The sequence below is a fragment of the Rhea pennata genome, chromosome 1 (genome assembly GCF_028389875.1).
Source record: "Rhea pennata isolate bPtePen1 chromosome 1, bPtePen1.pri, whole genome shotgun sequence".
Taxonomy (NCBI): domain Eukaryota; kingdom Metazoa; phylum Chordata; class Aves; order Rheiformes; family Rheidae; genus Rhea; species Rhea pennata.
Window position 1 is genome coordinate 44169440 of NC_084663.1, and position 60948 is coordinate 44230387.

Here is a 60948-nt window from a genome sequence, read left to right on the forward strand (position 1 = left end):
AGGAATCCTATCATGCCTTTTCCTTGGATAATTGGATAAGAAAGAAAAAAGAGGATGTAAAAGCAAAAGGCTAGTTTTTGTAGTCGAGTCACCAGTGTGGGTCCTTCAGAGATCTGCACCGCATTGCATATTCGTAAGTAATCTTGAAAAGGGAGTATATAGCAAGGAAACAAAATTTACCGATCATAACAAATCAGAGTAGTAAGAATAAGGACTGACTGTAAGAATTGCAGAAGGATTTCGTGAAACTCAGCGATGACTCAGGGAAGACACGGTTCTGTGTTAGAAAGACCTAGATAAAAGATAAAGATATGATAAAGGTCTATGAGCGGTATGGGAAGGCATATCCCACTCCTGAGGGAATGACTGCTGAATATCTGTCCCAATACAACAACCAGAGGGCACAAAATGAATCAAAAAATGTGTGTGTTCAAAACAAAAGGAAATGGTTCTTCACACAATGTGCAAGCAATCTGTGAGGCTCCACTGCAACATGTATGGATGCTGAAAAACCGCGGGCTTCAAAAAGCTGTTAGAAATATTAATACGAGAGAAATTCACTAAGGGCTACTAAATACAATTACAGTGACTTTTGGTTCAAGAAGTTCCTGAGGAAGCTCCAGGCTGCGGGAAGGGAGCTCTGAGAAGGCTCATTGCTGCACTCATCCCATCGTCCGTTCTTTGGTGATGGATTACCAGGCTCGCTAACCTGTTGTTTTCACCCAGTAGGATCCCTCTTATTTTCTTCTGCTCTCTGGAAACCAACAAATGACAAGTCACCAGGTGGTTTTATAGCCACGTAGCACGCGGTTTTCCAGAATTATATTCACAGCAGTTGCTTCAGTAATGCCTGTATGTCACAGGCAATGTACAGATGTGGTCCTTCGTCTTGATTATTGCCCCTTCATGTCAGACGGTCACTCAGTTTGCTTGGCTTCTGGGCACTAATCCCTGGCTCTAACTGCCTTGGTCATAAACATCTTAGTGCTACTGTCAGTTAAGTTGTCACATTATGTAGCATCTAAAATTTAGGCTTCCTGTCTGACCTATTCGTCTAAGTTCCCTCTACAGTTTACAAAGAAAAATAGGTATTTCCCATAAACAACTTTATTCTGAGATAAGTATCTGAGATGTAATTACCCAATATATTTTCTTTGGTAACAAGCTGAGAATAGGATTTTCCTACAGACAAAACAAGAAACACCAGTGCTTCCTGTGGGGCAGGTGAGAGAAAGGTTTTATGCTGCTTCCAAGGATGAAGCATAGAACTGTAATTCTGAGGTGGGAATTAAGATTAACAGTATAGAGGGGAAAAGGAGGGGGAAGGATGATTAGAAGCTTCTTCCATTGTCTTCACTGAAAAAAGAATGTATCATGTATCACTAAACCTTCACATAGGTGGGATGAATCAGCCCTTGGAGATGACCATTCTCTCCGTTTAACTGCAGAGACTTATACTTGGCTTACACCAGATACCTAGACTTTAGCCAGCTGAAGTTAGCTGTGATGAATCTCATTGATAGACATTGGTCCCTCTAACTGACTTCTGAATCCCTTCAGTTACTTAAACAGTTATTTTTACAGAGAAGTCATCTAATTTGTCTGTTGCAGGTACCCTTTTTTCTCTTGTTTTCTCTCCAGCTTTTAGGATTGACATCCCTTGACTGTTGACTTACAAACAAATTGGCTTTAGGATTGCACTCATCTTCTTCCTAAGACACATCAGTTTTATTCCTGAGAAGTTGAGTTGAATGATTTACTAACAGTATGATGACTGCTTCTAAATAATGTTTCTGAGATGTACTAACTGTTATGCAAAGAGCTCTTCAAGGTTCATCAGTTCAACAGAGAATCTTGTAGGAAACTCCAGTATCTGCTGGAAATTACTTGCATAGCTCAGCACTGGAGCCTGTGATGTGTTTCTTGCATCCTTGCTCCATTTAGATTTAAGTTAATCATGCTATACTTAGCTCATGACAAGGGAAAAATCCTTGCCAGCCTCAGTGGAAGGCTTGTTTACAGAAGTCAGAAGATTATTATTTGAAGCTTCCAGCCAGTCAAAATATGTTTTTGGCTTTGCCTGTGACTTTCCGCTTGTTAGGTTAAAAAGTCATGTTATAAAGCTTGTTAGGCTAAAAACAAAAGCTTTCTTTTAATTTTTCCCCCTTTTTTGGAAGCCTGAGTATCAAAGCCATGGTAAGACCTTGAGTGGGAAAGAGGAAAAGTGCAGACTGTCCAGAAGGGGAGAAGTAAGATGCCTCTACAGCTGGTCTGTGGATATAGCTGCATCTAATGATACTGGGACTATGTTTGGGTGCTGCTCAGAGGAAGATAGTGCCAGGCAATGGTACACACCGTTAGCATCTCTGAGAAAACCACAGCTACAGGCAAACCCAATTGGATGACTATTTTTGGCAAGTTCCTCCATGAAAGCAGAGCAGCTGCTGCTGTGTGCGATTCATGACTTACACCAAGTTGTTTCTGCACCTGACTCTCATGGCTCTGTTCAGCAAGGCACAGAGATGTGTGCTTAATGTTTCATTCACTTCAATGCTTGTTATATGCCTGCCTAACAGTACTTTGTAAAATTTTTCATTGGTGAATTTTTCATATGTGATATTCAGCAGCAGCAGACGCTACATGGTCAGACTCAGGACAGCGTGCACTGCACAGATCATATTAAGCAATACTTATATTGATAGTAGAATTCTTATTCAGTTAAGGCTATTGCAATTACTGTTACCGTGATACTGGTATTCTCCTCTCTAAGAACATGAAGTGTTTCCTCATGTTGTATTATTATAATGTTAAACGGAACCTTGTTCGAACTTCCCTTTCACTGTGAACTGTATGGACATATTTTGAAGTGCTACTTACATCTGTGTGTATCTGCGTTTTTAAAGTCGATAGAAAATGAACTCCTTTAGCAATGATACTGGATTGGATAGTTAAAGATGCTATGAACATCTTTAAGCACTAGGTGTCTCCCTTAATGTATTTATTCAACTGAGAGCGTGCCACTGTCCGACTGAAATGAAGTAGATGTGAAAGACGATTCGTGCATACTCAAATAGACCCAAATACACGTGAGGACAGGCAGATATTTTAATACAGTCGAGTAGTAGAGTTGCTGGGCATTAGAGGGAAACAAATCTAACGTTTTGGAACAAATTAGTGATCTTACAGTACGCAGTGCAATACAAAACAGTGAGATAGATAATGCTACGAAAGAAGTGAAGAATAAAACTAGCCAGCACCCATTTTTTAGTCTGAGTTAATTCATGCTTAAACCCCCTTTCTGTAAGCACTCAGGTTCCTGTTTTATTTTAGGGGGTGCTATAGCCCTTGTGAGTTAACGACAGTACAGAGTGTGATTGCTTTCTGTCAATATGGCTACAGCTACGCACGAGTTAAGCACAGGCACGCACAAACCTGAGGCTTGAAAGGTGGTGCTGGCACATCAGGTCTGCAACTGAAGCATAAAGTTATTAAGGAAATGAATAGACCTCTGTGCATTTGGTAATTTAAGGAAGGTTCTTTCCTTGAATTCTCATTGCTTATTGCTCGTAAGTTATTTTAATTAGATTTTTGAAGCCACTGAAATATTATTAGATGTCCTTTTAGCAATATTAACATTTTCCAGATCGAATGGCTGAAGGCTCTAGTTCCATGTTAGGATATTGCCATGGGGTCCACATCCTGGGAAATCCCAGAGAGGCATGTGTGTACCTGCCAGACATGCTGGATCTTCTTCACTTATGCAACCCATGCAGTCAGTGCGTGCACAGTCTGAATATGCCAGATGTACTGTACATGTGAATTCCCTGTGCAATGTATTCAAGCAGGTCTAGATGTCCATCACTTTCACATAAGAACTCTTTCAACTGAAGAAAGGAAAGTCTGTGGCTCTTCCACACTCCATGCACATAGTGCTTTGTTGCTAGTGAATTAAAAGAAAGTGAAATACATCACCTGTTGAAGAGGAGTCAATTCAGGAAAGAGGAGCATTCTGACAATCATTTTCTCCAGCATTTGTCTACCTTATTTTATTCCTCAAAATACTTTTTCCTGTTCTTCTGAAGGGTAGTTAAATTCTTTTGTGTGGAGGAAGGAACACGGGTGACTATGGTGGGTATGGGAGAGCAGCTAATGGATATGCAGTGGGAGGAAGAAGAGCACTTCAGCAGGTGGATCTGGCAAAGCCTCAAGGCTGTGTCTGGCTGAGGCCTGTGCAGGAGACTCTGGACAAGAAATGTTGGCACTTGACTAAGAGAAAACTTAGATAAGCGAAGGAGCAGGGGGTACCTAAAGTTGGAGTAGCTTTGTAGTAGTATTAGGGCTCCAGTCAGATTGAATTTAAGGGATAGAATAAAGGTGGGAGGGTTGGCACAGGAGTAGACTTAACACAGGACAGAGGGAATTGGTGGGGGAGTAAGGAGGGCTTTGTGTCAGTTGGTAAGAAGAGCTTGGCTTGGTATTGGCCTCTGTGAGGTTGGGAAGAAGACCAGGGAGTGGGAGCCCTGAGGAGAGTGTCAGGGTGGTGTAGTAAGTACTGACAGCACTGCTCAAGGCAGCCTGACCCGAGGCTTTGAGTATGGAAGAGCTGCAGTTACCATGTGGCTCTCCCAGCGGGTGTCTCTAAAAAATGCTCTCATTTGAGGTGAACTCACCTGTATCCACCAGATTGTTCCTATCTAATAAATGCTGGATTGCCGGGTGTGGCCCTTTCTTTCCATGCTGGTTTTGATTTTAGGTAAGCATTCTGCCTTATCCTTTAGAAACCACTAGAGAAGTGGCTTGTCCTCCCACTACAGGAAAGTGACTAGCTTAAAGAAAAATAATACCCTGTATTAGTGGAGAAGTTTGCATGCAGATGAGTTTTCATGTATGTTTGAAAAAGCATAAATATGTTACCTTTCCTGTAGCAATTCATTGGCTAATCTCTGTACTGTAAAAGTTGTATTTTCTGTTTCTATTTGCCTTTTACACTTCTTTTATTTCAGTAAGAATGTTAGAAAAGTGATTCTTCTGATACAGTGTTCAATTGGACCAGTTTAAAAGCTAACCCTATGCTCTCAGCCGGATATATTACAAGTGCAATACTCAGTCAGGTTTGGGATGTCAACATAAAAAGTAATCTGTAAACTGTAATCTGACCAACGAAGAAATTCTCTGTAGCATTGGCATGTATTTGGGTGTTACCTTTTCTCAGTCAGAGCAAGCTTCATCCAAGCCTTGGAGGCAGGAAGGGATACTGATCTACCCTATCAGCTCTTCACGGTTCTGATAAAAGTGCAACTGCTGTATCATATGCTTCCTCTTTTGGTCAGATAAGTTGATGATAATGAAACAGTAACTATAGGAAAATAAACTAAAAGCAGATCAAAGATTAAATTCTTATGTGATTTTTTTCTCTTGGGTTTTGGCTGCTCCTTACAGATAGCTGCTTTTATAATCTTTTTACCTAATCTCTGAATAGCGGCAGGCATCTAAATTTTAGGATTGACCATGTTTCACTATGACTCTTGGTATCAAAAATCCCTATGTTGGTGGCTTGACAGCTTTAATTTTTGTGCATCTCAGTCTTAATTCTTACTGTAACCAGCAATCAAAAGCATCTGTCCATCTTTTGTCTGTAACTATTACAAACTGCACACATATTAGCCCAGTGTTATGGGTGGCAGTATAGTCTTCTGTTACTGACTTTCACAGACTGAAGCTATAGGGATTACCTTATTGTGATATGCTCCTATATATAAGAAAGACCATAGAATTTTGCTAGTGATACCTCCACTAAGCTCTTAAATTTCTCTCAGATTTATTGCATATTTTTATGTTGTGAATTCAGGGAAACATTTCTGAACCTGCTGTTTTCACTCAGGAAAACTGTCGAAAACTCCCTCACCTGAAAGAGATAGCTATAACAACAAGAACTGCCTCACAAAACTGATGTGTAAGGCCTATTAGTCATCAGAACTACGTGGGTAGAGATTTTAGATGAGGGAATTCAAACACAGAGCACTGGATTTTTTTTTTTTTTTTTTTTTTAAGCTATGTGTGAGTGAAGCAGCAAAAACAACGTAAGACATTGCCTACTCCAACCTAATAATTTAGGCTCTTTTTTTAGTTGCTCTGCTTATAAGCCTTTTTAGAGTATGGCTTATCTTGTTTTAAGATATGTGTCAAAGAGAGGTGGAATGAATCATGTTCTTGGGATGCCTCTGACTCTCCATTGACCATGGGAACAATCAGCTTAAGCTCTGCAGCTTGCTTTTAGATAGCTGAAGGTAGAGGCAATGATTCCTCTATCAAGTACATATCTAAACCATCTTGCTGGTTCAGAGCACAAGACTGCATCTGCTTGGTGGACAAACAGGGTGAGCTTGGGTCTGGCTAGCAAGACAGTCTGAACACCTCTCTAATTCAAGTCTTGACCTCGTAGATAAGTGTAATGAATTACATTTCTCTTAAGGCATATTTTGCAGCATGCATCAAGTACATTCTTGCAAATCGTCCTAGAACATGCCATATGATTTTGAAACTTTTAGTTTTGTTTTCCTAAACAGTGGATGTGGAAATAGTCTCATTATTGTTTCTGCAGGCATAGTATTAGTTCTAGCTGATAATCCTTTGCTTATACATGCAAGAATCCCATAGCTCTTCTAGACACAGTTCTGCGTTGGTTTAGATGGTTTAGCTGGTTACCTTTTATTATACAGTACTTTTTTCCAGAATTGCCGCTTTCTGAAACACAGCCTCTCATCCCATAATAAAACACATCTTGAATGTGCATAATGTAATCCATCATTCAATCTGTCAATTTCCTGTAAAGTGCCAGGCAGATAAGATTCCACAAACAGGGAAACTGTAGCTAGCACATCAGATCCACCAGCTTCAGAAAGTAAATGTCATCACCTCTGAATACATCTATCTTTATTAGATCCTACATTTGGATCTTTGGCATAGGTGAACTGGATGCAACAGCTTGTAAAAATCATGTAGCTCCCCTTTGGTTATCGTAACAAAGGGACAGAAAAGGCTTCTTGAATCTTCTACTTCAATTTGCTGCCAATGCAGAGAAATGTATGAGGGTGCCAAGCATAAATGTGAGCAATGATATTTGACTGAAGAGATATCAACTTTGTGTAGCGAAACAGCAAATGCCAAGAGACCAATTAATTCAAATATAATGCACAAGTACCTGCATACCTGTATATATAACACATATACAGTGTTCTCTCTACCATTCTTTTAGATCTAATTCAGCAATGCATGTGTGCCTTACTGCATCAGGATATTAGACATTTAAATTACAGATGAAGAGACCGTCTATAACTAAATGCATATGACTGGTTTGGAGACACAGAGGTTACTTTGTCATTAAGCAGCTATACTTTTTAATGATCTCTAGTTCAGTAATGGGCATGAAAATGACTCTTAGAAGAGTTCTTTCTCCCTGCTTCCACTTCACATTTATTACCAGTTGTATGTAACTTGTATTATTCTTTCATCTTACTTTTAAGTGTTGGCAGAGACTGGAATGTTACATTAGTATGTATAAATAATTTATTGCATAATAACATTTGAAAATGAATCTGATCGGCTTCTCTATATGAATAACATTCTATTATTGAAATCTATTAATCAGCACATTCCACTCTATCAAAACTAAATTTTGTGAGGAAGAGGAGAGGAGGATGTGAAAAAGCAGTTAAGAAAAATGCAGTACAGTGGACTGACTAAATCAGAATAATACTTGGCCTTTGAGAAGGCAGAGAATATCAGTCAGTGAAACTCAAACCATATTGATGAGATATAGTACACTTATATGCAGTCATGGTAACAGTTCATATACTGTCAATATTAATAGTGATGGTTGTTGAGAATACAGTTTTAAAATAGATACATACAATTTTATTAAGTATAAAAAGACACCGTGCAGAGCACAATACAATATATTTCATCTTTAATACTGGCAGTGTTGAAGCCCCACTGTCTTAACTGATATTGTTACCAAAAAAAACTGGATAGAATTACTTCTCTGTATAAAATGAGTCTTCTCTGGGAGTACTTACGCCATTTGATTTTAAAAATAAAATATTTTCCTTTCAGTGGCTACTTATACAATATAAACACTGTCAAGACTGGTGGCTAAGCTGTACGCTGCTTTTTAAATCTAAGCCATGATACTAACATTTTCCCCAGCTGTGTTTTCCCTCTATTTGAGAATAATTCCTTCAAAAACTTGAAAATATTTGAAGAAGGAACTATTTGTTGGGGTTTCTGATTTTGTTCACAATCAGAATACTGGTTAAGAGCATTTCTACATTCCTCATTTTGCTAAGCTTTCACTGATGCCACCTAAAGTTTTCAATATACTAGGATTGTAAGGTTCTCCCCTAAGCTGTTTTCCCCTCCATTTTTTCTCTAATGTAGTACAGAATACATGCTGTAAAAGATTACTTATCAGAATTTGGGGCTTCAGTGTTTCTCATCACTTAAAAGTAGATGATATTTAGAGCCTTCCAGCTTTGACTGTTTTCTTTGGAAAAGAGCAGTTATGTAAACTTAAGAACTTAACTATATATTTTGTTTTTACATTCCAATTTGGTTTGATTAAAAGCAAATTCAGAACTGTAACTTCAAACTGATTTATATGGTAATGTGTCAGTCTCAAAAGAAACAACTTACACTTCCTCTTCTCTAAAATATCTAAACATTAGACTGGAAAATAAATTAAGTAATACAGAAAAGCTGAGATTATGCTATCACAGGAATATCCGTCAAACAAAGCTTGGTCTTTCGCTAACATTAGCTTACTACATTTGCAATACATGCTAAGCAAAGACCCTACTTCTCTAACAGGTACATTCTGACAATATATATTTTGTGGAATAAATATATAATATATCCAGTTATAGATTTCTGAATAGTAGCTATAATAGATACAAGCAATACCTACATTTAAAAATACAGTTCTAGGATTCCCTAAATTTACTCCTAATAAAATTAAAATTGACCTAAAACTTTCTCACTCTGTTGTTACATAATAAAATATATGGAAACACCAAGAGTAAAAAGCCAATTGCTTCTACAAATGGAATACTTTATAAATATAGTAAATTGCTATTTTCAGAGCGAAAAATTGAAAATTATAAATAGTAAGTTAGGTTAAAACAAATCTACAATATATAGTACAAAGTGGCTATGAAGTGTGATGTATGAGTTTGATGTCTGTGGCAAAATTTTGAACTGATATAGCTGTTCCTCTCTGGAGATAACTGTAGAGAAAGGTTCCATCCCCAAATGCAGCCAATCTTGATCTCCTTAAACAAAACTTCCACTGACTACAGAAAGCCAGCTGGCTAATTTGTCAGAGTAAGGAGTGCAAGATTAGACTAAGCAGAATTATTGGAAGCCCTGGACTTCTGTTTTTAGTGTTTACTTACCATGCTGTTCTCACTAGGAATAGAGTCACAGCTGTGTAACTGTGACTCTAGCATTCTGAAAAGCCTTATAATGAGGATACCCTCTACATGGCTGTTTTACTAAGTTATTCTTATACTGCACATTCTCCAGATGAATTCTATTTTGTGTTCCTGTGGTTGTTTCCTTTTGCTGGAATACTGAAGCACAGCTCCAATTGCTTGATTACTGAACTCTTGATCTATGCTTTCTTTTTCCTTGAGAATAACCTAGAATTGAAAAAAAAACACACAATTTTCAGAGTAAATACAAGGAATTGAGGAATTAAGTTGCTGTCTGTCTCTGCCTGCCTTTTCTTCCTTTCAGTTTAAAGAATAATTTAAAACCAGAAAAAAATGCCTTACTTGCTAAGGAAAGTTTTAGTGTAAGTGAAAATTCAAAAAGCTGTACGTGAGATTGTACCATTTCTGTTTGTCTCCTGTAATGGCTCTATTTGAGGCAGATGGTCAAAACTTCATGAAACATCACCTTTTCACCTTTTACCTGAGCTGAAGCCCTAAAGGAAGATTCAGATGCCACCAGCAGACTCTTCATACACTTTTTGTTGGCAGCAACAAAACTGGATTTTTGTCACCTGTCACAGGACAGGTGGTTTACAAGCTTTTTTTCCTATATGTATCAACAGAGATCAGTACCAACATTAATAACAATGAAATTTTCACTGGGAGCTCCCGTTTCTGATCTTGTGCCATCTGCGGATCTTCTGAGTCACCTGTAGCCTATTAACAGTATGAACATCCTCTTTTGGGAACTGCTGGTAAGATATGGAAGATCAGGATTTTATCCCTTGCTTTACCACATATTGTATTTAATTTGCTTTGGGCAAATTAAGCATATCCATAAATGTGGAGAACTTGTAAGCCTCTTGGAAGCTATTTTAATATTGATATCAGGCAAGAGTGAACGAAATATTCCCTACCAAACTGCAGATAAGAAGTAGGTACTTGTGGATTCCTTGAAGAGGAACCACAGAGTGAAGTTTGGGTCTCCTGGTGCAGCGAATGGATTAGAAAGTCTTCTCTTCATGCATCAGCAGTAAATCTAGATGCTCAGTTGTAAAGCATTAAAAGAATAGTGAACAGACATCAAAATATGTCTAAATCTGGTAGCACCTTCTTTTTACTTGTTACAAATGCTCCATTTTTTTAGGATTCAAGAGTGATCCAGGGGAATACAAATTCTTATGCGGTCTTGCTTGCACATATGCTAGATCTGCATAGTGAGATTTCTGGGTTCTCAGTTGGAAATTAGCTTCAGAATTTGATAAGGCCTTTCATCTATTTTCAAAATGCAATTTTCTTGGGATAGAGCATGCCAAAATGTACTAAAGAACAAGCACTCTTTATCACACTGCAGTAAGTGCTCAGTAGCCCTTCTTGCATTTGGGCCTTAGGGAAGACCAATGAATACTCTCACCTACGACATATGATTTTGCTGTGTAGTTTGCTGCTGTTGCTGAATAAGCAATTGCTGCTGTTGCCGGCGTCGTGCTGTTCTCAGTTTTTCAAAACGAGCCTCCATCTCCTCCAGCACTTTGGGAGTGTAGCGTACCACCAGCTTTACGCTATCCTTAGCTGCCTTCAGGAGCTCCACTGCTTTTTCATGGTGTTCTCCTTCCACACTCTGAAAGCAAAGATTAAGCAAAGATAAAAATGATGCTTTGATCCAGAGCTTTGTCCTCTTTTTCTGCTTGCTGCCACAGAAAGGCTGTTTAGAGTTTTCAGACATTTACATAATTTAGATTTTTCAATGGATCATTAAGGAAAAGTGTTCCATTAAATAAGATTTATGCAGTATTGAGAATGTACTCATTTTCACATTTTAAACCAATAACCCAGCTAATCTGCTTTAGATTGCATTACCAACCTGATTTCTGATCTATGTGAAAAGGAGGGGAAATACTCCATACACTTCATGCAAACAAAAATAATGTAAAAAATGTCTCTTGCAGTAAAATCCCATCTCATCTCTTTGAAAGATACAAAAAAGTGGAATAGAGTGAACATAAAACCTTATTTAAATGTTGGTAAGAAATGAAGGAACTGCAAGTGTGAAATTGCCTTTTCCTTTCTTATGCCCTGGCCCTGTATGGATCCTGTATGTAGAAATTTAGTATTTGCCTAACTGCAGAAGGGTGAACATGCCCATTACTTTCCAGGACATCTTGTGTGTTAGAAAGCTAATGGGATCACTCAAGTACTTTACATGTATATGATACTGGTTCTATACTGGAAATACCTGATTAGTTGTAAGCACTCAAACACTAACTACTGAAACATTTCAAGTTCTTGCTCAAGGAACTATTCTCCCTCTTTTCTTGAAAATGGTTTATAGTAAGGTGATATCTGCTATGAAATCAAATGTTTTCCCTGAGGCTTCAAGCTCCTATTTGTATGCTAACATTGTTCTAAACAGTAAGTTTTGCCAAAAGGGAGATAATTTGGCTGCAAAAAGGTTATTTAATGGCTTCCATCAAAAGGCTTGTCTGGAGTGCTTTTCAGGCATGCAGATTGTTCTGCACCTCAGGAGAAAGGGTGGAATTTTCTAATGGTGTATGATTGCCCACATATGCTGTAAGACATATTCCAACAAAAAACTCTGTCTCTGCAGAAAAAAAAAACTCCTCAAAACTGAGATTGTCAAATGGATTTTAGAATATTTTAAAAAATAAATCATTTTCTTCCTACACAAAATAAGAAATCAAAGTTATAATACACGCTGTGTTTTAAAACTCTTATGTATACCATGCTATTTAAAATGAAACTATACCCATAGGCATCCAAAAAAGAAGCAGCAGTGTTCAAAATATTTGAAGTTCAATTCATACTCAAAGAATAATTTGGCATCGTTATGGCAACTGTCAGATGTTAGAAGAAAATTCTGTCTATTGTCATCTCTCCTATTTGACTGTGAGTAGCACTGTGTAAGAAGAGTGAATAAGAATTACTTCTGCTGTAGCAAGCTAGGAGTGAGGAACAATGCTATAAATGTCACAAAAAGCAAATACAACACATTTCTACATAAATAATACACACTACACAATTCAAGCTTACCATCTTGCTCCGTACACTCCTGCCTCCTGTTAAATGTCCTTCAACATATTAATCCACAGAATTATTTCATGGCTGGGTCAACTGATTGTACTCAAGTATTTCTACAGAAATGTAAGATGCTTCAGGAAATGTTAATGCAACTTAGAGAGATAATGAATGTCATTTCATTACTTCTGAATGATTGAAATGATTACCAGAAATGGAGTAAACCTTGAAGTAAATATTAATTTGATTGTTGAAATAAATGACCTAATGTTTTTGAAGTATAAGTAAGTTCATTAAATTCCTACAATGCGCATGAATCTTATGTAAAACTTATGACTTGTGATGATCAGTTTTGTTAGAAGTGGCTGGGATAAACCTGCTGAACAAGCATAGCTACCCAAAAGTAGCTTGGAGAAAACAGAATTTCATTACAAATTTTGAAAAACATGAAATTATTGTTGCATAAGAAACAGTGAACGTGTCTCGTGCTCCATACAGAGTTGAAATAGAAAACTGTAGATGCACAGGGTGTTTTGTGAAACTGCTTAAATGAAATTATCACAGATACTAATTAAAACCTCTTCCTCATGTTCTCCACCCCATAATCTCTCACTATTAGGAGACAAGATCATAACTAGTGATTTAGTAAAAAGTTAATGTGACTGACTAATTTTTAAAAACTCACTGCTTTGTGACATGGTGATACAGATAATGGTTTCTGTAAAAACACTTCTCATCTTGAAAGGAATAGTATGAAACTTTGCATTGTTCTGTATTTCATTTTTTCCTTATGAACTGTGGTCAGTATGTCTTGGCACAGACATTCAGAAGAAATGTTACTGCATTCACAGTGTTGTCATTGTATCTTTTGCTCTCATGCTATCCAGGATAGGCTGTGAAAAAAAGTTGCCCACTGCTCATTTACAGGCAGTAGCTAAAATATTCATCTGCTTTCAAAGAATTGTCTGGTTCTAATTGACACCAATAAGCAATTGTAATTGTGTATGCTCTTTAGGGGAATAACAAGATGGTGTATTTTAATACTTTGCATAACTTAGTAAATTTTATTTAATTCATGATTGCCTGTTTTCTCTCCATTTGCTTCAGGCCTTATTCTTCCAGTTTACAGCCAGCTTTTTCTAATTAGAAATGAAGGGTTTGACTTTGTTGCTATCCAGGTCAATGGAAAAATCCCATTGGCTTGAACAGTTATAGTACAGAATTAAGTCTAAAGCTCTGAACCATAGCCAACATGGGGAAAATAACAAGGCAAAGGAAATGATAATGCTTCTAAATATCAATCATTCTCTCCAAACTTACTCAACTCAGGTCTAACCAATGAAAGTCAAGATTTCAGCAGCACTTAATACCATTGCTGTACTTCCTCTTAACATCTTTACTGCTGCTTGCACTGACCTGTCCAAGGCATCACAAATGCTTTACCTGCATAGCTGCAGCTATGGAACTTATGTAAGAAAAATACTACCCTTGTAGTATAGGAGACAGCTTATACCAGGAAAGGGAGTTCTGCTGCTGCTGGATTTCTCCCGCCTCTGTAAACCACAGAGGCTGTGCTGGCAAATGACTCCTGCTGCTATCAATCCTGCCTGTACAAGGGATTTTGCTGACTGGATTACACTGGTTTGGGACACTGTGAGGATCTAACACTCATGCCGCTTTAAGACTGCCCGCCAAACATGCAATTTTATAAATTTGCTTGACTAAAAATGTGTGATCTCACTTCAATGTCAAAAAATACAGAGGGATACAGAACAGACTATGAATATTCAGATTGCATATCCTGATTTAATATGCAATTTTTGATTATATGTATTTAATTATATATAGTTACATATTTATTTCTCTTGTAGCATTGACAGATTGCCTCAAACAAAATGATACAAAATGCTGTAGAGATAAGAATAGCTGAAAGAACTGCAGATACAGTGCAGGGAAACACTAATCATTACTGTATCCAGGCATACAGAATTGCAGTAAATATAAACAAAAAAAAATTTCCACTGTCTTGCAGGCAAAAAAAAAAAAAAAAAAAAAAAAAAAGAATCTGATTGTTACCTCACAAGCTGAGAAACTGAGAAGGACACTTCTATTAAATATCCATAAGCAAATACTTGTGTGAGAAATTAGCCATTAATCTGTTTTTCTTGTCTTTCTGTATCTGACTAACACCAGGTATCTGATAAATGCAGAATCTTTGCCAGATATGAACAGCTACCAGCAAGTGCCTTTGCTGAGCCATCTGCAGGGCTTACTGCTTTCAATTTCCTTTACTTTTAGGGGGTGTGAGACAGAAGGATGTTACAATCTCCAGCACAATGAAAAAGCAATTTTTTTAGCATCCAATGAAACTGCTCTGGGAACAGTCATCCCAGTCATGCTGGGATAATGAATCTGGATTCTGAACATGCAACTCTAATTTTATGTTGATAATTATAAAGTTGGATAACCACCAACTTCTGAGAATAAACAAGTTACAGATATTTCATTTTCATCTCATGTTCCACTGCCAAGCCGTCTGTTGTATTGTACATACTGTATATTATTTGCTTTTCTTCAGATAAATTAAGAGAAGGACAGAGTGAGCTAGTCCCAGAGAACAATGTTAAATTTAGCCATTTTTCCTCCTGTCTTAAGCTGTCTACAAATAATTACTGCTTCTATAATTTTTGCCCTTTTATGAATTATATTGTATGGGCTTAATTCAGCCTAAGATTGGTTTATGAACTGTTGCCGATAAGCATGATTTCAAGTGTTCAAGAACTGCAGTTCAAACTTTTAAATTCTGTTGTTTAGACTCAAAACATGGAAATATTTCTGTTGCATCTCAAAATCAGCTTGCTGGTGTGCCAACATGCAATTGGGAAGTATACATTGTATTTTCTGCTATATATTAACATAATATATATTCTAGAGCATAATCAGGAAATCGTTTGAAGAGAATGTCATGAAAGAGGTGACAGTAGAGTAAAAGTCAAAATATCTTAGTGTTTGAAGGATCACCGTTTTCCTTTCCAGTATTTGCCTAACGTTGTTGACATCAAAGGGACTTTTTAAGAAACCTGTTAATCAACTACTAAACTACTGTTTACCTGCATTTTTCATTCATTTATTGAAAGTAGTGCTGAACAAAACCAAAATTATGTGACCTACCTCCAACCAGTAAAGTAATTATTAAACGTTCAATTGATTTAGTTTTCCTGGAGAGTAATGACCATTGTGGTGATTTGTCTTTTTTATTTTGCATTTTTTGTCTTCCTACTGTGTACAAGGACTAGCCTGTTTACAGACTCAATCTGTCTCTTCAGATAACAGGATGGTTTATAGAAGAAGTTGTAAAATCTGTTTGATGTGTTGCACTGGTATTCTGTCTGAGGGGGAATAACTATTTTTGAGGGAAACAGATTACAGCTCATACAACATGGAAGCATTTGGAAATCAGCATCTGTCATTGTTTACAGGTTTGCAATGAAGAGAAAATTAAAGTTGAAAGTCTTATGACTGTATATAAATATAGATTCAGGAATTGCTCCTACATGTCTTTGGTGTAGATCAGCAGGAGGTTTGGATGGAGGTTTTGCAGGAAAAAGTTTTCAGTACGAGAAATGTGGGGTCATATGATAATATGTTTTGATAGTTTAAGCTCCTTTGTAAAAGGGAACTAAGGCAAAATGAAAGGCAGAATTTGACCCATCTAGTTGGAACCTTATTTTAACTTCTTTCTATTACAACATCCCTGTTAATTTTTTTTAGCTCCATACTGAGGTTCAGAGTGAAACCACTGCAAAACACCCCATCATAAAGTATTTACATACATGAAAAATGACTATGCAGAAATGTACCTTTTTACTGAATGTATGTGCTCCCTGTATTTACTTGAATAGCTGATTTCACTGACAAAATATTATAGCTGGATGAATGTCAGTGAAAAAAATCTGGAATGTACCCTCTACTGCAAATCAGCAGCAGATGTGCTTACTAAATTTGATTATACGTGTTTAAACCCTCTGAAGGTCACAAGACTGCACAAATATCTCTGAGGCATCACTGGACTTGGAAACGCTTGTATGCCTCACAGGCTATGAAGTACAAGGATGAAGAAATCCAGTTTTACTCTCCTACTACAGAAGGATTTTGCAGAATTATCAGATAGGGAAATCATAGTTTCCCTATAAATTGATTATGTGACGTGACTGAAAGTGAAGCTGTTCTAACAACCCTCATTATAACAGAAATTGTAGTGAAACAAAGTTGTCCATGCAGTTTTGCCTCACTGCACCACAAATACATATGAAGGACTCTCACAGAGTTAATTCTTTTCTATCTGATATTGCCTGCATTTTAAACCAAGGTATTGGAAAGGCTGAAGAAAATGAAAATCTAGAAGATGAAAGCTCTATCAAATTTTCACATACCACTCCATTAACAGAAAGTAGCTGGTCCCCCCGTTTGAGTCCTCCATGCCTTTCTGCCACTCCTCCAGGAATGATGCGAGAAATATAAATAGGAGAATTTTGTTCTTTTCCTCCCATCACGTTAAAGCCCAGGCCTTCATCAGTCTTTGGCAGCTCCACCACTCGCGGGTGTGAATGGCCTTCGCTTGCTGCAAAAGCAGCAACTGTTGCCTGGAAGAAAAGAGAGCGATATGGCTATCTAGTGAGAACACTGACACGCTCTGTTGTTTGTTTCACAGGAAAACTCATCGTTATGAAAACATTTCAGTATCTCATTCTGCCTTTTCCCCTAATTATCCCAAGGCACTTTGCAAAAATTAATTTTCATGCCAATGCTTTTGGAATAAGGGGATAAGCAGAGGAATAGAGAGTTTAGGTGACTTGTCAAAGATAACGCAGGAAGTTAGCAGCAGAGCCAGACGTAGACACTAGGAAGCCTGCCTGAGTGGCCGTGAACACTTGAGATCGACCTACGCGCTTCTTCTTTGCCTCTTCTTTTCACAGGAAAAAAGGTTCATTACAGCTGGATACGATGAAGTGACCTATACTGTGTTCCTAGTTGAAATAAATTGAATAAACTGAACTGTTAACTCTCTGCTCTGCTCTCAGATGTATGGAACTGATAATTTTATTCTTCGGGGGATATAAAGAATCCTCCAAGGTTATTCTTAATTTTAGAAGTTTAATTTCTAATTGTGAAATTTTGCAAACTAAATAACTCCTGGAACAGGAATATGAGTTTTAACAATATAATTGGATCAAAATGTTTACTAGAAAATTAAATATTGAGACAATGGATTTATAAATCAATTAAAAAGTCATAGATTGTAATTTTTACTTTGAAAAAAATAAAAGTGTGTGACAAAATGTGAAGCTTGCATCCAGGAAAATACTACATCTTCTACTTCATTTTTCACTGCAAGTGTTTTGCTACTTTAGTTATAAATCTCGGTGTAATTAAATAACCACTAGAAAAAACTTTTATCCTTTTCAACATATGTTTGTAGTCCAAACTGCTAGAACAATTCTGCACTATACTAATATTTTTGAGCATTTTAATAATGCTTATCTTATTAAAAGCCAGTGGAGGATGTGGTACAATGGATCATTCTCAGTTATACGTTTTTGCACATGCAGACCTTGTCATCATGCATACATTTTACGTCAGACATGAATGCACTAGGAGAATGCAATGCAGACAGCCCAGAAATAACCAGGAAATATTGCGATATTCAAACATTGCTTTGTAACCCTGCTGTTCTATATGAATAAGAAATGAGAATGGCAAACATTAATTGGATTTCTCCCATTTACTATACAACACAGCAACTGTTTCTATGTTTATGTGCAGTGTAGGCCAACCAAGATCTAATACACACATTTCTCTATACAGTAGCATAGACCTTACAAATCTACATCGTTCATTTGAAGTGTCAATCAGAAGAAGGTTAAAACCAGAAAACAGCCTACAGAAAGGAACACACTATTTAGGAAGGAAAATATACTACAGTTTATCATATATTATGTTATTTGCTGGCCGCTATATGGCTTGCTTCTCTAGAATACTGTACTGCTTTTAGAACATACTCCAAACTTTCGTTTTCTGTTATAATTTTAAATAAAAATATCTAATGGCAAATACATAATGGCATGATCTTAGTTCCATTAATATTTCTGGGAGTTTTGTTACTAACTTCACAGGAGCAGGACCATGAATAATCATCTCTAAAACAGCTTTATGGCTTTTGCAGGTTTACCTGCTTTGCACAGTACCTGCTTTACCATCCAGAAGACAATCTTGACAACGGGAAAATAACAGCCAGAGCAAGCCTCCTGGTTTGGAATTATCATTGTGCATATTATGAAAATACAGACCATATTAATACTGGCAAATAAAGCATATTCTTTCTTGGTTATGTGAATTCCCATAGAAAGTTATCATTTTCGTAGTAGTAGTAATGTGCCATCATGGTTTACGGATATGAGAAAGGCAGGTTCATACGACCAGAGGGACAATATATTTTATCAAAGCAGGCAATGCTTCAGAAAAAGTGGCTTGCTTTTGGCTGTGCAGCCTTTTGGTCAGGCCATTTTTATCACTGTCCATCCTTACTACTTGCTCAATATCTACAGTTCCCATTACTTAAAGAGGAATTTTGTCTGTTTAGTTTCTGTCTCCCAAATCATTGTGCCCTCCTGGATCAGCTGTATGGGAAAATAGTCCATTAAAATACTGATTTTTACAGGTAGACTTTGCTTTTGCAAACCAACCTTTCAAAAACTACCAAATTTTATAAAATCATTCTCTTTTCTTAAGCTACAGAAGCAGCATAAAGGTTTAAATTTTCCATTATGATTGTTACCTGGGAAGTAGCACTGGTTCTAGACTCTGGGCTGCCACTGATGTCTAAATTTTCTTACAGTGTACACACGAATACCTGAAACACACACGCGCACAGTCAATTACTAGGTCACTTGGGTAACACGAATTTCAACAGTTGCACGTATCCTACCTTTGCAGTGGCCCTGGCTCGGAATTCGGGGCAGCCATTTACAGTTATGGTTTCATGCATATATTGATACACCTAAAATGTTCATGAAAATAAAATGAAATTAATTACAGAAGCAAAACAAGGACTTTATTTTAACCCAGACATGACCATCCCTTTCCCCCATAGCACTATGTTCCATTAATGCCGTGTTCATACAATCAGATAGTTGAGTATTTGTTAACCTTGTGTATACTTGGGTTTACAGAAAACACCAATTCTTGTTTCTCATGATACTTTGCAATCCTAACTGTAAATCTTCCAACACTGTTCCCTTCTCATCTCTAGCACACCTTTTTCCAAAACCAGGACAGTTAGTTCCTGCATTATCGATAGCTGGTGTTTCCCTGCAACTGATCTGAGTGGTATCCTAGCCACCACTGATGGCTTCTTTGGTCTCTGAACTTTCCTGTGACCTGGACATTTAGGAGGCTGGTGTTGAAAGAAAAAAGCAACTTGCTCAACAGACAGATGCTAAAGAATGGAAGTGAAAATTCAATTTTGGAGAAAGGTCACAGTACCATTTCCCATCAACCATAGAGAAAAATGGAGAGTGGAGAGTAAGCACTGGCAGTTTGTTATGTTAAAAGTGGGCAGTGGATAAGGTAACCCTTTAGAAAGGAGTTTTACATTCACATAAATGGCATAAAATCAGCACTGTCAATATATGAAACTTTCTGCTTGTTCTTTTTTCTAGTATACATTCTTGCTCGTTTTTCTCTGGTCCTTAACTCTCCTTTTTAAATTTCTTCATTAGGGAAAAAAAGAAAAGGCTTTCTTTCTCACTACCTTTCTTCTCTAGATTTGTCTAATTCTATAACGAAAAATGTGAAAAATGCCTTGCTAGCCTAGTAGCTGCTATCTTGAAATCAACCTTAAAGAAAGTAAAAATGCTTATATACAACATATGGGCTAATTTTTAAAAGACAAAGGTGAAGGAATGGAGACAAACAAACAAAACCTTTTATTTAATCTTCTTCTAAAAACATCAAACCTAAAAATTTCTTCCTATATGCAGCTGATTTACCTGGGCATATTCTTGACCTGCTTCATCAGTGATTTTATCCTTTTATGTGCTTTATGTCTCAGGTTGAATTCCTCAGAAAGAACCTTTGCTAGTGAAGTATGTTAGCTTTGATAGTAATCTGATTCTTGGGGTCTTTGAGGAGTGCAGATTCAATCATACTTTCTGAAATGTATTATTTCTCTCTCTCTCATCTGGAGATAGTTTAACAGGAGTATCAAAATCTCTCTTCAATAATGTAAATGTTCTTTTAGCAGACAAACTGACAGGTCCTGTACTCGTTTGACCTACAAACAACAGCTTGTCTCGCTGATAGGTAAAACTCCTCCACCTCTCTGTCTTGATGACTTGTTATGCAGTATCAAGTGTCATAATAATGTATCTCTCCCCACTGAGCCTGGGATTATAAAACCTATCTCAACCATTCTGTGATTATGTGATAGCACAGCAAAAGATTATTTGACTTGAATACCACCTGCACATAAGCCCCTCAAAGGCTTAATTTAGAAAAATAGTGTCCAGTGAGGAAGACTGAAACAAGCAGAACAGGTTGAAAAATTTCATGCTTTCTACATTTGAAGTGAAATCTTGCTTCCACTGCTAAAATTTACTTTGACTTCAGTAGCCGCTAGGATTTTGCCCTTAATTTTAAAAATACTGAAAAAGAATGATATATTACAGCCTTGAAAGGGTCTCTGTTTTATTCTATCTTTGTACCAGATTATACTGTCGAAAAATGGGCTGAGTCTACAACTCAGCATTATCTTGCATAGATCAGTTCAATCTTGTATAGATCAGTTAAATGCTTGCTCTAAGTATTATACTGTAGGAGCAAAGAGTTCATTATGTAAGAACAACTACTGTGTGGTTGCGGTAATCAGTCATTAAATACTTGCTGCTTCAAAACTCATATATATTGAACCACTCACTGATAATGCTGTAATTTTTTGATACCTACAGGTTCCCCTTTGTCTTAAAGCACGAGAGCTGATTGTATTGCCTCTGCTTGCACAGTTATAAATGCTGTGGTTGGCTGAAATGTCTAAAAGTATATGTTGTTTACCATATATTGTTTAGCATATATTGTACATTGAGCTATTATGACATTGAATTGTTTTGAAAATAGATCACGTTTCAGACATACCAACAGCTATTGAGAATTTTTTAAAGATATTCATTACTAAGGTAAATATCACAAAAGGAGCTGAAAATCATACACTCAAGTGATTATTAGCTAGGCCTGATGTCCTGTAACTGTATACTGGCTGTATACTATCAGTATGTATCTGGCAGCTTCTGTAACATCCAATATGTCATCATGGTAACGAATTCATATACTGGTAAAAGAACAAACTCCTTAGTGTGTGATTAAACTAACAGACGTTAAAAAAGAATCACCCAACACAAAAACATCTAAAAAATGGATCAATAATGCCATGTAATCCTTGTGATCATTTGTAAATTCTCAATGATAATGGAATTAAAATGGTGTTCTGCAAACAGTCACCAGTGATAACAATAACTATAGTACAGTTCCTAGGAAAATAAGGCATGTCAAATCTCTCTCTATAAGCAACAGATGCGATCAGTCCTAAAAACCTGCTTGAGGCAGTAGCAAATCCAATTTACCTATCTGATGGTTACGTAATGTTTAATATAATTTTGATTAAGGAGGATAAAACATAAACGTAAACGACTTTCTTATTATTAAGTTTAGCAATACAGGGATTAACTGTACCTGTTCCAACAAGCCCCTTCAACTCTTCGTAGAGTTCAGATTGCTCATTCTAACAATACACAAAAAAGCAGTCTATAAATAACTATTGTTTGTCTGTAGCTACACTACCCTCTTTATCTACACTGTTCTCAATACCACCTTGGATATGTTTTGTGCACAAAGAATCCATTCTATTGCCTTTTTTATGCATACAAAACAGATAAACCGAAAATGCTCTTTGTTCTCAAACTAAGTAAGGTGTTATTTAAATCCTCCCAGAGTAGAATATAGCTTTTTGTTCAATTTGTACATGAAAAATATTCGGTAAATGGCTTTATAAAATCTTTTCTTTCAATGTCTGCTATTACCAGTACCTCTCCAGATTATATTTTTAACATATTGCAATCCTCCTGAATCTAACAATGTCACCTTTAAAATGTCCTGTAAGACCAATAGTAGATTTGTCAATTCAGACAAAATATCACTCAATACAGACCAAGATGTAGAGTTTAGTTATAAGTGTCTGAAAAACTCCTTTAGAATATTTACTAAGAGGGTTTTGAAAACAGTGTCCTTTGTTGACCATGACAGATGAATCATTTTGAATGACATCCTGGATTATATCAGATTCACTCAAGTGTACCATGACTTGGTTTGTCATTTCAGTGAGTGAAAAGCAGAGTATAAATGCTTACATTTTTATTTTCCTTCAACAGAAATAATGTAAATGTTTAGATACACAAGAGGTCAGAGGTTTAATTTAGCTTTAAAAATATTTATTTATGAATATTAAAAATACAAACAACAGCCACCCTGCCTCTCCTGCATCCTTTCCTCCCTTTATTTCTACTAATACTGCAGAAGCATAACCAGGAGGCTTTCACTGACATCACAGAGGAAAAAAAAGTATAACTGAGCACTGCCAATGAGCTGAAGAAAGAAAAGTAACATAAATGTTACTACGTTGAAAAAAGTGCTGCACATCTCCGTTTGCACCTGCTCCTTTTGCAGCTGCTTCTTTTTAAAGTGTCTAAAAGTCTACATGGGTGTTCAATAACATTATTTTCTTCCAGACTCCAAACGTAGTCTGAAGGTCTGGTGCTTGGGAAAAGGTTTCCTCAATTTATTAATAGACATGGAGTTACATAAAATGTCAATGTTTCAAAATGCAAAGCTGCAGCATTAAGATAAATGGTGATGTTTCAAATAATTTTTCCTCACAATGATTTCTACCACGATTGCCAACTTCTGTTTGCTGAATGCTCATAAAGTAAAAGCATGCTGCATATAGGTGTTTGCTCGTACAGCTTAGATTTGTGCTCTGGGGCTAGAAACACTCAGCTTTGTTCTCACTTCCATGTGGTGCAGAGAATGCAACTTTCATCAAGAAATACTCATCAAAGCATGAGCATAGGTGTCAGACTTTTGCAGCTTTTGCAGGCAGTATCCTCAGACAATCTGAAGTTGTTCACCCACAGTACTCACAAGAACTATGAAAAGAATAAGGGAGGAAAATCACAAACAGCAAATCTGATCTTGGAAGAGAATCCCCTTGCACCATATAAAGTCTTACTGGTAGAGAGAGATGCATATTTTATTACTTCTCCCTGCAAGAGCTCTAGTGAGTAAGATGCAGCAGATATTAGTGTTATGATGATGGTCGTCATGCCCACACATTAGGCTGGGAAACCCAGGAGCCCAGTCTAGTGTTACTGTTGTACAGGAATAGGGGCTGGGACAGCTACTTTAGGAGCTAGCTTCTTAGCAGAAACTACTCCACACGGAGTCGTAACAAAGCAGCGTGTACTAGGCTGGCCTACTGAAGTCAATGTGAAGCTTTAGGAGGAGGTCCAGGAATAACAGTGCACTTAGCAGCCTGTTCTATAAAGGTGGCTACAAGAAGCATTCTGTAAAACCTGAATAATGCAGCATATTTTCTGCTAAATCCTGGAAGCTATTATTTAATTGCAAAGATTCTTTTCCATTAACTCCTTTAACAGGTACTCACTGCTTCTTCCCTGACGAAATATTATGCAATTCTAAGTGCAATTCTAACTACAATAATGATGCTCAATGCATTTTAGAACAACTGGGTCTAACATCAGGAGGCAAGAGACATGAGACAGAAATAATGTTGTAGCAACGAGTAAGTATTCCAATAAAATTATGAGGCAAACCAAGGACAGACTATATTGAAATTTAGACCTGAAAAGGTAGTAGGCCCAGATAAACTTTGCTGAGATTTGTAAGCAACAAAGTAGCCCATTTTAAAGCATTAGGAGTTTCTTGTTTCTTGGTAAAGGAGAGAATACCTCTAGGAAGAAGTAATCAGCTACCTCATAGTGCCTGAAGTATGGTAGCATATAAAAAAAGATATAGGAGCCTTCCTTCAAGAATTCACAATCTAAATAAGTGCTATAGGTATACAGGACAAAGGGGTGGGATTTATAACCTGTAAAGCGATTGATGAGCAATGTTCAGCACGTACATTGACACTGCTTGGATTTGGTTTCTTTGGTTCTTCTGGTATCACCCTTTTTATTGCTTCAGTGTGGGAGGGAATTTTATACCCTTTTCAGGAAGAAGTCTTTCAAGGAAGAGAACACAGGGCCTTGACAGGCAGCATAGAGGGCAGGGGTTAGGATGAAAATAACTGATGCAGGGAAGACAGAATTGCCTTCACTGCATTTATGCAGTCTCATCAGCAGAACAGCATACATGTATGTGTCCTTGTAGACCTGAGGCTAAGTCGTAGGTGAAAGGTTACTATTTTAACTATATATTTCCTAACACCTCATTATAATGCTGCTGACACCAGCTACCCTGATTCTCCATCTTTCTAATTGGCTCCACATGCTGGAAAAGAAAATATTTCTGCCTTCTGGTATGTTGAGTGGACAGGAATATCTGATTTTCTCTTACCACACTGAGAAGAACTCATCTCTTTGTGTTACATGACATAGCTGCTGCCCTCTCTGTTCTTCTTCCCTCTTTCCAAATTCTGCACTTGATCCTCAGACCTTTAGCCTTCTTTTGACCTGAGGTGAGATCTACATATCATATCATCTGGCAGGTGTGAGCTGGTCCTTGGGGCAGAAAGACCTCTGCTCTTGTGCCAGGAAGAGGCTACCATGCACAGCTGCATGGGAGAGCTTCTGACTTGCAGTGTGGTGCCAGTGAATGCTTTTTTTTGATGGCAAAATGCCACCCACAGCACAAACAAATAGTGTCTTTGTTTTTTCCTCTGCTCTCTCCTTTTTTTTTTTTTTTTTTACCATTTTCCTTTTCATATTTTATTTGGTCTTTTTTCCTTTCCTGCAACTGCTTTCCTGTATTTTCCATTCTTATTCCAATATGTTTGTATGCTTGTGGGGGACGCATTACACCTTGACAGACTCCCAAATAGCTGTACTTTAACATTTAATTCAGATTGTAAGCCTACCATATCAGTAGGCAAAGATAATTTGACTACAAAGATCAGGAGGTGCTCTGGTCACCCTTAAACTCTTGTACATTGTAAATCATGGAACCTCATCTGGTAACATCTGCACTATTCCATAGCTTTTGTCTGAACTACACAGTCTTTAGAAAGACCTTTGATTTTCAAATCTATGCTCGTCTAGGAAATTGGTCTATTAGTTAACACCATTTCTATTAAAATGTCTTATTTCTATGCTAAATTTGTCTGATTTCAGTTTACTACTGTTGGATCTCATTGGGTCTTTTTCATCTCTTTTGAAAATCTTTCCCTCTTCCTAAATGGAAGTACTTGTAGATCTTAGTCTAAGTTTGGATAAAGAATTTATCTCATTTATGGTAAGTTTGACAAGACTTCAGTCAACATTTATTTGTCTGTGAAAACCAACAAACCCATCTAATTATCCATTTTAAGTTGCTGTCTAAACAGGAACACAAAGAAAAGGAGAAAAGGAAAACTAGAAAGAGTAAAACACAACTTTAAGTGTATCTAAATCATGTGGAAGTATGCAGCTTTCTCCAGACTACCCTTCCTCTTTCATAATGTGTTTTTACCTCTGTAATCTATCTCAAGCTCAAAAATAATATAACAGAGCACCTCTGTTGAGTCATACTACTGTGATAGTTCAATGGAAATGGAAAGCTTGGTGTTTATCTTCGCTTTTATATCTCTTGTATATCATGTGCAATTTTTGTTTTTTAGCCTGTGTTCTGCTTTTTTTAACCATCTCATGTGATCAGCATGCTCAGGAGAGCATGACTATATCATAAAAGAGTATTTTCTCCACCACAGCCTTGTAACCGCCTACTGTGTTACAGGCCTATGCCACACGTTTGATTAATTCCCACAGAAGCAGAATTAGGCAGCCTCACACACAAAAACACACTGTACACCATTTTCACTTAGTCTTTGAACAAAAGACTGCTTTAATGATAGACAAAGCAAATATATACTTATGAGTACAGTGAAGTTGAAATGGTTTAAGCATATCTTTCAGGGAAAGGTTATTATGATATTTTATGATGCTTGCTAGAAACACCAAAAAAATCTGTATTATGTGAGTTTTTTCCTGCAGCTACTGAATTTAACAACTCATAGAAAAAGCTGCTTTTTGACAATCAGTCTGTATTAATGAGCTATTTATATCTGATCTACTGTGGTCATTCAATGTTGTGGTCATTCAAGGTTGCTGGCATTTTGAACATTTTGGTATGATAAACTTTCATTAGCCTGTGAGCAGTTACATGTTTGTATCAGAAAAACTGTTACTGTCTATTTTCAAAACCAAACATCTGCATCATTATCACAGCTGTCAGCACAATCTCTTTCTATGCAGTAACACTGCATGTCATGTTGCCTCATGCAGCAGGGAGGCTAATTCCTTTAAAAGCTCAAACCTGTAAATGAACTCAGTCTCATTTAACAGCCTGAGAGTATGTGATACTTTCAGAACATGTGAAAGAAATACAAATTTTGTCTTCTACATTTTCATAGTGAATACTTGATTAAAATGTTTTTTTGGAGGAAAAGGTTACGGAATGAAACGAGGTCCGTTTTGCCAAAGTGAAAAAGATGATATGAAATATGATGCATTATTAAGCTGTCCTTAGGCTGTAGGAAAAAACCTGTGCAGGGCTGAAACATCATTAAAATAAATGATGTATAATCAGTGTAAGGGTAAAACATTTTAATTTAGGGAGGAATGTTTTATGGAGGCTTCAGTTAAAATCCTAAAATATGATTTGCTCAAGCTCTTTTTCATCTTGTTGTGTGGAAGGGGATGGTGCTCACTCCACTCTGATAATATCTCACTCCATTCTGTGCTGCTATTAAAAAACTGAACAAAGCTTTGGACCTTGCATTCTTGTCATATGAAGGCTGTAACTGTCCAAGAAACAACCCAACAGGGGTGATAGGCCTGGGCCAGAATCTCTTTCCTCCCTTCTGTGCTAGCAGAAGAACATAGCAGATGCACCAGGAAATTCACGCTGTCATATCCTCCGCTCTGGTGTGAGCACTGACACATACCGGATGAGTCAGTTGAAATATTCCCAGTAGTGCTGTTAGGACACACAAGACCTCAGAGCGCCCTTTTTTTTCCCCCCTGCAATGCAGATTCTGACCAAAAAGGCCCCTCTAAAGTCAATAGGAAGTTGTTTGACACCCTCTTAAAAATGATTAAAAATAGACTTTAATTTCCAAATTAAAAATCATTTATAGTAGGAATAATTAAAAAAAATGTATAGGGTCAATTTATGTCATATCCCTTACATACTGTTCTACACTCTGCTTTAAGTCAGTAACAATTATGATTTGGCACCTTTGAAGATAATGCTATAGTTCTCTCAGTCTTATGCTTTAGAACATTGAACTTTAGAAAAATATTTAAAGTTTCTTGTGGCTTCTACTGCAACATATCAGGAACTAAATAAAAAGCAATGTGTGATCAGGTAATTCTCAGAAGACCACCTGAATTCATAGATCATAATTTAGAACTCCTATCCCAGAACTCTCTGCCAGTTACTTACGGGTTCAGAAATATGACAAGCATCCACAAACACTTATTTCCTTCACTTTATTAGTAAGTCTTTATATGCTGTAAGGGCTGCAGTATGCAATAGCCATGCTTCCAATAAAAAAAAACTTTGGCAAAGCCTTGCTGAAATCAGTATCTGGATAAAACATGACCAAACCCGAGCCAGTCATAAAAGCCTATATTTCAAGTGTTCCTATCCAGCCAAGAAGGAAGGGAGAAAGAAAACTGTTGATATTTCTTGTTTTATATACTAACCAAAAATGTAGCTAAAATGGAGTTCTTAAATAGATTTAATAATTTCTTTCCTTTTTTAAAGGTACAATTCAAAAACTGAGATGGAGGAGCATGTCTCGAATTTCTTCAGCAATTTTGTTAAGTGCAGTAGGAGGGCACTGAGGCTGTATCAAGTCAGAAATGCAAGCTGATACTGGTGCTACAGTGGCTTCCCAAAAACTGCCGATAAAAAATATTTCTCAGCAGTTCACCTAGCTGCTGATTTCTTCCGTAAGAAAGAAGCAAGCTTGAGATGAACTGTAGCAAAGGCTATTCGGTTTATCCATAAGTTTTATGTAAACAAATATGATTCTCCATCAATAAACTGAAATGGTAACGTGAAGAAAGCAAAAAATATGCTGAGGTGCATCTCCAGTGCTCCAGTACAGTAACCTTCTATAATACACATAGCTGCAGCTGTGTACAGAACTAAGAACATCACATTAGCACCACTTACTGAAGAATTTTAGTAAATATGGAGCAGTAACCTAGATAAACACAACTACAAACAAGACATGTTCTTGTTTTGCTTTTATATGTTGCAGGAAATTTGCAGCACGGAAATATCCCTCTTTTGTAAGGAACACAACTAAGCAAGCAGAGTACAAATGCAAGAAGATATATAGCCATCAGCCAACTCTGAAAATTGATCTTTACCCAAAACCAATGGGAGAGAGCACTGATTAAAGATCAATGTTACAATATAGCTCCAGATTCTGGGATACTACATCTGTGAAATCAATGTATTTAGCTGTAGGCAGCTAAAAAAAAGTGACAACAGTAGCTGTTTTAAATCTCCTACAGAGCAGGCGTGGAAGTCATCAGGACTTAGTAACTGCACAGAGACTTAACAGTGCTTTCGCTCAGATAATGCTTGGGCTGCTTGATAAATACATATAATTGCCATTGATGAAGGCCATCTGCTGAGTGAGAAGGTAATCATTCCAAAAGTTCTCATTCATGCCATCCAAGGCTTGCAAACAACAGTGTAATGCTTCAGTCACTTATGTCTGGTATAATGGTAAATGAAACTTCATTGTTTTTCAAAATTTGCATAATTTCTGGTTACATTGATTTTAAGAAATAATACATATTTGAACACAGTAGGATAATTTTATAGAAAAAATATTATTTGCACATACTGCTAACATAAACTTTTCAAGCTTCTAAGCCTTCTAAATGCCTCATACAGCATGGTGGCAAGATAAGAAGTAGGTAGCTCACGTTTTGAAATTTGGCATTTTTTTTCCTACCTTAAGTTAAAACCCTCCAAATCTTTCCCTCAATGCATCATTACATGAATGCATTACTATTTGGCCATACCAACATCATATTTGAATAAAGTTAAGTAATTCCCTTTCAAAAGACTGATGAGTCTGTACTGATTTAATAGAATTTTTAATCATTACTTTATGTGACTTTTCACTCCTGACACATCGAGCAGGACTCATGTCCAAACTTCAACATCTACTATTTATGTATTACTGTCTGAACTGGTCCCTATATAGTCAGTGGAGAATAACAGCCATTTTTGAGGTGCACATCATCCTAACGTTGATGTCTAAAATAAATTAATTATGCTTTGAAAGTACCTATTTCTCTCCACTGACTAGAAAGGGAGTTTTGAATGATTTAAATGTATGTGTCTGCACCACAGATGTTCAAATTAAGAAAGATGAACCTCAGAGACTGTGTCTGCAAAGTATTTTGTGTGCTTACAGACTTGACCAAATAAGTGCCTGTGACTGACTCTGAACTTTTACAGTTCTTACAACTCCTCTGTGCAATCTTGAAAAACACAGACTTAAGGATAGAAATTGAATGCTTTCAGTGGCATGTAGGTCATGTTACTTGAAAAGACTTGGGATATTACTGGTCAAGGAAAATGTAAAGGAGCAGATTCCTGCAAATGGTACACCACCAGAGAACTGAGGTGAACTGAACTGGTTCAGCTGAGAATAGAATCCATCTCAGTATCTAAAAATATACTGAAATTATGTAATTAATTTTCAGTAACTAATTTTAATGAAAGATAAAATTTAATCCATGCATAAGCATGTAAAAATATTAATAAATTTGGTCCAAGATAACTTTTTCAATTATTTAATGTGTGGTCATTCAGTATTGAAAAGGTAGCATTGGTTTTAAACTGCTAATTTTGTTCTGTGTTAATAAAGACGCACCCTGAAAATACAAGTTCATAGAGACTTTTGGCAGTAATAGGAATTTCCTTAAGAAAATTTAACATTGCTTAACAAAACCAAAAGCAGGCAACTTCAGGCAATTATGCTTCTATATACGTTTGAGGACAATTCTGCATCTCCTACTGCAGGACTGCTACTACTAAATTAACAGCGCAGTAATTCTGAGAAAGATATCTGGAATACCAAAACAAGGTAACAGAATAGCCTAAAAAGAACATCGCATGACCCGAGATACAAATCTGGGCTGAGACACAAATCTTGCTTGCTTCACTCATGTGATTTGTCCTGTTAGCCTTTTGTTTACTAATTATCTTATTAGAAGTCCATTATACCACTTTGCTTAATCCTGATTAATACCTTCATTTGCATGGGCAAAGGTGGCCTTTGATGTGGGCTTCCTATTGAGCGTAAATCATAACTCTGTGCTGTGAATTATAGCATCTTTAGCTTAAATCTTCCCTATACTTATATATATGTATATTTTCAAAGTTTCATCTTCTGATTTATTTTAATAGCTAGGTTTGCACTGTGGAAATGAAAGACTGAATGAAGTTCTATTCCCTTCCTGTAACAAATATTCAGTCCCAGTGACTGAAAAGAAAAAGTAATGGAGGGCAGAATTTGAATTCTGTTGCTGCCATAGGTGCAAGCCAATAGAGTTTGGCCTGTAGAACTGCTATTTTTACTGGGAATAAGATTCATCAGGCAGAAAAAATGAAATGTCGCTTTCAGAAGCTAGGTCTGTGAGCTAGAGGAACAGTGTTATATTGTAAACTGAACAAACTCATCTCGGAATTGTTGAAATACAATAAAATTAGGACTTTTAAATAACTCCTGGAATCCTACATTAAAATTCTAAATGAATAATTTTAATAGAAGAAATGAACGAGAAGTTTGACCTGAGTCCAGCCAATAACCAGGCTGTTACACATGCTGAGCCCTATAAAAGGTAGTAAATGCAAATATTAGAGTATCTGTCTGAAGTGAACAGCTGCGGGTTCCAGTAAGTTTCCTGCTGTCACATACTGTATCATAGTAATTTAATAAGCACAATATCACTACACTCAGCTTTCACCACCCAGCAACCTTAATGTGTCTCCCTAACATTTGCAAAGATATACATCAGGGTCAATAATATAAAGCAAAGGTAGGCAGTCTGAGAAAATGACTAGATAATATACACTGCATATTAGCAGTACTGAGATTCTAGTAATTCAGATTGTTAAGGCATTAAAATGCATGCATTAATAATGCATCATTTCTAATTGAAGAAAACAATTCAGATATACTCACTAGGAATGCTGAAAGAATACAGCTTTGTTAAACTATCCTACCCAACAAATAGTAAAATCATGTTCTTATTAATATAACATAATCAACTATATCTCTAAAATAACCAGGGGGAAATCCGAACCTCCTCAGAAATGGGCCTGCCTTCTATCATTGCCATTTTTTGTGCCTGGATCTTGTTAGTGGTCTTAATTATTTTTACAATGCTCTGTCCATAAAATAATTCTATAATAAGCATACAAGTTTTAAGTTACAGAGGTAGAAAATAATCTTCAAAAGGAACAAATTTTTCCACAGACTAATTTCACACAAAACATGCAGCAACAGTAGAATATTTTGTGTTGACTACTTCTCCTTTTAAGAAATGAGTGTCAGTGACAAAACTCTGTTAGGTGATGGCCTGATATTTTGGCAGGAGTCCTAAGATAACAGAATAAAATAATGGATATTTTTGTGCTTCTGACTACTACACCAGATTTTTATATAGATTTCCTGATCCGATTACATTTGATACTAATAAATGTAATACAGTGATTCATTTCACTGTTGGTATTTCATACAATCATAGAATCATAGAATCAGTAAGGTTGGAAGGGACCTCTGGAGATCATCTAGCCCAACCTCCCTGCTCAGCAGGGTCACCTAGAGCATGGTAGACAGGGTTGCATCCAGGCAGGCCTTGAAGATCTCCAGGGAAGGAGACTCCCCAACCTCTCTGGGCAACCTGTTCCAGTGCTCCGTCACTCTCACAGGGAAGAAATTCCCCCTCATGGTCAGGCAGAACTTCCCGTGGTTCAATTTCTGCCCATTGCCTCTTGTCCTGTCACATGGGACAACTGAAAAGAGTTTGTCCCCGTCCCCTTGACACCCTCCCTTCAGGTACTTGTACACATTGATAAGATCCCCCCTCAGCCTTCTCTTCCCCAGGCTGAAGAGGCCCAGCTCTCGCAGCCGTTCCTCATAGGGCAGGTGCTCCAGCCCTCTGATCATCTTTGTAGCACTATTTACCTGTCAAATTTTATTTTAAATAATATGCACACAGAAAAACATTAGATTTAATCTTGAAGTGGAAAATGGAGAAGGGTAGAAGGAAAGCGTGATATATCTTGATCTTTTACTGTTATTTAACATACAGAAAAAAAGAATTTTCAGAATTAACTTAAAAGAAAACTTCCACTCATCAGAAGATGCATGGGTTTATCAATCTGTATCATTACTGTCATGGCATTTCAGTACTGATTACCAGATGTTAACAGTAAATGAAATTGCCATAATCTGCAAAGGCATGTCACATTCTGTGTTAATGATTTAGTGCGTTTTTGCTCAACTGTGTGTTTTAACTTGCCTACAGCACTTTTAAGGTTTATTGTCAGACTAGAGGTTCATTTCATCAATTTAGGTGGCCTAGATTTATGCTGTGTATGAATATACCTTCTCTGTAGTCCAATAGTCCAATCATGCATTCACTTTTAGAGCCTTGTACTTCACCTGTTCAGCAATCAGAAGACTGTAATATAGCATCAGCTTTGAATAAGTAACAAACAAAAAAAAAAAAAAAAAAACATGTAAGGGTACAGGACTTAATGTTGTAGAGGGTGATATTCAACCATATTTTGCCCAGGGACATGTCTATATCAAAGACTAATCAATTTGTCTGCACCTAGGGAGTATTTGAACCAAGTAATTTGGTCATGCAATTATAAACTGCATTAAAAGTAAATTTTAATGATGTGACCAAACTTGGGTTGACTTGTCTTCTGGTATGGTGGTCAAGCTAGGCAAGGTTGGGGCTTCAAGTGAAAAGAAAGTACCTGAGGCCATAATATACTTCAACTATTTCCATTATTTCCAGAGTTAATACAAATGCCTTCCTGGTGCCATACAGAATATATCAATCAGTGGTACTAAGTGAGAACCTTTTATCACCATTTCCTGACACAGCATCTTAGAAAAATGCCAGAGTACTTCTATTTTAAAGTGACTTCATTCACTTAATCACCTTAAAGAGAAAAAGATTCTATCTCTTTAAGATATTTGGGGATTTGAATGGGAGGATTGATTTACTAAATAAATTTCCATTAAAATAATTCATTACAGCCATTTAATAGATTCCAACACATTAGATTAGAATGTGTATCAGCCAACAAAATATAACATACTTTTAAGACTAACAGATCATAAAAGAGACCTATTGCTTTTATAGTTAAATAATCCTTGGTTCCAGAAGGAACAAGTCACATTTAATCAATACTGCGTAGATTATATTTTACCTTTGATCATTTTACCTGCACTTACAATACACTCAATCACAACACTGGGTTTCTCTGTGACATATTCTAACAATCAAACTCACTAGATAGTTCAGTGTCCATAATTTCTTTGACTAGAACAGAGAATTGTTTTCCAAAGCTCATCTGTTATGGCTGAAGTGAGCCTAACCTGTCTAACCTGATTTTCTGATAAAAGGAAGTTAGACTCCAATCTTGCATTATGTAATGTACACACCACACTGCAAATCCATACCTCTGCGTACAGATAGCAGCAGTAACAGTCCCTTCCAGAATTTGCCTACTAATACAAAGCTAGCCACTGCTCTTCATCCAGTTTCAATTATACCAACCTGAGTCCTGACAGCCTGTCTACTTCATTGCTTTCTCCAAGAAGGCTCTTGTGTTTTAATCAACTCTCACATTACTTCCAAGCTGACTGTCGTGCCTTCTCTTGTAAGATCAATAACTTTTCTCCTCTATTCTATGTGGGTGCTAATAAAATAAGGGAACAAAAATCTAGTCTCCACACTCTCAGGTCCTGTGCCCAGGAAAAGAGAAGATCAACAACTGGAAGAGCAATGGTAGGGAAATTTATGTCCAGCTTCTGCTATCTTCAGCTGGAATATGCTCAGAAAAGACTGTATTGTTCATTACCAGTCTCTCATAAACTCCAATGTACATGAATGCCACAGAAGGACATCCCTGACCTAAAGGCACAACCCAGCTCAGATATACTTCAAGCCCTTCCTACAATGCCTGGAGATGTCTAAAAATTTAACACAGCAAAAATTCCACACTTTTCTTAATAGGTTTCTAAAAGATGGAAGAAAGGTTTTGCTGGAATTTTCTAACAACTCTCCAACTAGGGAAACAACAGAGTTACAGTTTAAACATTTGCCAAGGGCTTAGTGCAGGTAACTGAAAAGAGGCTCTGTATGTTGAACACCCTTAAATACTGGTAATGTAATATGTTAATTCTCCCTCCCTCCCTCAATGTTGCCATTAAGCCTTGTAAGACTTCCTCTAAGAAAAGATTTACACATATAGTCAAGAATGGCATTAATAAGAAAAAAGAAAAATTTTATTCACTAACAGTGATACATTAAGGCCAGTAAAAGAAATAAATCTCTTGGTTTATGAAGTTTATGGTTATAGTTATGACCTACACACTCATCATCATCACCCAGTTATTGTTAAACAAATAATTAGAAGCTTCTTACAGTGACAGTTATTACTTACAAGACAGTAATAGCAATTAGGTTGTCATGTGCAGGTTGTGTTCACACAACATCCTCTAAAAGACCTTCTGTGCCATTGAAACCATATTGTCAAAATCTGCTTTCAATTCACTGGATTGAGAGTGCATTAGTCTAAGCCATTTTCCTCTTCCTAGACTCTGTACCTGCTTCAAAAAGCTGTGTGTTTGCTCCTATTAAGAATATTTTCCAGAGATGAACATTGATTTGTTAAGATTTCACTGACGATGCTGCAGAGACAGAAAAATTCCTCATCACAGTTTGAATGGTAGACTCTGCTATCTGAAGAAAAATAACTTTTCAATGCTCTGTGGTCAATTAAAGAAGCATTTAGTTGGTTAAATGAAAGGACTAGTCAGAGTTTCAGCTCTTCAGGGTACATAGTACCATTATTTATTGTTATGGAACAGTATTCCTTTTAAAAAGCCTTGAAAACTGCGAGCTAATTAAGTGGAAACCTCTCTCTGTTCCTCACACTGAAGAATATATTCCATAAAACAAAGAGCGTGCTGCATTCTGCTTATTAAACTAATGTCTGTTCTTTCTTCCTTCCAGCCACCCAGCGGTCTATTCAATCAATGTGTTGCTGTTGTTTAGTTATCCTGCTCAATCAGTTATCTTGTTCAATCCTGCTACCATTGAGGTGACAATAGACTTTTTATAGATTTTAGTGAAGGAGGATTAGTTCCAGGCATTAGACAGATAAACTGGAACAGAAGTTCTTACAGAATTTCTGGTGAAAGGTCATTGCCTCCACTAGGACACTTAGAATCACTTCAGTCTGGCATGCTGTATTCAGTTTAGTAAGCAAAAAGTCTGACAAAACATTGTATTCATTCATAGCTTCTGACCAAGAATCAGCTCAAAGAAATATTTATAATTTAACTGTTTTAAAGATACTGGTTTTACATATGTGGGAATGGGAGTGCGTCTCCCTTGCATGTCTGTAAGAAGATAGCCATCACTTACTGTTTCTTGTTGGGCACTGCTAGGAAGTCCCCTGACCATGGCTTGTAGAATAAGGATCACAGTTCTTAGCAATCTGACAAGAATTTCTGATCCATAGAGCAAGACCCACTGGGACTTGACCACTAAATTCAACCACAAGACTCCCATTAGCTTCAGCTACCAGTTAACTTTAGTGCTTACATAATTTGTCTTTCATGGCATTTTGATTTTATTAGTCCATTTGTATCACACACCTGAGTTCAAAGAAGATGCACTTAAGCTTGCACTGACCCAACCTGGCATATCCCCAGATCCCAGCACAGTGTTGAACAGGTTAGCACAGATTCTGAAACAGCACGAACAGAATACCAAAGTACTAATTAATCACCCCTTCTCCTTAGCAAGGCTAATTACCTCAGGCTTGATGCCTTGCTGATGCAACTGTTCTGTTCCTGCTTTTCAATAACTTCAGTATTTTGCACTGTAGCAGACAGGCAGATAGAGACACATCTCAGATCCCTCATCCTTTATACAAGATACTCCCATTCTCCAGCACTGAAAAGCAAGTCTACTTTTCCTTTTAGGATTATGGATGTTATTCTGAGGAATATCTAAAACTCTCAGTTCCGTACCTCTCTGATAGCTGTACAAAACTCACTCTGCAGCACTTTCTTTAGGGACTGCAGCTTGTGTACTGGTACTTCTCCAGATTCTTGCAGTTTCTCCAGTAATTCAATTGCTCTCGCCACATCTGAGTGGAAAAAAATAGCAATAAAGATCAGTATAAACAGAGGTTGTAAATTGAGCAGTGACTAATAAATGACTAAAAGGGGCCCAGTGATGATCATTTTGAATTTAGAATCAGCTTTAGCAATACCTAACCTACTGTATTCATACTTGTGTTATACCAGCCTCAGATATGTACCAACACTGCTGTTCAGTCCTTAAATATGGACAAACTGTGCAAGTGTATGTACGGACTCACACACAAATGTATATTCTGAGTTGCAAACATTTTTGGAAGCTACTAGTTCAAAGCAGCTAACTTACATTCATAAACCTAAAATATTTCTTACTTTTCTGCATAAGAGAAGGTTGCACAGAAATAGCATTGAGCCTACTTTCAGGAAGTCTGAAAGAATTAAGCTGAGTCCTTATGTAAGCACACTCACGATGGCAAAACCTAATAAAATGTTTGATCTTTTCCTCATAAAAATATTTGCTCTTTTTCTTTCATAAACCTAAGTCTAAATATCAATTATTGATACAGAAAATCTTCCAGAGGTAAGTAAAAGTCCACTAGGAAAGAAAAGAGAATCTGCTAGAGAAGAGGAAGTGTGTAAGGCCTCTGGAGACCCAAGTTAAATTTCCTGATGTGCTGCATAAATCCTGTATAACGCTAATTGTCCTAAATTGTCCTTAAGCACCTGTATATTGTCAAAGGTAAGATCTACGAGTCTCTGAAGAGTAGTTGAGAGGGCTGAAGTGATACCCATTGTGAGTGGTGAACGTGAATCAGGTCCAGTTGAATACAGCCCATAATCTCATGCTCACAACATTTTTGATCTGTAAAAAAGATGCAACACTAGTTCCTACGTTATTGCTAAGATATGTACATAAAAAAATTAAAAAGAAAAAGAAAACAGGAGATGTCTGATGATCTCTTATGGCTAGGGAACACGGGGGCACAAAAAATACTGGACTGTTTCAAGATCAACTTTATGCAGACTAGCCAGGTCAAGCAAGGGAGGCACTGACTTGCTTGCAAGAGCGAACTGAGCAAGATACATTCTAGTTCATTCTCAGAATGGTAAGAGTTTAACACATGGTCGTCTCCTGCTATGTCATTTAACACTACCATTGCAACTTTCCTGTAAATTTGCTGGTATCGTTGAACCTGGCAAAGCTGTTGCCTTGACTGTGTGGTTGTTCTCACATATTCTAGTGTATTTTGTGTATCTATCAGAGTCACTACTGGCCAATTATACTACTCCACTAAAAATAGGTCTGCATCTTAGTGACTAAATGATAAAACAATATTTGAGGCATTTTAACCCTACGACTTAACTGCACTAAAAAGAAATATGATACCACCCTTCAACCATACAACACCAGAAAGACTATAATGAGTAGAAGTAACCTTGTATAACCCTACTTTCCAATGACAAGATTGTAATGTTTGTGACTGGGAGATTATGCTAATTGAAACAGTTCTTACAATCCTTGGCTTGCTGTTGAGCTATACTGACCAGGTGTATTATATAACCAAGACATGAGAAGCTTTCTGGAAATGGAAAAAAGATGATATAAATGACCTGCAATAGAAACAAAAGTGTAATATATATTTGTATTTATAACAAAATAATTATTATCCACCTGCATTCGTGCTAGGAAATGAGAAGATGACACCTCAAAGAGCTTACAATTTAAGTTAAAAGAGGCAGGGAAGCTCAAAAAGATAATAGGACCATGCTAGCCAGCCTGATAGGTTATGCCATAGTAAAATAACATCCAAATAAATCTCAAGCTTTTTTTACAGCCATCTGTCAAAAGACAACTCTAAATGTGAGAGGCAGCATGGCAGAAAGTATGCAGTATTCCTTTGAAAACTTTAAAGGTGATAGTCAAAGAATGATGTGAGAAATAACTACTGAATTAAAAATGATAAATATTGTGTAGAAAAGTTGTGAAGGATTTTGAAAATGAAGATCAGCAGTTTAGGTTTAATAGGATATGGAGAAACTATCCAAATAACAGCTTTATAATTCAAGAGAAGGGTTGACATGCTCTAGAAGTTTGAAGAAGGAGCTTGAAAAAGTATTTTGGGTGGCTATGAGTGAAGGAAGATCACGTCTAAAGCCAAAGAAGGGTAAGCTGAATAATTAAGATTCAAAGTTACAAGAGCTGGGAGATGAATTTGCTGGATCTTTGAGTAAGTCCATACTCCAAAAGGGGACACCAGGGAAAGAAGTAATGGAACAGACATTAAGGATGAACAGCTCTATTTTAGTTATGTGCACTTAAGATGACAGTTAGTAGTGCATTTATATTTTAGTTCACACCACAAGCATGCTTTGGAAGAAAATCTCCCAACTGTTTCCACTTACTGAGCTTTGGTTTGCATCACAGTCTTGGAGGTCATGACCTGGATGGACTCCTTTTAGTGGAAACTAACCCTACACACGCACTCCAAGGGTGTGTGTAATGTGCTTCAACTGCTAACAGGCATCCAGTCCATGTTATTGGATCAAAGTTAGTCTGAAATAATCCCTCTCCCCACCACACAATGCACATAATGTTCGCAGTACCACTCGTTTTGCTTTGCTGATGTGCTCTTATTTCTCCACTCCTCACTACCTGCTAGTAAAGGCGTATACCTGAAGTTCTTCATATGGGATCATCTGACACACAGAGACCTTGGTGAGATGGGAAAGAGAAAGTCTGAATTAATGAAGTAGAAGCGAGTTGTGTATATAGAGAGAGTAGCTGAAGGTGTACTTCAAATAGAAAGAAAAGAGATGATGTGGAGGTGTATCAAGGAAGATCCTCGTAAAGCACTTACTAAAGTGATGATCAGAAAACCAAGAAGATACATGGGAAAGAATAAAGTTATGGAAACCAAGGGAGAATGATATTTTAGAAAGAAGAATGCCACCGCAGCTAACAGGTCAAAGAGGGTAGTTTTGAGATTTAGGTAAGAAGGGGTAAGTAGACACTTCAGCAAGAACAGCTTGCAAAGGAGTGGTGATACATTAAGTAAAATACGATGCAATAGGCAAATACATTTTTTTATGTTCTTGGTAAAAGTAAGGTCATGGTGAACTCAAAACAAAACTATCTAATCATTTATCTTGGAATTTCTTTTATAAAGGTTTTATCTTCCACCCAAGCAAGAAGGATTAGCAGTTACTTAAAGGTAAACTCACATTTCCTCGTCATTAGTACCAGTTGGTATAAACTGATATGTCAGCACAAAGAAGTTAGATTTCTTCTGAGGAATCTTCAACAGTCTACCACAACACATCGGTTGAGGCTTCTGAAATTAATGCGATATGTGATAGATGTTCAGATACTCTAAATTAAACAGGCGATTGTTCAGATAAGTTTAAAACTGTCCTTCCCTATCACCAATTGTCTTTTGTAGAAGGTCAGTGCAAAAGATGACAGAGTGGTTACTGCTTTACAGTTATCTAGGAATTTCATCTCCATATCTGTAAATTCTGTGAAGCTTTTCTCCTTAGCTGTTTCCTGAACTGAAGTATATTCAATGAAAGAATTGTCCTGATTAAAAAATCTACTTCTGATCTGGAAAGGATCATAGATAATTTTAGGTAGATTCATCCATCAGAAAGAATTAAGTACAGATCTAAATATTTCCCTAAGGCATGGATCAGACTCTAGGGGATAATTAATTGCTTCTGAAGTGAAGACTGTTATGATACACATGGTAAATTCATATTCTATTCCAGAAGTCTGGCATGAAATCAATGGGAGTTTAGTATGTAGATTCATGTGCAAAACTGGGTACTAAATTGTCATTTGCTAAAACCAGACTACTTAGTTTTGTGATTAAGTGGTTTGCTGTAAACAAAATTCAGAATAGCCCAAGAACATTCTAATTTTCCACATTTTCATACTTATTCAATATGCTAACATGCATGAGTGATGTTATGCAAGTTCTTGCTTTGATTTATTATTCACCTATCATATCTGCTAACAATAGGCGGATTCTTTCAAAGATTTCTTTCTCCTGTCACAATTATGCCCATAGCTTGACCCAATTTGGCAATGACTTGTGGGATATTGCTCACAGTAGACAGAATATGGAATAATAAAGAGCACCATGGGATAAAATTACAGAATGAACAGAAAACGTGTTCAGGGTCAAAGCTGTTTGTTACAAGCTGATGTTTTCTCAGGAACAAAATATAGCTGTTTGTATGGAACAAAGAAGATTCTGAGCAAACTAAAAATGCCTTGAATGAACAATTGTCTTCGGTCAGGTTAAAAAGTGAACTATATCAATGCAGAAGAATTTAGGTGACCATTCACACAAGGTGAATTCCAGCTAAAACTGAAGTAAGTGCTTGCACAAAGAAGTGATGTGACTGGCAACAAGAAAGATTCCAAAGTTAAATTGAAAAAAACAGCATATAGCAGGGAATCCACCCCTGTAAGCCAATTAGAGTACTTCCATGTATTTCAGAGGGACTAGTCATCCTCTGCTGGGATATTTTTCTTTGCCTCAAATGCTCCTTTGATTGTGAAACGGTATTAATTAATCTGTTTGTAGAAATTACCACGAAGGAATTGTTCTTAAATATTATTTTCTTACATACAGTGAAAAGTGCAAATTCTTAAAGTTTTGTGTGTATGTATGTACATACACACACATATACACACACTTATAAAATAATCCTAGAATGATGTTAAAAGTATTTAAGTTAGATGTAGTTAAGGAAAATAAGCATAGTAACCTCTCTTTATTTCTGATTTTTCTTTCCTTTAGCCAAAGATTTTTTTAAACAAAATTTCTTTTCCCAAACTTACACTTTCTACAAATGAACTCCATTATATTAACATCAAACTCATGCTACTGTTACTGAAATCTATCCTCATTTCTCATATTCCTATCCCACACACATTAGTGGGACTTTTGGGTGAAGATGAGGATAGAGTTATTCCTTCTCTATTCTACGATGTGCAAAATTTAAAGGAGTATGCACTTGTTTTTCTCCTTAATACATACCACTCTAATCACACTTCTTTTTACCTTTTACCACTTTCTTCTGATTTCATACATCTACACAATTTCTTCCTCTCACATTCTGTTTAACATTCCCTTCCCTTCTTGTCTTTTCATTGTCATGCTTGCCTATAGCATTTCAGGAAATAATAATGTTTCAGCATGGTGGGCCACGTTATCAGTGAAACATAGAAAAGGCAGGGGGCAACAGGCAGAATACCTTTTACTGAACGCGTTCAGAAAAAAAAAAACAAACAAAAAAAAAAAATGGCTTTCAGAAAAAAAAATCTTATTTCAAGTGTTCTTTTTGTATTTGTATTTCAATGCATTTTCGTTTGCATTCTTAGTGGGAATATAAGCAGGAGGTTACTCTACAAAGCTTAAGAAGGAGAGAAATTACTCAAACATAGAACTAGCAAGATACCATGCTGCGGTAAAACTGGAACATTCACATGCTAAATGAAATAGAATTATGTATACACAGCCATACAGCACAGTATAACTAAAAAGAAAGGTCATCTTGCTTAGTTATCTCTTTGTTCTTTATCCCTTTGTTCTGTTATTACATATTGTCTTCGCTTGATGATTTGTTTTCAAATACCTCACAATATACAATGTGTACTGATGCGTACTTAATTTGCTTGCTATTTTGAAAAATAAATGCTATTCCTAATATTTTGCAATTCAGCAACTAGTTGCTGTAGACTTTGAAGTTTAAAACTCCAAAGCAAATTATGAAACCATAGATTACAAAAGAAATACTGGCTGGTCAGAATTTAATGGTTCTTTCAAAATCCTGTTATAAGTGAGTAGGATCTAGCACTTCATGAAGGTCTATGGTTTTGTTATGGTAAATTTTGGGCAGTGTTTAAGTTCATTTCAATTTAGTCAAATAGGTTAAAAGTTATTAATAAATACAGAAAATGATTTTAGCATGTTAACTGCTTCATATTTATTATCAGAATAACTCTTGAAAAGGAATATATTTGCATTTTTCACACTGAGAAAGATGAAAACTATTGCATATCTACTAGCATCTAATCCACCTCTCTTGAGCTAGTCTGAGAAAGAGTTAACTGTTGGTTTCAGTCCTTAAAATAAATATTTTATCCTCTGATTTAAGAGACAGCTTAAATAGTAACTACAATGCTTTTTAATACTATTTGGGTTCAAATAGTAATTACTCAGAAACATAGTTTTTCTGTACTACAATAACTACCCTGGTATCATATTGTTGGGTTCTTCCCAAAACGAAAATATGGTGATCACTTGTTTATTAACAACTTATTAAAGAGAAGAGGCTTTTGATCTTTCTGAAGTCTTTCTACTGCCTCACTCATGTTAACTTTGGAGAAGTTCACTGAGGTAAAACTGAATTAGTATATCAGTTATTAGGAAAAGTGCATGTGTTGAATAAACACCATCCCTTGGTACTTGAAGAAGTAGAACATTACTATAAATGACAGCAAGGTTATTCAGTAAGTCTCTAAAATATTCTCTAGGTTCACCAGGTCATTACATAAAATAATCCTGTCAATTTTCATTCTCTGTTCAGTTGTGCCTGAAGACCTTTAATCAGGCTGAAAATGAAGAATTTGTGAGACATAACAGCTCCTTATTCCTCTCAGTAGTTTCTTATTCCTCTATGCTTTTCTTCAGGTTTATTTCTTTACAGTTCACGTGAATACATTCCAGAATTCTTAATATTATTCTGTCAGTTTTTATCATAATGATCAAAGCCAGCACAGGATACTTTATTATATTTAGCAATCTTAATTTAGCAATTAAATAACAGCAGGTAATCAATGGCTGGGCAATTAAGATTCTGTAGTGATTAACAGAGTTCATTCACAATTCATAGCCAGTAACTCTATCATATCAACATCGTATCAAACTCTTAATCTGTGTGACTTTTTCATTAAAGCACAAGCTTTGAAAGATTTTCAGTGTGAACTTTTTGAAAATTCTCTGTACTGCTAGAGCTCTGCTGCCATTTGCTGCTTTGTATTGCATGACACTCCCTGCCCAAGTCTAATACCAGATTGTCCAACATGCTTTCATTCATCTCTTTGGTTCCTTACCAACAGTAGTACTCTCCTGAAAGACAATAGCTCTTCTGTTAATTTAATATATTTATCTAATTTCATCAGGAGAGTTCAGAAAAGTCAAGGCAGAGAGCAGCCTCTTCTGGCCCTTTATCTTGATATGGCTGTCTTGCATAAAATTTCATGCTAATCAGAAAGTGTAAAGGTATACTTAACCATGGTGAATCAGACTCAGTGATGTACAGGGAGAAATGAGCTAAGCTGCTAGAATACAGCAATATTATTCAACACTTCAGAGTGTATATCTGTGAATTTTATTCAAATTAATTATAGCAAGAATAATAATATCAATACTTTCATTTTCTAGTTTAAATGATATGAGTAGCAGTTATGGATTTAATGAAGTATCACTCTATACTCCTGTAGTTAAACATTACTATGAAAACACAAATATAACAAAGAATATCCATATAAAGCACTCTGATTCATCTTGTTGTAGGGATTCATCTCACCACACTTCTTGATGAAGATATCCACACCGCAGCTACTTACCCTAGGTTGCTGCCTTTACAGTCAATGAACAAAAACAGACGCTTTCAGGCTACAGTTCATCTGACCTATTTTAGATGAGATGAATCACACTCTGGGAGTGCCTGTTCTCTTGGCTGACTATAAAGGGAGACTAGATGATTAACTCAGATGTAAATGGCTACATCCTACATATTATATATCTGCACTGGTCAGATGAAACCCACTCTTACTGTCCAGATAAATATTGAATGACTAACACAAGTTTACCTCCTTGTTGTCCAGGAGACACCGTACTTCAGAACAGTCACATTTGACAAGAATAGTGTGAGAAATTTGGGTGGTGAATAAACTGGCTTCAATGAAGTAAGTTCCTACAAGCTGAGTACATGAAACCAAGGTAACTGTACACTGCCTCCTGTAGCCACGGATATCCTGTAGACAGAAGCCTTGATAACTCTCTGCCAGTCTCTAAAACTTGTCTGTCTCCTGATCCCAACATCACTTGCTCTTGTAGCATAGTTTCCACTTCAGCAAAAACTGCTAATCATGCTGAAGAATGAAGCTGCTTTAAACACTAGACAAAAGTACCCTATACACCTTGCTGAAGCTGCAAACTTAAACACTTTACAGGTTCTGAGCCTAGATTAAAAGGAAAAAGGCTGATGCATTAACATACCCTAAGGATCTTACTTGCCGAATAGAACGCAGCTTTTGTATTTTAAACTACAAATCTACAAAGAAAAACATTAAAATAAATCACAAATTCAAAATTTTACTAAGTTAGAGAAGCAGAAAATAAAAAGAATTATCATGAATACGGTTGAACAAACAGGATGAAGACCAACATTCTCTCCTTCCCCTTGCAAAGCAAAGGCACTTACATGTGTGTTCTATATGCAGATCACAAAACAAGAAGTATTGCCCATACGAGCAATCACATGTATTTTCTACACTGATACTTTCAGTGTGTGTTTTTAGTTTGCATCAGACAGATTTTTGTTGGCAGGGAAAAAAACAAAAAGAGGGAAAAAAAGGCACCAACAGGTGTCAACAGGTCAACTTAGGGATGCTAATTCTTCTCAACAGGCATCATGTTTGAGCCAAAGCAGTAACTCTCACTTTCTTCTCTGCTCATATGTCATTACTAGAGTCTCCTGCTGCCTGCTCCTGTTCTCATCTCTCTGGCAAATCTTAATCTTAAAGCTTTTTCATACCAGAAAGATGAGAAAGGACGGCTGTGGGCTAATGGCAATTGCACATAGTTACAATACAAATTGTCACTTTAAATCTAGCATCACGATTTTATCTTCTGGTTTTCTAGGTGGTGTGAGGCCCAAGCAAGAAAATACAGAAAAGATGGCATTTGTGTAAAACAATGGATGCGATGCAATCATTATGTACACATACCTAATACAATATTTTCTGTAGGCTCAGGCAGATTCTCTCCTCAATTATAGTTGTTTTAAGGACATTACTTTCTGTAGATTGAGTCTGTCTGGTGGCTGACTATGTACTAGTCATTTCTCAGGAATGCAAAAACCTGTCCTTTGAAGGTATGTATGCATAAAGCTGCAATGGTGAGAAAAAGGCAATGTAAAAAAACTCTTTTGTTAATATATCCCTGCAAAATAGACAGTTCAGATAAGTTGCTGGTGGATCTCAATAACTGACCACAGTTAACTATCCACTTTGAAACTTAATTAAAAGTAGAGCCTTTCTTCTATTAATATGAACTTTGGAGGAAAAAAAAAACCATGACTATCTTGAACTGCTGCGGCAACTCATGAACAGAAGTTTGAAACAGAAAAACCCCTGTAACAAATAGAGCTCCCTGTAACCTTGCAATGCTCTTGCTTGGTGTCCTCTGTGTTGAATGATACTGAGAATAGAAGCAGGGGGAATGGGACTCATCTCAAGCCGCAGTCCGATTTCACAAGGTATCTATCTACCTCAGATGTGAGGAGCACACTCATCTGGTTTATTTTGAAACGGTTTCACTATCAGGAAGCAAAACGTATTGAATACATTAGTATCAATTCCATAGCCTGTGTTACAAGGCTATCAGGCTACAGAGTAAGACATACATGTAAAACAACCTCTTTTTCCACAGATTGTTTCCACAGATGCATAGTTTTTTACACCATCATCACGCCCTGAAAAAGTTTCTGTAGCCTGGCTCTGCATAACAAAGAATACAGCATATTATCTTTTATACCTGTGCTGATGAAGAAAGTAGCAATTGACAAAAACACTTCTTCTTTATCTATTGAAAAGTGAAGAGATGTCAGTACATAAATTTCTGAAGGTTAAAACTGTTTTTGATGGTCTAATTTAGGTCATGGTCATCCATCTAATCTGTTTCGAGTGCATTCAAGTGCAGTTAAGCAGCGCTTAACTGATTGCAGAGGGATTCATACCTTAAGGTCTAGGATTTTTTTTTCAGAAAATACGGTTAAAAATAAAACTAAAGGGTTAGTGGATGTGGAGGATTAGGCTCCCCTTAAAAAGAACTAGTAAAAATGAAATTTTTGCTCAGAAGAAATAAAGAAAGAACAATATTCTTCCTTATACAATCATCCATATTTACACAGACACAATTAAAATCAATGCTTTGATACTCTGGTTATTTGTGGATGGCTCATTGTTCCATATTTTAAGTAACAGAGTACCATCCTTCTCTGATCTCTTCTGGAAACTGAGTTTTCTAATCAATGTTTTTCCTCTTTTCTTTAGGATTATTTACAGAGTGACACTAAGGTAATAAACAACTAAATATGAGTAGTAGTATGCATTTCTTGGTAATTTAGCAGAATTACATTTGAGAAGTTTGTTTCTTTTAATCATTCTGTTTTGGATTCCAGTTCAAATATGTACCTACATCTCCCCCGTATGTAACAAATCTAAGATCTGAACTTGTGGTTTAAATCCTCAGAAAAACAGAGTTAACACATCAACATGTATTTCTGGCTCAAATCTTCTGATCTGAATACAGAATTAACAGCTAAATATTTCTCATTCAGAGGCTGAATCTCCAGCAAATATCTCAAAAGAAGATTAAGCAAGGTTAAGATTTAACCTTGAAAATGCCTGGATTTATACCAACATGTACACTTTACAGAACATTAGTAAGTTTTATTTTTAAAAAGCCAAATGTGTATGAAATTTATCATGTGAAACAAATTAACTGTACATGAGGGAAGACAGATTTACGAAATGTCAGTTAAGTGGTTTCAAAACCCTATTTGCCTTTGCTTGGCTTTCTCTTAAATCCTCAACTTCTAATTAATCATGTTTCTAACTAATCATGTGGCTAAAATCAATCGTTCTACTTAATTCAGATTTCCAATCCTACTGCACTACTTCCAAGAGCATCCCTTTGTATCTCAGTTGCAAAAACAAGCTTTTGGTTGTCTACTTATCATTTTGCGCTTGCATGAGTGTCACCCGTGTTAAGGAGAGACGTGCATGCATGTCTTAAGAAACAGGTAACTGAAAGGACAGCCACCCTCTGCACAAAGTGGATTGCTTCATTAATCTGTCACTTTTTTATTTTTTTGTCTGATAACTTCATTAGAGGGGTCCAACTCAGGTGACAGGATGGAGTTAAGAAAATTGTTTACTTGCAGTTATATTAAGAGGCTAATCCTTTTTTTCTTTAGCTACACAAATGTCTCATGGACATCAGTGCAAAACTGAAGTTTTCAAGATCCAGTACAGGCATGTTATTTACAAAACAAATCCTTTCCTTTTAACACTATCTGCAGATAGAGTATATTTTTGCTATATGCGAAAATAGCTACCCTTATGTTTCCTAATTATTAACACTCTTGCAACTTGTTGCAAATAGTGAATACTGCACCTGCTCAGTCTTGTCAAAGACTCCATCTACTCCATCAAGTTTCAGGAGTAAATTGCTTTTGAAGAATAAGAAGCAGAATATATACGTGCAAGTCCAGTTTGCCTCCTTGTTCTATACAGGATAAATTTAGATAGGCTAAAATATATTTTTCATTGCTAATATTTCAAAAGAATTGTTTTAAGCTTGACAGACGAAGAGGAATGCCGGCTCCCTGCAGAGGCACCCGTTAACCATGGGCACTGTTTGCCTTGTTTCGGCAAACGGTTGTTTCATAAACATTTCCTTACCGTGAACAAAGTTTCTGCAGAGATACACTGCATAATCGATTTTGGGTTTCTAAAGTAAACCTGACTGGAAATTTAAGATATGCCCCTCCTTACCGCACAAAAGTGACAATGTCAACAAAAAATGACACTAAAAATTTTTAAGACCTTTCCATTTGTTTGGATGGTGTGAACCACAAAGGCACACCATGATGAAGAAAGGCAGAGCCAGAGGTCAGTTGTGCCTGGTGCACATTGAAGATGATACAACGAGCTTTCAGTTATTTTCATTTGCTGTGCAATGACCAAGCTCGGTTGCCATTTCTGTAACATCATGAGCTGCTTTGGGCAGGAGGACAGAGTCATTTCTATGATAGCAAAGCTTGCCAAGCTGATATATGTCAGAGGGAACCTTACCTAACTTCCAGCTTTTTACACAACTCCTCTTAGTCATACATCTCAACACCTCTTTCAATTGATGCTTGTACTGCCAGAGATATTTAAAAGTTGCATATATGCATTTAACTTTTCAAATCATATTTTTACATCACTCATAACATTCAAAGATGACATCTAGGTAGCTATTTCCTCTTATCCGAGCTAAAGGGCTACAGGAGATACTACTAAACTACATACTTAACTAATGAGCATTTAAATTGCATACATCTTCAGAAAACATACTTATTCATAACTCATAAATCACTAACTCAATCCACTGATTTTAATCCATCTCTTCATCAAAATACAATTAAAAATGAGATAAATATTAACACAGTGATACAAAACAAAAAAAATACATTTCAATCTGTGACCACAATTGTCACATTTTCTGTTCCTGCAAATTCAAATAAGGGCCTTTTTTTCTCTTGGAAGAATGAATTTGGTTATTCATATGTCATCAGTGGGCATATCATACAGAGAAATGTTAAATTTAAAGTGTGTGGCACTTGCAGGAGTATTTTTACTATTTTAACATGGTAGGCTGAAGAGCAATACAAAAAATCTCTATGACAGTTAGATACACTTTGTCATACAAGGGAGCAGCATAACCGCTTAACACCGTTTTGAAGAATTTAACTGCAGTGTAAAAGATATTTGGCCTTATTCCACACCTCTGTCAAGAAGTTTATTCACACTCTATGAATCGGACTTTCTCTCCCTGATCAGTGCTTTATGTATATTTTCTGAGACAATATATATTGTATTAATATATGCACAGTTCAGAGCAACCTATATTGAATACAATTTCTATTATATACACCTCTGGGCAAAGACAGGGAAAAAGTCCTCACTCATGTAAGCTATGAGAATATAATGACAAAACCAATGAAATGAAGACAAGAAAAGAAAGGAAGAAAGAATACTCTGGCAAGTAGCAAATGTACATTAATGGTCAGCAGTCCTCCAGTATCGTATTTGATAGAGTATGTCTACCACCTCTTAGAGCAGATGGTAAGTCCACGCATGTTCTTATTATTATTTACCATCACTGAACACAGTGCTGTATAAGAGATTTTCAGTAAGTTTTGGCACACTCATTCCATCAGACAGTTATTCGATTGAATTCATAAAGAATCAACAGAGATTAGTTATGCATTAGCTCAGCAGCAAGAAGTCTTTCTGATTCCTAGGACAGATTTGAAAGCAAGAGAGATTCTGTTGTCAATATTTTTGGTTTATTTTAGTGATCTGAGTGACCTTAAACTAAAGCCATCTCACATTGTTCCCTATCTGCCTCCTGTATATCCAACAGCTCTAACCTTGTTGTGAAGATTTGCAAGCACTACGATATCAGCACTGTATATTCAGTCAATTCAAAGATATTTTCTCTTCAAGCACATGAATGTAACCATCAGTGGCATGATTAATAACTACATACAAGGCAAAAAGTACTTAGACATGAGTTATTAATAAAAGATGGTCAAGCCTCTCCTTCACAGGCTAGGAAGATACTTTCTTACTCGTAATCTTGAGATGGTCTTAGCACAGTCTAATCTAATACCTTCAAAAACAAGAGGAACTTTTGAAAAGTGCTCTTTTATAAACTGCTACTTTCTCCTGGTCCTATGCAAAAAGAAAGAGGGGCAGATGTTTTTCAGTGATCTGAGTAAATGAATGGTTCATTTACTTTCAGAGCAGATTTTCATCTTCAGAAGAAGAGTACAAGTAAAATTTAAAGTAAGGTAAGCTTTGTGAAAAAATTGCCAGATGTTCAGCACAATAACGAAGTTCAGATAAAGTGGAATATGTATTACAAATAGCTAGAAAGTGCTTCAAAGTACAGGACTTCACATGACCACTCCTAAAATGGTTGCCAAGGGAAGCACTGAAATCTACTGCAATGAACCTCCCAATACATTCCTGAGAGCATAATGGTATTTGCAGAAAATGCTTCCATCAGCCTGTGCTAACACACCCTTTAAGCTCTTCACGCCCGCAGCAAGTTTCTAATTGCTCACAATGCATATCTGGTGATACCCAAGAGTTCACGAGAGGTCCTCAGAGAACCTTGAAGTTAAGATGGTTGGAACAGATGACAGAGCATTTGAAGAGCAGAATATTGCTGCAGTATGAGTAGAAGATACAGCATGTGTGGCATTATGAAGCTGGTAAGGTAGCAAGAGTGTTGGGAAAGCAGAGGAACCGAGCACTGGATGAGGAAATTAGGTTGTTCAACAGTAAAAACGAATAAAGGCTACAGGAAATGCAAGGACTAATGTAATTAACTGTGCTGAGTATTTGTGAAGAGCTGGGCAACGGGACATAGCATATGAGGGAATCCTGGGGTTATGGGGAGTAAAGAGAAAGGCAGGAACCGCTGTTCATGGGGTAGGTAGAAGTTTGCATATGTGGAACATGAAAGACGTTGAGAGGAAAGGAAAAGGCAATGCTGCCAGGACAGCAAACAGAATAACGGGTTGCAAGATACCACAATATAAGTAGGACATGAATACAAATATCATAAATACAGTTGGAAAATGCCAGTTAACCAAAACCAAAGCTGTCTATAAGAAAAATCAATGTCAATAAAGTTCTTATTAAGAGAAAACTTGTGGAAAAAGTAAAAAGAAAGAAAATAGTTCTGGCACTTTAAGATTTCTTTTGCTTGTCATTTTATGAATCACAGTACTGTAACTTTTTGTCTTGATTTGAAACAAGGTATAGTTTTCAAAATCTCTAAAATCATTCCTGAGTCAGCCTAAAAATTCTCACACTCTGTGCTGAAGGGCATTGGAATTTACTGATGTGGTGGTATTGATTCAGGATATAAGTTTTTTTGCAATAAAGATAGTATAGGGTGCACACATTTTAGGGAAAAGACTTGCATGGCTGTGGGAAGAAGCACAGCGTTCTTCCCCATCTCAGGCTCTTAAACACTGTGACCATTCAGCCTAACAACCCTAAGAGGTATCCATGCATCACTCTATTGCCTTACATATTCCCCCTCAAACAGTTACTGATTCCTTCCCTTCCTCCCAGCAGAGCACCATGCAAAGGTCAGGCAAAAGCCTTTGAGATTAAATTTTAAGTGATTAAAATTTCTATTATTTTGTGCACTTGTTCCACATATTAAAAAGCCCTAATGGAACTTGCACGCATTTCTGCAGGTAGAGAGGCGCATGATGACAGGAATTAAGGAAATTAATTCCTGCGCTTTGGACTGAAGTAATCTTCCAGAATGTAATTGGCTTTCAATCATTCACACATAACATGCCCTTCACCTTTAAATGATAATTAATTTTAACATACATATTTCAAATTCCATTTATGTCAGAACTCAAGAAAGCTCCTATCGCCACAGTAGAACACACTAAATACATTTTGTCCATGATAAGACTATGTAAAAATGCAATTCAGATTTCTGATCTATGTATCTACAGAACTTTTTACCATTCATGTGTGACCACTTAGCAGGTGGAAATGCAGAAGAACACGTCCTGGCCAGAGCTCAAGAAACAACTCCCTCAGCAATGCCAGGTGATTACTACATCCTTTCACGGAATGCACTTTACGTTCTTGCTGCATTGAGCTCTCTGTGGGACATGGTGAAGTGGATACCAAGTCTACATGACTTCTCAGAGCTTTGCCTAGATCATACCAAAGCTGTGCAAAGCATAGAGTCCATACACATTTCTGCATCTGCTTTAATAAAAGCAATCAATGGAAATTTGGAAAATCCCACAACACAGCACTTTTCTTCTTCCATGGCTGTGAGAGAAAGACTACAGAGGAAGTATCTGGAAAAATTGCTTCTGGGATGTCAGTCCACCCTCTCCAGCTGATGTAGCAGCAACATATGATGGGTGATGAAATGTATCCCTCTGACAAAGTGGCCTTCTGAAGATCAGGTGCAGTATTAAAAAAAAACATTACTTCTTGTCTATATTTTCCTTTTGCACGTCATATCCTATCACCATGTAATGTTGTATCACTCTCATACTAATATCAACCCTGGCTGACAACCAGGGAGATTGTAATGTTGGCACCCCCACCAAATGGTTAGGCATATCCTGGACAACAGATACTTATACTTAAATTGGGACTAATTTGCATTTTGTGTATTGTGGCTTTTTTAAAGCTTAGTCTTAGTAATGAAAAGGAATGTGTAATTCTGAAATAGTAATACTTTTCTTTGAAAAGCCAGGTTTCCTAATGGATTGCCATCTGTTCAACCCTTTGCCAGGAAATAGATTTGTCCTGCTTACTGCAAACAGTATTAGGGTGAAACTGTAGATTACAGAGTGGATTGCTGAGCAGTTTAAAGTGCGTGCTGACACTGTTATTGCGGTAATAACAACTTTAGTTGTTCCTTTTCTAGTAATGCTTGAATTTAAACAAATCTATCTAGCAAGCTGTATTTAGAGTACTTTACAAGGTGCTTTGCTCGTAGGTTCCAGTAAAGTTGCCTATATCTCCTCTATCATTTTGCCGTCGAGCTCACCAGGTTTCTTTTGCACAGCATCCCCAGCAATAAGGATTCCGTATCTTATTTTGAGAGCCCATCTTAATCCTCCAGAAGGAACGCTTTAAAACACAAGGCACTGGCCTATATCACGCTTTCAGAAGTACAAGATCTATACATGCTGGGAACCTCTAGATGCAAGTTAGGAAGAAAGATGCCCCAGCAATTCAGAACACTATCGGGAGCTGCTTGACCTCTTTAATTCATGGAGCCAAAGAAGCAAAACAAATTGTGGTGGTAGGTTATTCTCCTCGGTAACCCGCAGAAACGTAACATTCCTGCAGAGCCTTATTTGGGGCACACATGCATTTTTCAGTGAGAGGTCCAATTTTTTACAACCCGGAGGCAAAAGTTGAGTTTTAACACAACCTCCAGGTCTCAGCACCCTCTCATGTTACCTCCTCGAGGTTAGTGACCCAGTCTCAAAGCCGGGGAAGCATCAAGACTGCTCTCTATGTCTGCACCAAGTGCTTATCCACTGAAACACCTAGACACACAGTAATAATCTTACTACATAAAACAGCTTAGAGAAACTGCCCTCGCCATTCCCTTCCCTGCATCGACCAACCCCCAAAACACAGCACTCTGCACCCGAAAACGAACGCCGTTTCCGCGAAAGCACAACTCTGAACTTCCAGAGGCTGCGGGGGAAGCGAAGGCGCCGCCAGACCAGCGCCCGCCCCCCGCAGCAGCCCCCTCCGCCGCCCCCCGCGCGAAGTTACGCGCTCTCCCTTTTCAGCCCTGCCGCCCGCGAGCCGGGCTCGGCGGGCAGACGCCTCCCTTCCCCGCCCTCCCCGCCGCCCGCTGGGGCCCGCCGGCCCCGCACGCCGGGGCTCCGCGGGGAAGCCGGAGGGACGCGGAGCGAGGGGCTGCGCGGGCGGGCGCGGCGCTTACCTCGGTCCAGCGTGAGCGGCTGGACCGCTGTCAGCGTCGCCATGTCTGCGGCGGGGCTGGAGCCCGAGTGACGCGCGGCTCCGACAGCGGCGTGCAGCGAGGCGAAGGGCGGGGAGAGGCGGCGGCGGAGGGAGGCGGGGTGGCTCCGTGCGGCAGGAGGAGGAGAGCGGCGCGGAGCCGGGCGCCCGCGGGATGGCGGCCGCCGGCGTCGCCGCCGGCGCGGGGCGGGCGCCGCTTCCGCACGGCTCCGTGAGGAGCCGCGAGGCGGCAGCGGCGCCGCGGCGGCCGGCGCGGCAGGGAGGGGAGGCGGGCGGGAAACCGCGGCGCCCCGCGGGCGAGGCCGCGGCCGGCGGCGGGCAGCGGGGCTACGTTTGGGGCGCGCCGTGGCCGTGGCGGCCCCGGGGAGAGGAGCCGGTGAGGGGGAAGGAGGGAGCGAGCGTCCGTGGCGGCGGCGTGCGGCTTCCACGGCCGCGCCGCGTGGGCGAGCGGCGGGGCCTCGGTGGGCTGGGCGCTCGCGTCTTAGGTTGGCAAGCCTGCGGGCCGCAGGGGTCGTGTCTTGACGGACGAAATCGTCAGCCTCCCTCAGGAAAGGAAAATCCTCTGATAAGACCCATCCAACGTGTCTCCGTGGCGTGGGGTCGAGTCCTGGCGTTTGCGGAGAGAGAGGCGGCCACGGGCGCGTGGCGGCGGCCCCGTGCCGGTGAGCGCGAGGCGTTCGGCGGAGGCTGGCCGCGCGGGTGGCGTTTCCTACCGCGAGCCGTGCGGTTGCCCGCTCCCCTCCTTCACGCGGAGTCGAAGCGAAGGCCGTCTCCGTTTCGCTTGCAGGAAAAGGGGTGTTGGTGAGCGTGGCGGAGCGCCACGGTCTCTCTGCTGCCGTCCCTAGTGGGGACAACATGGTGCAGAAACATCTGAGTGAAGAAGTACGTCCTGTTAGACCATTGCCCCGTCTACTGTCTGTGTTTTTGTTTGCCCCAGAAGCATTTAAAACAGGTGGAATATTAGTTGAAAGATAAATGGAGTACTCCCTTCTCCATATCCGCTAGGAACTGGGAGGACAGGACTTAAAAATAGAGGAATAGGAGGTTGCACATCATAAAAGCTTCTTAACTGTAAAGGTATTTAAACACTGGTGTAGATAACTAGGGAAACTGTGGAAGTGTTATCATTGGAAGTTCTAAGAGCAAGTTAAAAATACATTTGGCAGTCTCAGATAAATAATATACATGAGCCACCCACTTCTTTTGTTAAACTGAATTTAACACAAATTTCTCTGATTAATAAACAATAAACAGTCATCCCTTTGGATATCTTGACAAGAAAATATTTTAATTTGTTAAAACACTGAAGTGAAAAACAGTTTCTGGCAAGCAGTCAATTTTATAAATCAAAATTAACATAAGGATTTTTAGTATGCAGATTTTATGTATTTGCCTAGCAGCTGGATTGACATAAAGTATAACAGCTCCTCTTAAGTAGTCACATTACTGTATGTTGGATTCATAGTCCTGAACAGAGAAGAAGTACACATTTGGAGCTGTAACAGCCTAATGCGACAATTTTCAAACTGTTATGACACTTTAAAAAAAATCTATTGCAGACATGAAAGTATGTTTAAATAATATTAAAAGCAAAGTCCCAAGCTAATTATTAGCCAATCAGGTTGTTTTTCATATAGGACTTTATAATCCTCCAACTTGTTCTCTTAAACTGCCATATTGTGAACAGATACTTTGAAGCAAAATGCATTTAGAACATTGACTTTTCTATTAATAAATATGTAATGCATATGCCAAGCAGAGAACTTGTTAGAGCTAGATCTTTATAATAAATATCTGAGCTTGAGTAAGATTTCTGTGAAAAGCAGTAAGCTCATTCTGAGTTCATCCTTTTATATCTACTGCTGGTCAAATTTCTTATCCTCTGCCACAGAGGCTAATTGGCACTTGGATCAGGGACTTGAATGGGAGTATTATCTGCACTCAAGGAAAATGAAAAGCAGCATTTGCTAAAATTAAACATTTCCTAATCAGCATGGCTGTATGGCTAATGCTGAAGAATATTAAAGGTGAGGACTGGCTTAAGCCGCGGAAGTGGGAAGATTTCAGAAGCTGTCCAACAGAATTCCATAATTGGAAAAAGGATGATGGAGTTAACCAGGGAGCTGTGAAGTATCTATGGTTTTCCAGTGTCAGTTCCCAGGAGAAACAGTGGACTCTAGTAAAAGTTAGTAGTCAAAGAGAATTAGTGTCAGTCAGCCTACCTCCTTAGAAGGAGGATCTTTCTAGATAGAAGCAACTGGTTTGATTTCCAGTCTTCCTGTTGATTCATTGTGCTGTATTGGAGCTTTTAATTCAACATCGTGTGATATTTACTGTACGGATGAAACTATACTGAGTTAACAGATTATATATCATGTGAACAGGAAACCGGTTTGTTGACAGGTCTTCAAAATATAGTTAGTGGTCAGATGCCAGTGTACAAAGCTATTTCTAAACAACATTGCCTGGAGATTTATTCTGACTATTTACTACTTCAATTAAAGATAAAAAATGTAGATACAGAGGCTTTGGTAGCTCTTTTTAGGTACTACATCAGAGAAATAGGAAGGAAGATAGCCCTGCTTAGACCAGGAGGTTGGGCTAGATGTTCTTTAGGTCTCTTCCAACCTAAATTGTTCTATGATCCTGTAACGAAATGATCAAACCGGTAAGAATTACCGGACAACCTGGACTGACTGATTACATTCCAAAAGTATTGTGTTTTAATGCACCTGCAAGTGAAGAAGAACGCAGCTGATGCTTGGGAGAATCAGAGCTTGTTTGGGAGGAGTGGTCTTACATAACAATCTCAATCTCTTCTTAGTGCAATGTTGCCAAAATAGCTAATGTGATCCTTGAATATAGGATCCTTGCATATAGGAATATGAAAAAGAGGAATGACAAATAGAACTAGGGAAGTGATCCTTCTTGTGTACATAGCACTGATAAAGCAACTTTTTCAAATACTGTGTCCAAATCTGGTGTTTGCATTTCAAAATGGAGAGTAAGCTTTGATACAAGGCTTAAAGACCTCAAAGCTTATCAAAGGGAAGAGTGAAAAGGAGCTAAATCATTAAGTTCATATATAAGGAAGAGGCACAATAGTGGAGGGATTTATAGTCTTTATAGTCTTTAAACATAAGACGATCCTATGACTGGGAGTTTTGACAAATTCAGCCTTGAGTTAGATGCACTTTTCCAGCAAGAAGGATAACACAAGGTCTCATTATTCACTGTTGCTTGAAATCTTAACAAAAATTAGAGGTCTTTCTAAAAGACTTGCTTTGATCTAACTTCTAAGGAAGAATAGAATGGCTAGGGTATTTAGGAGGTTAGATGAGATAATGATTGTGATCTTTTACTCTCATAACTTTTATGACCCTTTGGTTTCTCTCAAGAATTGAAGCTACAAGGGCCAGAGAATTATTTCTACACAGCACAGTGCCGTGGAACATGGAAAAGCCCAACAGACCTCTGAACATGCTAGTTGACTACCAGAGTAATATGCAGCTATTTGCTTTCCCAGAGCCACCTCAAACAGAACTAAATCAGAGGTGGAAGCGCTATTTCTGGTGACTATAGAGATATGTGGCAAGAGGTCACAGCACATTCACTAGCTACATCTGTATCTGGGTTGCCAGCACTGTGTTATGCCTTTTAGCTATGCTTTTTGCGCTAAATGTTTTGTCATGACTAAATTTCATTTTGGGTAATTGCATTTGGGTTCCTACCTACATTTCCCATGAAATTTCAATTTGCTGCAAGACTCTTCACAACCAGGTTCCTTTGGAGAGCTTGTTGTGTAGCCACTTTGTTTCACCCCAAGTTTACAAAATAGAGGAATTGTATTATATGATATAACTAAATTTTGTTTGTGCCCCTTTTTGTTAAATGCAATGTGTTATTTCGCTGCTCTTGCATCTACTCGATCGCTCTGGGAACCACACTCTGCATTTGTAGGACTGTATCAGTCATTCCCCATCAAACTCAGTTTGATCATGTTTGCACATTGCATGGAATTCCAGATTATTTTAGTGTGGATTCCAGGTACGGAGAACTTTCAGGATCATACCTCAGAACAGATTCAGAACACATATTCAGCCTTTTTTTTTTCCTGCTGACCACTAAGATTCACTTGCACATAATACTTCAGTGCAACTAAAAGCAGAATTTCCAGTAGTATTGTAATAGTGACTGTGAATTCTCAAAAGGCTCTCAGGAGCCATTAAAATTTACTTTTTGAGTGGCATTTTGCCTCTATGGGGGAAAGAATTCCTTTTTTAAATCCATCAGTTATTTCCATCCTGTTTCCATGGCAGAATTTGCTGTTTGAGGCATCTAATGGTTTAACAGCAGGTTGTTTATTGGGCAAAGAAGTGCATCAGTTTCGCATGAGAAATGTGATTTAGTGTTTTCTGAGAATGATATGCATTAGTCACATGTACGGTTAATTTTGTCCCAGGAGAGCTATGCCACCTTAAATAATATTTTAGATGAGCAGAAAGTTCCATAGGAGCATAGCTCTGTATAGTATAGTACTTTTCCACTGTACTACACTGTATTATAGTACTATACTTCCTTACAGAACCCATTTTACATTCTAATGTTGTGAAATGAATTACTTTTTGTAGGTAATGCAATTGCTATTTTTCCAAATACTAAAAACAATTTGGCCTTTAAATATAGTTTTTGTTTTTGTTTTTTTATGATTCAACTCCAGTTGACTACAGTGAGAGAAGAATTGAGCCTTACTGAAAGATTGTCCTTGGGCTCTGTTGAAAATCAGGTAGAGAGTCTACTCATTTCCATGGGTTTCAACCTATAGTCCATAGAACCCTATAGAGTCCATGCAGCCTCTCTAAAAATAGCTACTGCAAAAGCTAATGAAGCAAAACAACCCTGTTGCTAATAGGTTTACATTTTCTGATTGCGTTGCTTGGCCCACCCTTTCTTTTAGGCAGGTGAACAATCTGAAAGCAGTTACAAATCAGATCTTTAGTCTATGATGTGTATCATCTTTTGATATATCCTTGATACCTGAAACTTGGATCTGTTTCCCTTGGACGTTTTAGGAATGTCTTACTTATTTTGATTGCTTTAAGGATGCAGCCTGTACCTAAAGTTTGTCTGTACTGTTAAACTTTGAGAAGAAATATGAATTACTCTCTATCACAGGCCACAGATACACTTCTTCATTTGGCATGTTTACTGTCAGGTGAGGCTTTGTCTGCAAGCACCATACCTGCGGTCTTAACATATCCATAATATATGAATTCACATAGACTGTAGCTAATGTTTTTAATTATTCTAACAACTAAGCAAAAGCATTCATTTGCACCTCTCATAGATAAGCATCATGAATTATCCACCTATTTCCTATGTCCAGTCTATTAATACACATTTTGGGTGGAATTTTTGGATCAATGCAATTTCCTAACAAGAATGATATGAGTAAAAAAAAGGGACTTGTGCTTTAGAATATGTTTATTGATTCTTCTTGGCTGAGTTTTTCGTTGTTTGCATTAAAACATTCATATACAAAATGACAGAAAAAACAGAGAAGATGTAGTCACAGAACTGACAATTTTATCTGTAGAGGATGTTAAAACAGCAGAACATGTCATTTCAAATGGTTTTAAAAAACAGCAGTGGACTCACAGTGATCGTTACAAGGAAGTGTGTAGTGAAGTATGTCAATTTAGAGAAAAAAAGAAGTACAAGGACAGACCACAATTCCATAAGAATGCCATGGCTAATTAATCTGGGAGTGTGGACAGGGCAATAGATAGTGCTGGCATAAGTATTTACTGGAGCTGTAAACCCAGCATTCATTTGTCCATGAGATAAGTGACTTTTTGATACGCCTCTGAAAATGGGTGGGACCTGGATTTCAAGGAGTTATTGTAATTAACCCTGACTTTAGTATTCTCTTTAAGTGCCTTTTTTGAGCAATGAAAATTAAAATATGATTAAAAAGCCATTTTGAAATCTAGAGTGTATTTACAGATTTTAATTGGGAAGAAAAGTAAGCTGTCTGCAAAACTAATATGTTTACATGAGGCTTCAGT

The 60948-nt window shown here is 37.5% G+C and overlaps 1 protein-coding gene across 1 annotated transcript; it reads right to left on the reverse strand.

Moving 5' to 3' along the window:
* Positions 1 to 9105: 9105 nt before the first annotated feature.
* On the reverse strand, positions 9106 to 54897 carry LIN7A (lin-7 homolog A, crumbs cell polarity complex component). The gene is made up of 6 exons (XM_062568066.1): positions 54843 to 54897; positions 37174 to 37292; positions 19510 to 19581; positions 16958 to 17167; positions 10903 to 11109; positions 9106 to 9695 (listed from the first exon to the last, which is right to left on the reverse strand). Exons 1-5 carry the CDS (start codon positions 54883 to 54885, stop codon positions 10903 to 10905), a joined length of 651 nt encoding a protein of 216 aa, XP_062424050.1. The 5' UTR covers positions 54886 to 54897; the 3' UTR covers positions 9106 to 9695.
* Positions 54898 to 60948: the final 6051 nt, after the last annotated feature.

Excerpts from the sequence above, each read along its gene's own strand:
- LIN7A (XM_062568066.1), bottom strand. The coding sequence starts at position 54,885 with ATGGCGACGCTGACAGCGGTCCAGCCGCTCACGCTGGACCGAG. Across the intron at positions 37,293-54,842 it reads GCCGCTCACGCTGGACCGAG|ATGTGGCGAGAGCAATTGAA; the intron begins GTAAGCGCCGCG and ends TTTTCCACTCAG. Across the intron at positions 17,168-19,509 it reads GAGCCAGGGCCACTGCAAAG|GCAACAGTTGCTGCTTTTGC; the intron begins GTAGGATACGTG and ends CTTTTCTTCCAG.